The 72,089-nt window shown below is 43.4% G+C and overlaps 2 protein-coding genes and 1 long non-coding RNA gene across 3 annotated transcripts in view; 2 read left to right on the forward strand and 1 right to left on the reverse strand.

Moving 5' to 3' along the window:
• The first annotated feature begins 10,782 nt into the window (after nt 1-10,782).
• Nucleotides 10,783-27,597, forward strand: SPTSSB (serine palmitoyltransferase small subunit B). Its single transcript, XM_073359493.2, has 2 exons — nt 10,783-11,056; nt 27,000-27,597. The coding sequence occupies exon 2, from the start codon at nt 27,032-27,034 to the stop codon at nt 27,272-27,274; it is 243 nt and encodes an 80-aa protein (XP_073215594.1). The 5' UTR covers nt 10,783-11,056; nt 27,000-27,031; the 3' UTR covers nt 27,275-27,597.
• On the reverse strand, nt 19,702-37,951 carry LOC140917205 (uncharacterized). Its single transcript, XR_012160742.1, has 4 exons — nt 37,659-37,951; nt 29,125-29,272; nt 24,834-24,938; nt 19,702-21,387 (listed from the first exon to the last, which is right to left on the reverse strand). It is a non-coding gene; the product is annotated as an uncharacterized LOC140917205 (long non-coding RNA).
• A 21,604-nt stretch (nt 37,952-59,555) lies between these two features.
• The window catches only part of NMD3 (NMD3 ribosome export adaptor), a 16,256-nt gene continuing 3,722 nt past the window's right edge, over nt 59,556-72,089 (forward strand). The window contains exons 1-12 of the mRNA XM_073359496.2: nt 59,556-59,662; nt 60,019-60,079; nt 60,582-60,716; nt 61,171-61,267; nt 62,057-62,137; nt 62,757-62,885; nt 65,765-65,855; nt 66,065-66,143; nt 66,524-66,620; nt 68,287-68,404; nt 70,012-70,157; nt 71,110-71,222. Coding sequence (XP_073215597.2) covers nt 60,036-60,079; nt 60,582-60,716; nt 61,171-61,267; nt 62,057-62,137; nt 62,757-62,885; nt 65,765-65,855; nt 66,065-66,143; nt 66,524-66,620; nt 68,287-68,404; nt 70,012-70,157; nt 71,110-71,222 — 1,130 coding nt within the window. The 5' untranslated portion in view covers nt 59,556-59,662; nt 60,019-60,035. The remainder of the gene's footprint in view (nt 59,663-60,018; nt 60,080-60,581; nt 60,717-61,170; nt 61,268-62,056; nt 62,138-62,756; nt 62,886-65,764; nt 65,856-66,064; nt 66,144-66,523; nt 66,621-68,286; nt 68,405-70,011; nt 70,158-71,109; nt 71,223-72,089) is intronic.

The following is a 72,089-nucleotide window of genomic DNA, read 5'->3' on the forward strand; positions in this document are numbered from 1 at the left end:
GCCACTATGGATGTAGAAGCCCTCTACACCAACATTCCGCACAAAGATGGACTACAAGCCATCAGGAACAGTATCCCCAATGTCACGGCAAACCTGGTGGCTGAACTTTGTGACTTTGTCCTCACCCACAACTATTTCACATTTGGGGACAATGTATACCTTCAAGTCAGCGGCATGGCTATGGTTACCCGCATGGCCCCACAGTATGCCAACATTTTTATGACTGACTTAGAACAACGTTTCCTCAGCTCTCGTCCCCTAACGCCCCTACTCTACTTGCCCTACATTGATGACATCATCATCTGGACCCATGGAAAAGAAGCTCTTGAGGAATTCCACCATGATTTCATCAATTTCCATCCCACCATCAACCTCAGCCTGCACCAGTCCACACAAGAGATCCACTTCCTGGACACTACAGTACTAATAAGCGACGGTCACATGAACACCACCCTATACCGGAAACCTACTGACCGCTATACTTACCTACATGCCTCCAGCTTCCATCCAGACCACACCACACAATCTGTTGTTGTAGGGGCAAGGTTGCGGAAGATTGGCGAGGAGCAAAGTGGTGGACTGAGTATGGGACTGGATGTAAGCGGAGGATGCACGCAGTTGCAATGAACTTTGTCCGACAGACCCTGCCAAACGATATCTTAGCATAGCTCAGCATATATTTGCCTGTAAACAAGTCAGTTTGTAAAACAAGCATAAATCATACATGTAAGAATGTAACCAGCTGTTGACCCTATGTAGCCCCGAGATAAGCATGGAGAATATAACACCGCAGAGGACTCCCCCTGGCAGAGTCCCGCCTGGTCAGCTGTCCTGAACAGCCAGAATCCCTTGCAGCCGGGGCTCCCCGTGCAGATTGGAGCGTAAGTTCTTCCTTCAATAAAGCGTAGCTTACTATTCTTAGGCCTGAGTGTCATCCTTTCGCTGCTATCTCCCCCGCACCCTTGCGGGCACAATTGTCTACAGCCAAGCTCTAAGATACAACCGCATTTGCTCCAACCCCTCAGACAGAGACAAACACCTACAAAATCTCTACAAGCATTCTTACAACTACAATACCCACTTGCTGAAGTGAAAAAAAGATTGACAGAGCCAAAAAAATACCTAGAAGTCACCTACTACAAGACAGACTCAACAAAGAAAGTAACAGAACGCCACTAGCCGTCACCTTCAGCCCCCAACTAAAACCTCTCTAGCGCATCATCAAGGATCTACAACCTATCCTGACGGACGATCCCTCACTCTCACAGATCTTGGAAGACAGGTCAGTCCTTGCTTACAGACAGCCCCCCAACCCGAAGCAAATACTCACCAGCAACCACACACCACACAACAAAAACACTAACCCAGGAACCTATCCTTGCTACAAAGCCCGTTGCCAACTCTGTCCACATATCTATTCAGGGGACACCGTCATAGGACCTAATCACATCAGCCACACTATCAGACTCGTTCACCTGCACATCTACCAATATGCCATCATGTGCCAGCAGTGCCCCTCTGCCATGTACACTGGCCAAACCAGACAGTCTCTACATAAAAGAATAAATGGACAAAAATCAGATGTCAAGAATTATAACATTCAAAAACCAGTCGGAGAACACTTCAATCTCTCTGGTCACTCGATTACAGACCTAAAAGTCGCAATATTACAACAATAAAACTTTAAAAACAGACTCCAGTGAGACTGCTGAATTGGAATTAATTTGCAAACTGGACACCATTAAATTAGGCTTGAATAAAGACTGGGAGTGGATGTGTCATTACACATTACAATAGTGTAAAACTATTTCCCCATGCTTATTTCCCAACCCCTACTGTTACTCACACCTTCTTGTCAATTGTTGGAAATGGGCCATCCTGATTATCACTACAAAAGTTTTTTTTCTCCTGCTGATAATAGCGCACCTTAATTGATCGCTCTCGTTATAGTGTGTATGGCAACATTTTTTCATGTTCCCTGTGTGTGTATATATATCTTCCTAATGTATTTTCCACTGCATGCGTCCAATGAAGTGGGTTTTAGCCCATGAAAACTTATGCTCAAATTTGTTAGTCTCTAAGGTGCCACAAGCACTCCTCGATTTCCTAAATAACATTCTATTTTTCCTATTTTTTCCCCTTTCTTTAACTGTTCCTGCTAACACCTATGAAAAGTGTTCTATTATGAAAAGTTACTGGATAACAATAGCACCTTCTTACCCGCACAGTCCTACTCCCTTTTACATATTCTGCAACTTAACTGCTGACTTCAGTGACAAAAAATAAGGGTTTTTTATTACTACTTTTTACTGCTGGTAGCCCTGCAGAGCGGTCAGAGATACAAACCAATTTTTGGAGTTGAAAGTTAGTCACTGACTTATTCTACTAAGTACAGTTTAATTATGGACCACTCTGTGGTGTTTAGATGCTGCTTGTAATTATTCAAACTGGGAGCACTGGCTGTTGAGAGTCTGAAAGGACAGGAAACAGGAAAGAGGGGGGGAAGTTGAGGAGGCAGAGTGAGAGCTACCGAGGGTGCAAGCAGCAGCTTGGTAAAGAGGTTTCCACTTTAAAAATAAAGTCCTGTTGAAGTTTGTTAGTACCTTGCCTGGCTGCTACACACTCACAGCCATTCCGGGTGGACTTTGGGATCTGAAATAACTATAGCCATAGGGCCCTTGTTTTTTTTGAAAGGCTCCAGGTCAGTTCACACTTCTAGAAGGCATTGATTTCCGGGCTACTTTATTCATAGATTATAAGTAGGGCCCTACCAAATTCATGGTCCATTTTGGTCAATTTCACTGTCATAGGATTTTAAAAATTGTAAATTTCATGATTCCAGCTATTTAAATCTGAAATTTCAGTGCTGTACTCATAGGGGTCCTGACCCAAAAAGGAGTTGCGGGGGGCGGGAGGGCGGGTTTGCAAGGTTATTGTGGGGCGGGGGGTTGCTGCACTGCTACCCTTACTTCTGCACCGCTGCTGGTGGCGGAGTTGCCTTCAGAGCTGGGCAGCTGGAGAGCGGCAGCTGCTGGAGCCCAGCTCTGAAGGCAGAGACGCCACCAGCAGCAGCGCAGAAGTAAGGATGGCACGGTATGGTATTGCTACCCTTACTTCTGCGCTGCTGCCTGCAGACCTGGGCCTTTAGACAGCAGCTGCCACTCTCCAGCCACCAAGCTCGGAAGGCAGCAGCACAGAAGTAAGGGTGGCATGATACAGTATTGCCACCCTTACTTCTGCGCTGCTGCTGGCGGGGCACCACCTTCAGAGCTGGGTGCCTGGCCACCAGCTGCCACTCTCCAGCCACCAGCCTCTACTCTCTGCCACCCAGCTCTGAAGGCAACGCAGAAGTAAGGGTGGCAATACTGCAGCCCCCCTAAAATAACCTTGCAATCCCCCCTGCAACTTCCTTTTGAGTCAGGACCGCCAAATTTGAGAAATGCTGGTCTCCCCCATGAAATCTGTATAGTATAAGGTAAAAGCACAGAAAAGACCAGATTTCACAGTGGGAGATCAGATTTCACGGTCTGTGATGCATTTTTCATGGCTGTGAATTTCGTAGGGCCCTAATTATAAGGCCAGAATGGACCACTGATTCTAGTCTGACCTTCTGTACAACACAGGCCACAGGACTTCTCTGAATTAATTCTTGTTTGACCTAGAGCACATTGTGACGTGTCCTTCCATATTATTTATGAAAATATGCTTACGATATGAATATGACATAACTGAGATATACTTTAAGCAAGATGGCTCATGTGAGATATCATTGGAAAGGTTAGGTTTCAGAGTAACAGCCGTGTTAGTCTGTATTCGCAATAAGAAAAGGAGTACTTGTGGCACCTTAGAGACTAACCAATTTATTTGAGCATGAACTTTCATGAGCTACAGCTCACTTCATCGGATGCATCCGATGAAGTGAGCTGTAGCTCACGAAAGCTCATGCTCAAATAAATTGGTTAGTCTCTAAGGTGCCACAAGTACTCCTTTTCTTATTGGAAAGGTTATGATTTACTAAATGTGATTATCCAATTTGTATGCCTGCATCCTTTCTGTATCTGAAGTTAGGAATATTGACTATGTATCTGTATTTCAACTATGCTACTTTGGGTGATGCCCACTGCTAACACTTCAGGTACAACAATGGAAAAGCCAGACAGGGCAGATGGCCAATCAGTGAGGACAATGAGCTGTGAAAAGCTTGCCTTCCTGTGGACCCTCCATACTGCCACTGACTCATGGACGCTGTGATACTACAGGGTCAGGTGGTCTTGTCACCTGATACTAAAACATTACCTGGGACTTCTTGTAACTTTCCACTGTAAGTGAAGGGGGGCAAAGTTTGAGAAACAAAGGATTCCCGCCTTATGTAAATCCTATTTCAGGGTGGGGAGGAAGGCAAACAGGACTTCTCCTCTCCATGGCTAGTCTGCCCAAGAAGAAAGACTGCAAAAGGGAAGGCAAGGGGGAAGTCCAGACTGAGACAGGGGTCCAGTCTCTGAACCACAGAAACTTTTCAAACTGCCTGCAACAGTATCTAAGGTGAGAAATACTATTTGTAACTAATTTCTTTAGTGAAACTAGCTTAGTTTGTGTGTTTGATTTCATTTGCTTAGTAATCTGCTTTGTTCTGTTTGTTACCCCTTTTGCCACTTAAAATCTGCCTTTTATAGTTAATAACATTTGCTTTGCTTATTATTAAACCCACTTTCTGTAATTTCTAACTGGGGCAGGGGTAAGAACACCTCTCTCCATATTGAGAAAGGGGGCGAATTTCATAATATATCTTTGGGTCTGCACTCCAAGGAAGGTGGACATCTGAGTGCTGGAGCAAGTCTTCCCAGAGCTGATCTGCAGCTGGGTGTGGGCCTGCCTGTGTGTGTGAGAGAGGAGGTTTTAAGAGCCTGGGTCAGCAAGACAGGTTAAAGGGGGGCCCATGCTGGCAGAACAGGTAGACTCAGTGGTATTTCAGCACATCAGGTGGCTTCCCAAGGGCTCCAACCCATCACACACACACATGTTAGAACAGGGGTCTCAAACACACATCCCCAGAGTTTACCTAGAGCAGCTCCAGCAGGGCAAGCTCCCCACCTGCCTGCCCTGCCCTGCCCCCACACCGCTCCGGGAAGCGGCCGGGACCTGGGGGAGGGAGGGCACAGGGGTCTGTGTGTTGCCCTGGCCGTGCCTCCAGATACCTCCTGAAGCTCCCATTGGCCGCGGTTCCCCCAGGGGCAGGGCAGGCAGGCGGGCAGCCTGCCCTGCCCCAGTGCATGCCAGACCAGAGCCCATCCCCAGAACCCCTCCTACAGCCGAACCCCCGCCACACCTGCACCCCAACCCCCTGCCGCACCCCCTGTTCTGAGCCCCCTGCCACATCCCACACCTCTCCTGCACCCCAACCCCCTGCCCGAGCCCCCTGCACCCCCTGGGGGCAGGGAGGGGCATAGTTGGGGTGGGGATTTTGGGGAAGGCGTTGGAATGGGGGCAGGAAAGAGGTGGGAAGAGGTGTTAGTAAGCACCATGGAGTTCTTTCTTTAGATGTCAATGACTGCTCAGAAGTACAATGCGGTATAGCTGGTTAGCATGTTCGTTTTCTATCTTGTGAGGCCAGATACAAGTCTGGCTGTGGTGTGTATCAAATAAAATTAGTTTGGTGGCTTCTGTCTCTTCACAAAACAAAACCACTTCATAAACTGTCACAATCTGCACAGACTCCTGCTCAGGTGAGTCCCAGGACCACTGGATGAATTAGGGCCATGCCTAGAACCCCCCTCTAAACCAGGCTGATCTGGGTTCTTTGACAGTGATCAGGTATGTGGGTTTCCACATCCCCCTGTGCTTGTGCTTCCCCAAATCACCAGCTCTCACCCAGTCTTGGACCCACAGTATCCTAGGGGTCTGGCCACTCCTCTTCACTCCTATAGTTCAGTGTCCCCTATGCTTCCCCTCAAAGCGCTGAGGTTCCCCAACAGGATCTCCAGGAGTCTCTATGTGAGGACCATAGCTGTCTCCCTCAGTCATCAAAAGATTTCCCCCATATAAAAACACATATTAGGGCAATGGTCTCCTCCTTCCAGTGGCTCACTCAGTGAGGCATAATTATTAGCACAGTAACTAAGGAACTACTGGGAAACCCCTCGCAACCATGTGCTAGTAAGCAGCACCCACTGATTTCATGTTCCAGGCTAAACCATTTAAGAGAGATGCTGAGCCAAGACCGTAAGCCAAAAGTACCAGAATTGAAACCCACGTCAACTTTTGACCCTTCATATTGTGTCAGGGACCTTGTGTACATACTCACTAGTGGGAAACAATATTTTTCAAAGGCCTTGTGAGGTTTGCCTCCAAACTTTCTAGAAAAAGTCTAGTATAATCATCAGTTTGAAATTTCACATGAATCAGCTTGGTTCGGGCAGAGCTAGGTGTAAAGCTGTGTTTATAATACAAAGCTTAACATTAACTATATACAGGCAAGTATTTCTGGATTATTTGTGTTACCACCAAATATCCAGAGGGCAGGTGATATTAAGTAGCTGCCTCACATGGATCATTTCTGCTGCAGGCCCTGGGAAAATAAAGTGAAGCTTGAGTTAAACAGGTATACTTTAAAAACCTCACACAACTATAATGTAGGATTGAGCTGATGTTAATGGATTTCCCACTTTATACAAATCTTCGTTGCAAATCTCTCTAATTATATTCATTATTCATTTTGATACTTATATATTCATAGCTTGTTTTGTAATGATACATTAAAAAAGAAATTAAACCCCACCCAGCTCATCCTCTCTCTAACACTACAACTAGAGATCTCCATGTTCCAGAAGGTTAATTTGCATACATCCCCCAGGTCTAAGGAAAAATGAAAATGAAAAGTCAGCCCAAACTTTCAAGAGTTAATTGGTTTCCATTCACAGGCAAACGTTTGCTCGGGTTCATTCAAAACTCATCCTAGATAACTGAAGTTTCATCGAGCCTGGCTCTGTTTTTAGATTTATTAACAAAAAAAATTCATCTGGCCCCAGATTTTGTTACAAAACTTTTGCACAGCTGTGCCAACCACATATCGTATCATAAAGAATGGACCTAAGCTGTAGACCTCAACAACTTAATAAAAATACAATGCACAGGAATTCTTGTAAGAAACTGATTGATAGAGCCAGAAGAGTTCCCAGAAGTTACCTACTACAGGACAGGCCTAACAAAGAAAATAACAGAACGCCACTAGCCGTCACCTTCAGCCCCCAACTAAAACCCCTCCAACGCATTATTAAGGATCTACAACCTATCCTAAAGGATGACCCAACACTCTCACAAATCTTGGGAGACAGGCCAGTCCTTGCCTACAGACAGCCCCGCAACCTGAAGCAAATACTCACCAACAACCACATACCACACAACAGAACCACTAACCCAGGAACTTATCCTTGCAACAAAGCCCGTTGCCAACTGTGCCCACATATCTATTCAGGGGACACCATCACAGGGCCTAATAACATAAGCCACACTATCAGAGGCTCGTTCACCTGCACATCCACCAATGTGATATATGCCATCATGTGCCAGCAATGCCCCTCTGCCATGTACATTGGTCAAACTGGACAGTCTCTACGTAAAAGAATAAATGGACACAAATCAGATGTCAAGAATTATAACATTCATAAACCAGTCGGAGAACACTTCAATCTCTCTGGTCACGCGATCACAGACATGAAGGTCGCTATCTTAAAACAAAAAAACTTCAAATCCAGACTCCAGCGAGAAACTGCTGAATTGGAATTCATTTGCAAATTGGATACTATTAATTTAGGCTTAAATAGAGACTTGGAGTGGCTAAGTCATTATGCAAGGTAGCCTGTTTCCTCTTGTTTTTTCCTACCCCCCCCCCCCCCCGATGTTCTGGTTTAACTTGGATTTTAACTTGAAGAGTGGTCAGTTTGGATGAGCTATTACCAGCAGGAGAGTGAGTTTGTGTGTGTATGGGGGTGGGGGGGATGTGAGAAAACCTTGATCTATGCAGGAAATAGCCCGACTTGATTATGTAAAGAGTTGTCACTTTGGATGGGCTAGCACCAGCAGGAGAGTGAATTTGTGTCGGGGGGGTGGAGGGTGAGAAAACCTGGATTTGTGCTGGAAATGGCCCACCTGTTGATCACTTTAGATAAGCTATTACCAGCAGGACAGTGGGGTGGGAGGAGGTATTGTTTCATGATTTCTGTGTGTATATAAAGTCTGCTGCAGTTTCCACGGTAAACATCTGATGAAGTGAGCTGTAGCTCACGAAAGCTCATGCTCAAATAAATTGGTTAGTCTCTAAGGTGCCACAAGTCCTCCTTTTCTTTTTGCGAATACAGACTAACACGGCTGTTCCTCTGAAACCTTTAGATAAGCTATTACCAGCAGGACAGTGGGGTGGGAATAGGTATTGTTTCATATTCTCTGTGTATATATAAAGCCTGCTGCAGTTTCCACGATATGCATCTGAGTAAGTGAGCTGTAGCTCACGAAAGCTTATGCTCTAATAAATTGGTTAGTCTCTAAGGTGCCACAAGTCCTCCTTTTCTTTTTGTAAGAAACTGACTTATTCCTGACCCCAGCCACATGACCCAGGTCAGGGTTGCATAAAGGTTAATAAACCCAATAATGCTTGGGTTTAGTATCTATTGTTGGCTATTGGAATGAGGACTAAGATTTTTAGTAGGTAAATTATTGTTCTCAACCAAACATGTAGGTAGGGTAAGGGGTATAATTGAGTTTTCTGGTATTAACTATGAGCCCACTGTTGGCACTCAGCAAACAACATGCATTTAACACTATTATTCCACTTGTTAAATTAATTTGGGAACTTAATAATGAATTAGGTCAAGGAAAGTTGTAAGCATGGAGAGTGAGGTAGTATAAGATATTTCCTCTTCAGGGTTGTACTTCAGTGTTTGTTGGCATTGGCCATATACTTGAATCAATTATGCCTTTATTGCTGGTAAAAAGAAAAGGAGTACTTGTGGCACCTTAGAGCTACAGCTCACTTCATCGGAAGCTTATGCTCAAATAAATTGGTTAGTCTCTAAGGTGCCACAAGTACTCCTTTTCTTTTTGCGAATACAGACTAACACGGCTGTTACTCTGAAACCTGTCTTTATTGCTGGTGATACTTATGCTGAATAACTTTGCCTTAATTAGCTGCATTGTCTCATGTTATCTCTTTCTTGTACAGAGGTGACCCTGGGCCATGCCCAGAGCCACCTCTGTTCTCCTTCTGTGTTAAGAGGTGTAGAAGGGGTTTTCTTAAAACTCTTCCTCCTAGCACGGGCAGTATAGCTGGCTTCCATGTCATTCTTTTACCCTCCTGCCATCTGCATTCTGTGACATCTTCTAAAGAGGGGTGGAGGGGTGGCAGAGCTGATGTAACACAGGTTCATGCTCGTCTGAGTTTAATTGCAGTGAATTTTTCTATAGGAAATTGCACCCAAAACGTGTTCCCGGAGTTCCTCTTCTCTCTCTCCCGCGCCCCGTGTAGCGCTGTGCTTCCAGGGCAGCGGTTCTCAAACTGTAAGTCAGGACCTCAAAGAGGGTCACGACCCCATTTTAATGGAGTCCCCAGTGCTGCCATTGGATTTGCAGGGGTCCAGGGCTGAAGCCCGAGGCCCACCACCCGGGGCCAGAGCTGAAGTCCAAGCCCCACTGCCCAGGGCCAAAGCCCAAGAGCTTCAGCCCTGTGTGGCGGGGCTCAGGCTTTGGCTTCAACCCTGGGCAGCAGGGCTCAGGCCCCTGCCTGGGGAATGAAGCCCTTCGGCTTCGCCTCTGTCCTCCCCCCGCAGCAGCAAGTCTCTGCCCGGCTTGGGCTCCCCCTCCTGGGGTCCTGTAGTAATTTTAGTTGTCTGAAGTGTAGGAACAAACCAAACCCCCCTGCTGATACCGAGGCTAACACACCGGGCGGGAAAATCAGCACCCCTGCCCCTGTGATTTAGCGCTTCCCAGCCCGGAGCTCGGGGCTGGCGTGGGGGGAGGCAGGGCGAACGCCCCCTTCCCGCGCCAGGCCCGGGGGGGCACTCAAGGCCCGCGGGCGCTGGGTAGCGAGCCGGCGCTCCCGGCGGCCGCAGCCTCCGTCCCGCGCCAGAACACGCTGCCCCGGCGAAACCGCAGTCCCGCTTCGCCAGCGGCCTGCGCCGGTCTCCCTCCCCCGCAGCCGCCCGGGACCCAGCGGGTTTCCAGAGGCTGCTGCTCGCCCCCTCCTGCCTAAAGATACAGCTGATAAGTGCGCAGGCAGCGCCAGCAGCAGGCACAGGTCTGCATGAGCACAAACACCCACTGGGCTGCAAGGGGCTTTCTCTGCTCCAGGCGGACACTGCCTCGGGCTTGGCCCTGACAGGAAACCTCACAGGCTGGGGGCCAGGGAGCTGCCTGCAGTGCCGCGGCCGCTCGCGGTTGTTTTCGTTTTGCTGTTGCAGGAGCCTGCCGAGGCAGCAGCCAGAGGACCCCTGTGATCTGTCGCGCCGTGAGGTCCGCTGCCTGGGCTTCCCGAGCTCCAGGGACTCGCCTCCTTCGCATCCCCGGTGGCCGAGGCGGGGGGCGCGCCCAGCTCCCCGTCCCTCTTCCTGCTCGGCCCGCAGCCCCGGGGTAACTGCAATGCCTCCGCCTGCTCTGCGGGCTCCCCGGTCCGCTCCGCCCCGCAGCGCGCCGGGCCCGTGGCCGCAGAGCGGGCTAAGCTAAGGTCTGGGGCCGAGCGACACGAGTTGTTTGGCTGCATTCTTCCAATAACAAGTATAACTGCCGCGGCGGAGCCTGGGCTAGACCCTCCCCGACCCCGGGCCATTGCTTTGGGCATATCAGCGAGATGCTCCCAGTGCATTCGTGGTTTCTCTTTGTCAGGCATTAATCACCGCAATCAGGTTGGCTGTTAGGTGAGGTTTGAGCAACAGCGAGAAAGGGCCGGGCAGGGCGGAGCAGGAAAAAGACCTACTTGGGAGAACCCAGCAGCCAGCTCAGTTTCCACACCTCTCCATGCAGCAGGGAGCATCACTCATCCAGAACTAGTGTAATACGCCTACAAGCAGAGGTGAGAGTTTGCTTGTTCTTATATGGCACGGGCACTAATTTTTCTACAATATTCCTTTATTTTTCGTTAAAGGGAGAGAGAGAATCTCCTTGCCTAGGAGTGGTTCAGGATAATTCCTCAGTATTTCCATGAACCATACTAAAGGAAGTGTAAGTAATTGTGCTTTACTTATAAGGGTTGTTCATTTGTCTGAAGATCTTACAACCACTTCACTGGTTTTGTTTTATACTCTGAAAAACTAAAACCCTGATACACGCCTGTGGACTAAAAGAAGAAAGATCGTTTTGCGATTAAGTGTTGGGATTTGGGAGGATTTAATTCCCAGATCTATGTGATCTCAGATAAATTATTTCTTCAGCTGAGCTCAGTACCAAACTGTTTTGTAAATCTGGGATCAATTTCTCTTTGCCTTAGTATCCCTATCTGTAAAATGGGGATGATAATAATATGCCCCTATCTCAGAGGAGGTTTCTTACAAGGCAGTTGTTAATGTTTTTGAGGCAATCAGATACTGTGGCAATGGAGGGGGAGACAGAAGTACCTATATAAATTACTTCAACTAAAAAAACAACTAGTCCCAAACTATATATTATCTGTGCTCTTTTTTCACCCTTTTACCTTCACTTCCCCGTCCCCTCTCTTTCCCTCCAAATAACTGGACAAGTATGGTACATTTTAGCAGCCTACACGAAAAAGGAGATAATTAGCCATCCTAGGGCACATTTTATTCCAACCTCTGGTAATCTCACATTGGGAATGAGAAAAAACAACATACTGTGTAATAGACTCCAGAAAGCAAATAAAGTGGGTGAGATTATCAGATCAGAACCTAGTTTAAAACATTCTGTAAAATGTCTGTGTGATGTATATGTTTCCAAAAGATGTATGGTTTAAAGGGTGAAGGGAGGAATACTGAGGAGGAATACTGAGGCGGAGCACAGGACTGGGAGCCAGGAATTTCTAAACTCTTTGACCTTGGACAAGCTACTTTTGTTTGTGCCACTTCAGTGTAGTTGTTACTTATTATTTGTATTATGGTTGTGTCCTGGGGTCCTAACCAGGCCTCATTATGCTAGGTGCTGTACTCGTAGTAAAGAACTCAGAGGCAGATCCTCAGCAAGTGTAAATTATCGTGGCTCCAGTGAAGTTAGTGGAGCTGAGACAACTTACACCAGTTACGAGGATCTGCCCACCAAGAATTTTACATCTTAATTGTACAATGCGTATAACAGGCAAGCAAAGGGAGTAATGGAGGGGGGAGGATGAGGGTTGTTGGCACCAGGGGGCTACTACCACGAATAGATCTTTTATGGCTCCCAGTGGAGCAGATTACTTTCATACCAATGAAAAGGTCCACAGTAATTAACTTGCATACACTGCAGTTTATTTGAGACGGAATTACACAAGCGGTAAAGGGTTACATTAAGCACATAACTCCTGTGTTAGACATTAAAGAACTATACATCGAGCTATACATTCCTCTTAGTGAGCCTCTCTTTCACAAACAGGCCGTGTGCTAGCCTCACACAGTTCCTGCTTTACCAATTCTACAGACAACTTCTTTCCTCCAGGTCTAGTCTCCTCAGCCCTTTGGTCTGTCTCAGTTTCCCTCGAGGCGAGGCCTTGGCTGCCTGGAAACCCCACAGGTCACAGTCCTACTCGACCCCAGGGAGCCAGGTTTTGGCTACTCTCTCTAGCAGCTTCTTCAAGCGTCCATTAAGGAATCCCCTCTCTCCTTTTCTCGGCAGTAATTTACTTCACTTGATTCTTATACTCTTTTTCCTTAAAAGAGACGCATGTCTCAAAAGCATGCCCAGTGGGCATGTAGTTATTAATTTTAGCTGATTAGTATTTTGGAAGGGGTTGGGGTATTCGAACAAAGACCACTCCATGTTTACTCACTCATCAATCATTCACTCTGGCTCTCTGCATGGTGTCCTTGGTGTAGGGTCACTATAATGAGGTTGGCCTGTGCTCCATGCTGGAACTTAATGTATGTGATATTTACTGTAGTCCATGTATTTGCAAACATTCAGTATAAGGTGCTTTTATTTATTTAGTTTATAGGAATATCTTCTGCACACAAGTACAACGGTACTTAGTGTGAATACATGTGTCTGCAAGCATTCATGCCAGAAGTGCTCCCATGGCCATTGTGGAAGGGGAAGGAGGGAGGTTTTGGCAGAGATGGAGCCAGGGGAAAGATCAGCATCAGTACAAGGAGGTGGGAGTAGGGTACAACCATCACCAATGGGAGCAATGGTGGAGGGATCCCTAAAGAGGCAGTAATTCAGGGGTAGGGACTTACTTGGTTAACCAGCTGTGTGCCAGGAGCATGGCCAGGCAGTGAAGAACTCACCTACCTCTGGTACTATCTGGTGAATTGACATTCAGAAGTTAAAATGCTCTTCTTATCTGATGAGAAACACTCCATCCCATGAGCTATGGTGCTGCTAACCCTGTGTTCTCTGAATCTTTACCTCATGCTGCTTGTGCAGCACAACTGCAGAACCCACGCATTGGGAGCAGAGGTGGGACTGAAGACTGCGCTGAACAGCTGGCAGACATATATGTTGGCTAATTACATGTATTGCATCATTGCAAAGGAAAAATAACCCCACCCCAATTATGTCCTTTCCCGCTGTTTAGCAAGTACCATATTTTGTGCTGCTGCTGCTTTGCAGTGTGGAGCAGTTCAAACACCACGGTGGGAATCTGCAGTATCCCTAATAGTCCCTGTGGGTTCTCTTAGTAGGAGTATCAGCTTCCCTATACTCAAGTCTGGATCACAAGTGTATTTTCTTTTGTGACCCCATTGGAGTAAGATGTCAGTAGTTCATTATAGGGAGCTTCTCCTTCCTACCCACTAGTTCTGCCTGCCCTAGCTTCTCCACAGGACAACCCACATGCTTCTTCCACCTCTCAGGAACTGGCATTGTGACAGCACCATGTCTTATCCACAGACAATCCTCTCATCCCACCCCAACAGATACACTGCTCTTCTCTGCACCCTCATCCTATGAATGGACAAGAGTACTCACAGTGTCAAGGGTGTGCTCACTTTATTCAAAGTCAGATTGGTCAAATTAGACTGATATTTCTGTACAGCTGTTGGCTGTAGCCTGCCACTCTTAGGAGTGCCAGTTTGAAAGAGTGAAGCTCTGACGATAAGGCTGTTTCCTGGAACGTGCATTGGTGATAAATATGTCAATCTGGAAGATGCAGGCCCCTTTTTACTTCCACTTTTACCATAACTACCTCCATATTTTTTCTATTGTGACCCACTGACCAGCATAAGCAGTTACCAGCGGATCTCCACTTCACTTTATTAGTGCAGCAAGGTGATATACTTGCACAACAAATGATAATGTCTTCCACTTGATGATATTAATAGAACTAAGACAACATTCAACTTGTCAGATTACATATAACCTATATGTAGGGTTGGTAGGATTAGATTTTTATCAGTAGATGTCAGTAAACATCAATTTGAGTTTCAACGCACAGACAAACAAAATTTCCATTGATAATAATTGAAATGTACAGAAAGGCAAAGTAAAGAAAATGCTGCTTAAGAACACAGAGTTTGATTTAAGGATATTTATTTTGCACATTTTGACATGTGATGTTGACAATTTGTATTTTAATGGTTATAAAACTTTAACTTTCTGAATCTAAACCTCTACTCCTATTAAATAATTGTCTGACTACCTCACCTTATGAAAATTTAAATCAATAAAAATAAAAAAACTTTAAAATAAACAAATTGTTTAAAAAAATCAAATTCTCCCAAGTCACACAAAATCCAGTTAATACTATCAGCCCATATCAAAGTGGCTTAGAGTTGAGCAAATCAGTTTCATTAATATAAGAACTAACCTAAAAGCTCTTTAGAGGTTCACAAAATCTTCATTAACTTTGTTTATGCCCCCCCACCCCCCATTTTTTGTGACCTTCTGCAGGTGCTGTGTTTTGAAGTTTCTCAATGTTTCCAGCCTAGATTCTAGAACCATGGATTACTGGAAGGCTCCTGAGTGAGCTTGAAATTTCTTAACAAGACCAAAAAAAAAACATCTGGAGCAATGTCAGTTTAAAAACATCTAGTAGTGCCCCTCCTTAAAGATCCCTTGAACTTTTTAGTGTTATTTACAATTTAAACCCAGTTCTGGATTCTTATCACCTACAAAGTTCAGGGTTTGGTTTTGGCCCATCTCTACTCAAAACTCTATAGAGTTGCACACACAATAGAAATCAGGGTGAAACTGTGACCCCATCACACTCACTGGCAAAGATCTCCGGATTTGACCCATGTAGTACTGCCTCTGGCCACCACTAAAGTGCAACCATTTGTGGGGGGTGGCCACCACTAAACTGCAACCATTGGTGGGTGGGAGGTAACAACTCACTTGCATTTAAATGGCTCTGAAACACTCATCACCTACATCTGGAAGCTAATCAAGATATACTGTCCCGCTCACAACCTAAGAGGGGGAGTGAATGCAGAATAATGATGGAGGGTGGGGAGAGGGAGGATATGGACAAATGAACTGAAGTCAAATGGGGAAGAAACAACAAATTGTGCACCAAAAAAAATTGAGAACTCTTTAGAGGGAGGAAAATAGCAAATATTGAAAGAATATATTTGTACTGCAAACGTATTCTAGCGATACATAGACTGAAGAAAAGAGGCCTAGATACTATTGTGATAAGCACATTACAATGGAATAGATGGGAGAGGCTTCGCATCCTTTTAGGTGGCAAAAAGGACAATAGGAAAAGGAGGACAAAACCAAGAGTGCTACAGTAAGTTATTCTTCAGTGTGAATATTGACAATCTTTGATTTCCCTGAAGGTTGTTTGACTGGTCCTAGTAGTAAAAAAAAAAAAATTCCCGTGTTTTGGACTTCGCTATGCTTTGAGGAGTTGATGTCCCATCCCCGGACTCAATTCCATTGGAAGCTATAGATCAGCTCCACATTCTTGGAGCACTGACAGGTGTAGTTGTGAATGGAACATCCGTTGAGCAATCTGAGATTTGCTTTCTCTAATCTAAATTACTTCCTAGATCATTTTAAACTGTATTATGAATAGTTGTCATACTGGCTTTGCATGCTTTATGATTTCAATGCAGGAGTATATAATAGTTCAAGGACTGCCATTGTCAACACACTGCAACCCATGTAGATATACATTCTCAATCTGGCAAGAATCTACCAATTATATTTACAAGTATATACAACTCCTATGAGTTATAGGAGTCACGCGCCCAGGGCCAACCACCTCCAATGACCACTGAGAAACTGTTTAAAAGCTGCCAAAGCAGCAGTCCACTAAAGGCTGGGTGTGTTTGTGGGGCCAGACAGAAGGAAGTTCTGTGTGGATTTTGAGGGGTGCAGTGTAGTTTAACTGCTAGTCCTGTAGTGGCTCTGGATTACAAAATCTAGCTGCACTGTTTAACGTTATGTTGTTGCACTCTTCTGTAATTCAAATGGCTAAACAAAAAAAATTCACCTTTGGGTTATAACCAAGCATGGAAAATTTCAGTCCCAAACCAGGGGTTGGGTGCTATTTAAAATGGGAGCCTGAACATGACCATTTAGCTTTGTCTGTTGAAAGACCTATGATAAGTCTCTGTGACATAGCAATAGCATACCCCATGTTCAATGTGAATAGTGAAATAAATTCCACGATTTAGTGTTAAGCAACTGGGGCCTTATCAAACTCCCACTGCAGGCAGTAGGAGTTGGATTGGGCTCTTCGACCTTCTGTACATTTGCATTTTTCTTAGTAAAAAAAGAAAAAGAAGTCTCCCACAACTGTGGGAGTGCTGGTGTAAACAGGTTTCAGTGGGCACTGGCATTCTTACCTCTGAGCATCATTAGACAGCATTGTGATTAAAACACCAGTACCTTACCAGACTGCTAAGCTTGAATGAAGCAACTAAGTACCCAAACTGGGTTAGCTAGAACTGCGTTTTAACTAAATTAAAACACGCTTTTCAAACATATTTTAGAGTCTAGTGTAGACTGGCTACACTATAAGAGAACTTTTTTTTTCCGGGGGGGGCAAGAATTTTCCACCAATGCTATCAACAGTGCACCAGTCTGAGCCCTAGAGCCTGAACAAGGCTGAACAATGCTCTAGGTGCCCACCAGTACCTTAAACACCATGTTATCTAACCCTGTTCAGAGCAGGATTACATGACAATGACACAGAGTTTTTAAAGAGAAATGAGCCCAGTGTCAACAAGCACTGAGACACTTTTATAAAAATATCTCTCTCCGTAGACTGATCTAATCAGAGGTGTGTCAATAGGCAGGAAAATCAGGTGGGATTTAGAACAAAGAAACCTGCTTTTCTGGTTTCTCCTTTCATTCTGCTTCCAGAAGGAGGACCTGAGTTTGCCAGTGATTCCTAGTGTATTTTAGACTGAATTCCATTCATTTTATTCATAGCTGGTTTTAACTCTTCCATGATCTTTAAATAGGAAATAACTTTGGTTAGCTGACTGATACCAAAAAAAAAAAATCTTTAGTAGTAGTGCAGCAGCAAAATAACACAATGCTGAGAAACCATCTTCTCCTCTCCTCCCAACTAGGATAAACTGCAGAGAAAATGTTGCTATAGGGGTTGGAAATGCAGCAAGAACAGCATTTCGCATAGTATCTTGGTGCTTTGGCTGTAAGCAAGAAGTGGGGATGTGTATGCACATATAGCGGTAGAAGGAAGAAACTTTTAATTAGGACATTTATGCAGTTTTAAAAGAAGCAAAATTCCAGATCAGTTTTTGTTATCGGGTGATATTTGTGTAATGATCCATTGAGACTGGGATTCTTAGACCAGACAAGCTAATGCAGGACCCTTAAAATGTGCAGGGTAGGGTCACCTGGTACCTGTGAGGAAGATAGCTGCTTAGTCCCAGACCTTCTCACGCCCCATATATCAACTACTCATCTCTAATAATTACTTTCCTAGGAAATTGGCAATAAGTTCCTGTCATAAAAGTTTAAATTAGTTCCCTGGATAAACTTCAAATTGTTGAATATGGATTCCAATGAAAAAATGAGAGGCAACAAAAGACCTAAGCAGCTGGAGGGGGAGACCACAAGGCCACAGCAGAACCTAGGCCAGGATATCGCAGCACTGAAAGACTTCCTTGCAGAAAGACTGGATTCAATCTCTAAAGTGCAATGTGATGTACAAGCTGAAATGACTTAGTTAGAAAATGAGCTATAAAAGACTGAGATTGAAAACAGTGAAATTAAAGAAGAAACTGTTTCCTTAAGCTTACAGTAGGAAAATAGATCTCAAAGAAACAACCTTCACGTCTTGGGCATTACTGAGGGCCTAGAGAAGAAGGATATTACTTTCTTCAGAAGCTGCTCCCTGACATACTTAAATTGGATCCCCAGCTGCCCCCATTAGATATCAAAAGGGCTCATTGAATGCTGGTACTACAAGGCAGGAATCTGATAAGCCCAGATCCATCATCTTCAAGCTGCGGAAGTTCAATGGTAAAGTAATGTTAATGAATACTGCCAGAAGCCAAAACCCTTACGCAGACACACAATTTCTTTTTTTCTTGACATCTCAACTGAGCTTAACAAAAAGAGAGCTACATTCAAGGGCATAAAGCAAATCCTGAGGGGACCAAAGGCAGATACAGCATCAAGTATCAATCCACCTTCACTATGGATTTAGCAAGCTCCATAAGATTTTGTAAGATCCATTTCTAATAAAAGGCATTCCTGTAATACTGGGAGGAGATCGGAATGCTGTGATAGACATCTGGACAAATCCAATTGTATGAAACCCAGCTTTCAGAGCACAATAGGCCAACCCTAATTGTTAATGAATTAACTTGATTTAAAATATATATGGAGACTGGGACACCCCAAAGAGTATGAGTGTATATATTTCTCTACAGTACATTCATCTACTCCAGAATTGACTTTTTTCTTGTATCTTTAGAACTGATTCTACCATGACTAGAAGAAACTGCTGATAATTTGAGGTCATGTTTCAATTATACTTACCAATGACACTGGTTACACATCATTAAAATCTTCCGGACAGAAGCTGAACACTGTGCTACTAAAAGGCAAAATTTTGTTCTGCAGTTGATTCAATCATCTCTACCTTCATACAAGAAAATAAGCACTCAGTTATCTTTTGAGAAGCTCTGGAAGCTACTGTAAGGCATGAATGCATAAAGTATGCCTCCCAAAAGAAGAGGAACTCAAGTTACTAGATTCTCTGGACAAGGAAATAGATGTGTGCAGAGAACACACAAGACTGACCCAAATAATGAAAACCTTCAACGTTCTCTAATCAATGCCAAATATAAATATAATGAATGCTTATCCAGCCAAGTCAAATTTACGCTCAAGAGGGTCAAACGAAGACATTATGAATGGAGAGATAAGGCAGGTAAACTGCTTGCCAGAAGACTTAATATGGAACTAGGCAACAATAATACTTTTTCCTTGTTACACGAAGACAGGAGTGCCATCCTTGAACCAATATATATAATCAATTTAAGCAATTCTATCAACCTTTATATAAATCAATCAATATGACTAATACATTTCATTGAAGGCCTAGCTTTTAATACCCTAACTTCAGTACGAGTGTTGTTTAGGGACTTCACAACACAAGAAACTGAATAGGCTATAAAAATATGAATTCAAGTAAGGCCTCTGGGATGGATGGCTTTCCAGATTTCTACAAAACATTTTGTAATCAACCATCTTCTGTTTTTCCAAAGATCTTCAATTAAACATTCCAAAAAGGAGCCATGTCTCCAGACATGAGAACTGTTTTAACTACTTTAAAATTAAAGAACAAAAATGGTTGTAACTGTTGAATACAGATTGCAAAATAATTGCAAACATTTTAGAGGCACAACTGAATGCCATCATCCCATCAATTTATACATGCAGATCAGGCTGGTTTTGTTAAAGGAAGATTGGCCTCTGATAACACGAGAAAAATCATTCACTTGATCCAGCAAGTTCAGATGTTCCCTCGCTAGCCTTATCTCTAAATGCAGAAAAGGCCTTTGATAGGATTGAATGGCCTGATCTAATGGCTGTCCTTAAAAAATGGATTTGGACCAATATTCCTGAATTGGGTCAGTGTATTCTACATCTCTCCCCTTGCTTCATTATCAATTAATGGAAATATTTCTACCAATTTCAATGAGGAAGAGGGACATGACAGGACTGCACCCTCTCGCCCCTCTTTTTTAATCTCTCTCTTGAACCACAGGCAATGTAAATATGTCAGCACTCAGCCACTGATGTTATGACTATAAACAGGAAAGAACACAAAATCAGTTTGTATGCTGACATTTTTATACTATTGAAGAATCCATCCTCATCAATCCCATTATTATTGAATGTGGTTGATATTTTTTGGAAAGATTTGTGGTTTTCGCATTAACTGGAATAAATCACAAGAAATGAATATATCCAAAAGACCAAATCCTTCTCAGTTTCAGCATTTTCCATTTCAATTATGCAAGGAAATAACTTAGTTAGGTGTTAACATTTGTCCTAATCTTCCCAAAATTGTTTCTATAAATACGGACAATATAGTACAAGAAATTTCCAAGGATGTAGAGAGATGGTATCTCTTCCCTCTGTCCTTACTGGGGAGAACAGAAATAGCCAAAATGTATATCGGCCCAAGATTGACTTATATCATTAAGCTATTGCCTTTCAAAGTATCTTCCCTCATTCTTTCCTCGACTAAATAGGCGTATCATGACATTTATATAAGATTAAAAAAACAGCCTTGCTTGTCACACAAGGCCGTTAAAAAATCTTGGACAACTGGGCGTTACATGGGGTTGCCAGATTTGTATCAATGTTATCTAGCATTCCAAACGTGTCCTGTTGTAAGGGGGTTCCTTCCAGTGGCTCTATATACACAGCGGCGTGGTTTGAGATTGAAAAATTAGCTATGCCATTTGGTTCCCTCTCTTCTTGTATATACCTTAAGATGCTACCCAGTCTTTGCATCTACATGGGGCATTCTGCAATGCGTTCTGATTATTACAGCATCAAGTCTTACAAATTCTCTTCTCATACCACTATGGGATAATCTGTGCCTCAGGATCAAGGCTAACTCCACGCTTAAGACAATTTGGATAAAAAAAAAGGATTAATAAAAATTAAAGATATAATACAGGACTATAGACTGGTCTCCTTCAATTAAATGTGAAACAAATACCAGTTATTGCTGTGTCTCAGTTCCTTCTTTCAGCGGCTATGCTTAAGGATCCATGCAAGGATGGGGACAATTGGTCTGTTTCAACTCTCTCAGCTCTAGAAGAACATGTTAAGAAATATGGAAACAAAAGTCACTTTGTAGGAATTACTTATAGGTGGCTAAATGCTTTGCATTACCCCCTCAAGCTCAGTCTCAAAGAAAAAAAGGGGGGAAAGAACTTAGCCTTACTAGCACAACAGAAACATGGGAGGATATCTGGCTTAATATGAAAGATACTTCAAGTTCTGTATTCTTGCCATTCTTCCAGAATAAGATATTAAATGAGTAGAATGTTTTTGGTTTTTTTAAGGCTAGATTGGCAACATACAGCAATTGTTGGCAATGCAAACAGCCACATGCTAACCTTTCACACATCCTCTATGCCTGTCAAAAAGGCATATGTTCTGAAACACTATTTACAGCTCTTTCTCAAAAATTTTAAGCGTTGCTCTTTCCTTCTCCTAGCTTGTGTATTTTACGGGTGCTGAATGAGTTGGAATTACCAATTAGTGTTAAGAAATGGATTGCAATAACTATTTTAGTGGTCAAAAGAGTTATTTTGAGAAAATGGAACTCTGCAGTTCCTCCCTCATACACAGATTGACTTAGAGAGCTCTCTACTATTGCATTAATGGGGGGGGAAATGTCTCTGTCTAATAGAAATACTTGGGGAAAAAAAATATGAGGATCTGGTCACACATGAAACGATTGCATACTTTTGCAGTTTAGTATATATTAGTCTATGTTCTCATTTAGTCACTTTAATAATTGATGCCCTGAATGACCTTTGCGGCTTTGGTTTTGTTTTTTTTCCAGGTTGTGCAAATAATGCACACTGAATTTTGTTATTTATCTGTTATCTCCATGTTGTGCATGAATTTCTATGTTTTGTTTCATTATGTGCTTATATTTTATATAAAAACAAGAAAAAATAAAGTTTTAAAAAATGTGCAGGGCTCCAAACAGCCAGAGCATTTATTCTTTTTTTATTTCTTTCCCTATCTAGTCCAGCTGTTATGAAGTAATGTGGCTTGCTCATGAGTTGTAAGTCTGCCTGGAGCCTCCAGAAGCCCTCCGACCTGAAGTAGTGTTTGTGCTTAAAGCCAGCTCTGAGTTAACATAAAATGGGTCTTAGTAAAAGGTGTCCGTGCCGGCATACCACTGTGGATTATCTTACATCTTGTTCATGGATCAGTTGGTTTAAGATGGCTTTGGCTCTTGCCATCTACATGGGTTTTTGTTATTATATATAATTTATATTGAATTCCATTACCCTGAGATGCTCTTTCCATTTGGTATGTTTCCAAAAACCCCACTCAAAATGAATAAGTCTCAGTATATTAAATGTGGAAGTGCATCAGTGGTAGGGACAGAGACTTGAAAAATGACTGACTATCTTTATTTAGATGAACCTTTATGTTTTATTTAGAGACAGCATAGCTCAGTATTCCGAGCACTGTGCTGAGTCAAGGGACCTGAGTTTGGTCTATTTAGGAACTTACGTGGTGCTCTTTACTGTAGTGTTTGAGCAACCCATGATCACTAGTGAATTTGTCCTCATAATAACCGTGTGAGGTGAGGTACAGAGAGCAGGGGTGGGCAAGCCACATCTGGGCTGGCCCTCAAGCTCCTGCTAGGGAGCAGGGTCTGGCGGCACTCTGTGCATGCCGTGGCTCCCAGGAGAACCAGCATGTCCCTCGCTGGCTCCTATGCATAGGGACAGCCAGGGGGCTCTGCACTCTGCCCCCTCCCCAAGTGCCACCCCCCGCAACTCCCATTGGCCGGGAACTGTGGCCAACGGGAGCTGCAGGGGCAGCGTCTGCGGATGGGGCAGTGCGCAGAGCTGCCTGGCCCTGCCTCCCAGCCCTGATTTCCCCTCCTGCCATCCGAACCCCTTGGTCCCAGCCTGGAGTACCCTCCTATACCCCAAACCCCTCATCCCCAGAGCCCGCACCTCTAGCCGGAGCCTCCACCCCACCCCAACCCCCTGTCCCATCCCGGAGCCCCCTCCCACATCCTGAATTCCTCATTTCTGGCCCCACGCTGGAGCCCACACCCCCAGCCAGAGCCCTCACCCACTCCTGCACCTCAACCCCAATTTTGTGAACATTCATGCCTCACCCTACAATTTCCATACCCAGATGCATCCCTCAGGCCAAAAAGTTTGCTCAACCCTGGAGTAGAGTAAGGGATTTGGTAGATTTTACACAAGAAGTCTGTGGCTGAGCTGAAAACTGAACTCGGGTCTCCTCAGTCCCATTTAAATGCCCTATCTGCATCCTTCTTACCTATTCTGCTCTATTCTTGGCATCTACCACTGACTTTCTGGTGACTATGGGAATGTCACTTTACCTCTCTATGCTTCAGTATCACCAGTTGTCAACTGGGAATAATGATACCTTCATTTGTAAGGCATCATGACAGCAACAGCTGCAAAGATCTATGTTATTTTATTACTTCAGACTTGACCTTCTCACTAAAAATTATGCCAGGCAGATATTCTAATGCTGACGAGACAGCTCTAGGCCTGGCCTAATACCAATACACTAGAATGTAGGTCTGTCAGACTAGGGAGAATTCTTAAAAGCTTTTTGGCTTTTTCTTGTTGGGTGGAACACCTTGTGCACATCTTGAAGATAGGATCATTCCTCTACAAAGAGCAGGATCTGTCTGATATCTTCCTCTGAGGGATCCATCAAGAAGACCTCTCAACTGCTAGATGCTCACTGGGAACAGGAAGGATTTTTTCCCCCCCATGCACAATTGGTTAGATGTATTTTGGGCAGGCTAGTAGGAGGGGATGCCTTCATCTAGCTATAGCTGGAGATGGGACACTGAACAGGCTGGACCACTGATCTGATGTGGTACGAAGAATCCTCTAGAAATAATGCCTGGCTGGGGTGTCTTGTTCACATGCTTATGGTCATACTGATAGCCAGATTTCAGGTCAGGAAGGAATTTTCCCCAGGTCAGACTGGCAAGGAGCTGGGGCAGGGGTTGGCTTCCTCTGCAGCACGGGGTTTGGTTCACCTGCTAGGATCATCTGGGTATATCTCACCTAATCAGGTCCCAGCCATTGGAGTTACCTCATGCGTTAGTGGCACCTCAGTCTCCTGTTATCTGCCTGTAGCACGCAGTTCAGTCTCCCAAGAACTGAAATGATTTGGTCTAACTGAAGATGTTGGGCTTAGAGGGATATTTGGATGAAGTGTAATGGTTTGTGATATACAGGAAGTCAGACTAAATGATCTAATGTTCCCTTATGCCTTTAGACTAGAGCCATGCACAGCTTTATATCTGCGATGCGGATATCCATGAATATAAATTTGTATCCGTGGACCTGCAAGGCTCTACTGGAAACCGCAGCAACAGCATGTCAGGCCGCCACTCCCAGGAGCCAGCACCCCGCACCTGCAGCTCCTCTGGCGTGGCTGTACCACCCCGAGGCCTGTGGCTCACTGGCAGCTATCCCTGATTGTGCTAGTGTGCGCAAGTGGCTCACAAGCTCCTGCAGAGGAGTCCATTCCATACTGCATATGTCTGCATGTCCTAGGAGGAGGTCCAGCACCCCGTTCTTGGAGCTAGGTGAATCAATGCCATTGTGGAACTGTAAAACAAAAGTGCGAAGGTGCATCAAAATCTTATGGAAGAGGAAGATGGAGGGGATTCAGTATTGCCAATCTTCAACGATCAAAAACCAGGAGTCAGAATCCCCAAAATAATGAGATCGGCCCCAAAATCTTGAGATTTTTTTTAAGTCAAATCAGGTGTATAGCTTGTCTTGACTTTTTAACTCCCCTCTACTCCTCTGCTAGAGTGTGTATGATAATTTCAGGTTGAAAAGACAATCTTTAATACGCACACACACACGCCTCTCCCTGGCTGCTCAGAAGGAGACTCCACTTTCCCACTTCTCACCCCTCAGACAAATTCTTCAGTGCTCCTAGTTTATTGCCTTGACATGGATACTACAAGATAACTAAGAATGTCTGCTAGGAGATTCATCAGTTAAGCTTTCAGACTGGCCCTTGGAATGAATGATGTCCTTATGAGTCAGTTATAAAGCTGGCCAAAAAAACTTTCGCCAGAACAGTTTTCCATCAGCAAATGCTGGTTTGTCAAAATTGAAACATTGTTTGGACACATTAAGTTTTTCCACTGAAAATTTCATTGAAATTAAACAATTTCAAATCAAAATGGAGTATTGTGTTCTAACTTGCCTGTTTTGGTTCATCTTAATTTTAACCTTTTAATTTATATAGAAATTAAAAGAAAACAGTGGGACAGAAGTTGCATTTTCTGACCAGCTCTGCTCAATTGGTAGTAGTTTTGCATCTGGACACAAAAATCTAGGCACAAGAGAGCCTAAAAGCTGGCTTAACTGGCCCTTGGAGGATGTTGGCATAAGAGTATCCACACCACCCTCAATTCCCAGCTTCTGGAGTGGGGGTGGTGTCTGGGGAAACAGGGCGAGTTCAGGGCATCTCTAGGCCTGGGCAGTCCATGGCTGTTGGTGTAGCCCCTTGGGGGTCATAGGCAATGGGCAATACCCTGATGCTGCTCTACTTTATGCCAGGAAGCTGCCACTAAAGAAGGGAGATCACAACCTTGGCTTAAAGCCTCCCCTTCACCCACTTCCCTTGTCTTGAACCAAGGACAGATCTATGTGAATGAACGTGTCTCTACACTTAGTACTTAAGAACAATAATAAACCTATTTTCTGTGAAATATGAACAGCTATTTATAATCACTTAATCGCTATCCTCATTGTAGACTGTTTTTGTGTCATCCTGATTTTAAAGAAAGCATTAACATAACAGACTTCAAAACCACACTCAGAAACACAAACAAAGGGCAAAGCACATCTCCTGGCAACTCTCTGTATATAAGCAGGAATGCAGAATATCTAAAATTACTACTTGTTCGGTAGCTCTGAGGAAAGAATTTTTCCCTAGATGTCTAAACTTTACTCAAACGTTCCTCTCATTTATAAAGTTTGTGCTTTGATTTTATGGAAGTGTGCTGACCATACATCTTACAAGGTGAGATAATTTAACCATGTGGATCTGGGTACTAGTTACCAGTTTGCAGGGAAGATTAGACATTTTTCAAGTTCTGTTTTGATTTTCTGCACGGTTGTTTTGTCTGATTTTAAGAAATGGACTAAACGTAAAATGCAAAGGAGTTTGGAATGAGCAGCTCTTTTGTTTTAAATCTCATCCTTATTCCGGAAACATATGAGTCTGCTCTCCCAGTGTGCAGAACTGGGGCCAAAGCCTTCCTTCTGACTTCCAGGTGAGCCTTTGCATTCAAGAGCAGACAGTAGCTTTAACTCCATTTATAGGATGGAATAAGAAGAATATTCATAAATCAGGATTTAAGAATTTTGAGTGCTCAACTGATACTTTATTTTTTCCAAGTGGAAATTCTCTTCCTCCAAAACCGGTTATTATTAGTATTGACTCTAGGAGGATTAGAGATTTATGATAACATAGGTACTTTATTTCTATTTGATGAACTTTATTTTGTGTAACAATTACAACACACACAGCTGTGTCTGTCATAGTAACTCACAGCATCAAGGCTTTTTCCACCTCTATATCTAGGGCTTTCAACATTCCACTCATCTTCCATCTCAGCTATAATGCATTGTTCTTTGTTGTTACAGGTCAAGTTTCCCAAAGCCACTAAAAGCTGAAGATGGATATTAAGCATGCGAAGGATTATCTTTACTGGCTATACTATCAATACCTCCTGATCACCTGTTGCTATGTGTTGGAGCCCTGGGAGCGATCCATGTTCCATACTATTTTTATTACTGTTTTTGCTATGGTGGTGTATACAGCTTATGTCTTTATCCCTATCCACATCCATTTGGCTTTTGAGTTCTTCTCCCAGTTATTTGGAGATCAGCATGAAAGTACTGTTGCCATTATGAACTGAACTTGCCAGGGTTGATGATGCAACAGCTACTATGTGAAATGTCTTCTTCCATGTAGGGGTTTTTTGTTTAGAAAAAGGTTTGGGTTTGTGGAAACAATGCTTCCTCATACAAAAGCTAGCCTGCACAATTACCATAACTGAAAACCAGAATAAAACCTCGCTGTACAGTTCGTATTTAAATAAAACACGAGCACAACTTTTATTCTGTGACTGTGCAACACCGACTTTGGAATGCATTACTTAATATTCAGCTTACCTACTGAGACTAGTGTTCATATGTAGTAGATCCATAATGTAGAGAAAACCTATGTTCTTTAACAGTTAGCCCTTATTTCTTTATTATACTGTCTAGAATAATGTTTTCACACTCAATCAGAATTTAATTTTACTAGCATATATAAAAATGTATTGCAAACAGCAAAAAGTATTTATGATGATAATAGGTAGGATATTATACTTTTTGCATACAAAAAAGCTTCTCCTCCCAGCATGGTACACGTGAACTATCTTGCAAAACCTGAAATTCTTTTTTGCATCCTAGTTTACAGTATATCAGAAATGTGAGTCAAATATAGCATGACCCAAGCAGCTGAAGTCCGTCTGTCTTAGTAGTCTGCTAATTTTTAAAATGGATGGTGTCATGATATAAAGGGATGGTTTACAGCTTTTCTTTTAGAAAATGAGAAATCAAGACTAGATGAGCATGAATCCAATTTTTAGTATCTAAGCTTCTGCTGCTGGATTTATGGTAGTTTAATTGCGATGTTTAGATAATGTATTATACTGTAAGTAATCTTGCATTGTACAAAGAATGATGTACCAGATATTTAGTGAGTCTGACTTTTTGTTACACTCTACTTTGCTTGTTACAAAAATCAAGTTTTCCCCTTTCCACTACAATTCATTGGGGAAAGCAAAGCATGCGTTCGTGCTAAAGGAAGATGATCTAGGAAACAGAGTGGAATTTCCTAATAATTGCGGAATTCTGAAGCATTTAGATGGAAGCTTTGATACAGAGGCCTCCTTTACAAAGGAGAAATGAGATTTATTAAAACTGCCTTTGGGGAGCTTTTTAAACCATGAAAGCTTTTTATTGTACATCTGAATCAAACGTGAACGCCAAAGAGCAAGCTATGTATGCAGAATACATACCTCTTGCAACTGAACTACCACTAGGGAAAGTGAGAACCATAAGATGTAAATAGTTTTTGAAGTATGTTTGCACAATTACAGCATGAAGAAATTTTCTAATTTTATTAAGGGGCATTGGGGTCCTGCGTGATAGAAAGAATGACAAATTCTGATGTAAAAATGAGGCTATGTTTATATGCAGTTTTTCAAATGCAAAAATAAAGTTAAATTATTTTAAAACAGTGTTTTGAATGCATAATTCTCAGTTTTGCCTGTATCCATGAATTATATTCATCTAAATACTCTAACTCACTCTCCCCTTTATCTGTGTAGTCTGCTTGCCATTAGATAAACTTGACTAGCTTGTTGCCACTACCTTCTCTGTATGGTAGTATCAACACATGATTTAGGAAACAATTCAATGACATTTTTTGGTACATCACAACTAGAATATATTTAAATATATGGGAAATATAACTTAACCCACTTCAAGGCCACTTTATACCGGCAAAGGGGCAAATAAGGGCCATGGCATAAATGAGAATAACTGGGAGAAATAAGCAGGGGAAAAATTGCAACGGTTTTCCAGAACTGTGACTGTTTATGTGGAAGTTGCTCTCACCTTTGACATAGCTTTGAATGGCTAGCATTTAGGGCTCCCAGTGAAGTTGATAGCAAAACCCCAATTGATATTAATGTAAGATCAAGCTTTTACTCACTATGTACCCCATCCTGTAGATCCTTGGCACTGCATAGGGTCTACTTCTAGGTGACCATTCTTGTCATTACAGTAGATTACTTGACACTGTGGTGCTCCAAGAAAACTCTCAACTCAGCTCAGTGCACAGATTAGCAGGATTCATCAGTCTGGGGAAAAAGGAAACTAAGTTGTTTCAATACCAATATTCCACAGTTGTGCAGGCAGAACACTAATGCTGAAGGTAGTTCTTCTTTGCCTACTGTACAATTTTTTTTCTGAAGCCAGTCTATGAGCCTGACAATAGCCTTAAGCTTTTCTCTGTACTGGTCTTTTAGCCTCCAGTGGCTGAAAGGATCCTATCAGCTACACACAATAGAAATCTCTGCCCTGTATTCTTGTGATCTTCAGAACACACCAAGCATGGAAGATAGGTATCCATCATGTTAGAGTAATACCCATGGAACATGAAAAGACAAAACTGTTATTCATAAAGGCTGAATTATTGTGTTGTGCATGGTAGGAGTTTTCCTAAGGAAAAGGAAAGTTTTCTTGTACCACTTAATTATCTATGGAATCTGTGATATCTTGTATTTATAACCTTACTTCAATTACTATTAATACAGTAATGACCATGGAAGGCTAGAAAGACAAGGTTGGTGAAGTAATAGCTTTTACTAGACCAGCTTTTGTTGGTGAAAGTGACAAGCTTTCGAGCTACCTGAAGAAGAGCTCTGTGTAGCTTGAAAGCTTGTCTCTTTCACCAAGTTGGTCCAATAAAAGATATTACCTCACCCACCTTGTCTCTGATATCCTGGGCCCTACAACACTACAGCCAACATGGTACAGTCTAATAAGATCCTGAACAATTTTGTTTCTCCATAGCCATATAATTTACATGGAGGAAATGAGTGAAAAGTTCAAAACAGTCACAAGAAAACTTCTCTTAGCATTTACTTTAATTATGGGTATGTTTCACATGAAGACACCTTCTACAATTCCCAGTACAATGATACATCTCAGTACCCATTGCAGATTCTTTGATACTTAACTCCTGAAATATAAAAACGATGTACTTAGCAAACAGGACTATATCCAATAACTAGAGAAAAGAAAAACTGAGACACAAGAGACATAACAGACAGGCAGGAGAAAAGGTTAGAGGGAATAACAGAAAGCAGCAGGAGCTGCAGGGAGAGAGAGGAGGAGGAGGAGCTTCTTATGTACCTCTCTAGCACCCCCAGGAGCCTGGTCTGATTAACACCAGCTTCGCAGGGAGCTGCCTGTTTCCTGCTGCTTCCCTGAACCCACTTGAGGAGAACAGGCAGTCAACTGAAGTAGCAGGAGCCAGTTAGGCCCTTAAGATGCTGATATCTTCCCTCACTCAGGCACTGCTACCAGCCTGCTTATTTGTCCCCTTCAATTGAGTGTTGATAGCCAATATAGCTGGCACAGAACAGCAGTGATGAGTGAAAGAAGAAAACGCACCTCTGGGGCAGCATTCAGAAAAAGAAAGAAAGCAAAGAAAACTTTTCTATCTAAGCAGGAAGGAGCTCTCCTGAAATACATAGACATAAATGTTCACGGTGAGCCTTCCGGCCTCAGTGAGGATGAGTGGTGAGGAGATGCCTGATCTTCCAGTTAGTCAGAGTGCAGGTGACCTGGCAGCTACTACAGCATCCATATCTCCATCTCAAATGGATGCAACCATGCACATTCCTGAAGAAAAGTGTAGATCAGAGAAGAGTGTGGTTCAGGTGCAAGGAACAGCTGCTGCTGAGTTTAGTTCCTTAAGTTTAGATGATCCAGGACTGTGGACCCACTTGAGCAGTAGCCTGAGGGACTTCCTTCTACTGCCTGGGCCACAGCAAGTGAAAAACTTCATGTTCCCCAAAGACAATGAAAATAGAAGTTTCCATCCAACACATTACTGGCGTGAAATCCACAATGGTGTCAAAGTGGAGAGGCCAAGGCTTATGTACTCAAAAACCCAGAATGCTGCATACTGTTTTTGTTGCAAAATCTTCCAGTCTAATGTTCCAGCCACATTGGGTTCTACAGGAACAAAGGACTGGAAAAATCTGGCTAGGAATCTGGCATGCCATGAGAAGGCAGAAAATCACCAGAGAGCATTCCATAGGTGGAAACAGCTTGAGATGAGACTAAGGTTAAAGGCCACCATAGATGATCAGCATCAAGAGAAAATTGCATCAGAGTCTCTTTACTGGCAAAATGTTCTGAAAAGGCTCACTGCCATTGTGAGAGTGCTTGCTACCCAAAACCTAGCACTATGTAGCACTTCAGATCAGCTGTATGTGCCAAACAATGGAAACTTCCTTAAAAGTGTGGAGCTGATGGCTGAGTTTGACGCTGAACTCCAGGAGCATCTAAGAAGAGTCACCACCCAAGAAATGTGCACACACCGCTACCTTGGAAAAAACATTCAAAATGAGATCATACAGTTACTGGCAACAGAAGTCAAACAGAAGATTGTGGCAGATCTGAAGTCAGCAAGATATTTCTCTGTTATTCTGGACTGCACACCTGACATCAGCCATATGGAACAAATTACTTTAATGGTGCATTTTGTAACAACAACAGAACCTAGTGAAAATGTCCCTGCAATGGTGACTGTCAGAGAGCATTTTCTAGAATTTATTGACATTGATGATACTACAGGAGCTGGTGTGACAAATGTGCTTCTTAAAAAGCTGGAAGATACGGGAATTGTGATAGCTGACATGAGAGGTCAGGGCTACGATAATGGTGCCAACATGAGAGGAAAGAACAGAAGAGTGCAGACACGGATCCGAGAGTTAAACCCTCAAGCTTTTTTTGTCTCATGCAGTTCTCATTCATTGAACTTGGTGGTCAGTGATGCAGCATTTTACATTTTAATGTAATTCAAAGCATCTATGTATTTTTTTCTGCATCAACTCAGCGATAGCAAATTTTGAAGCAACATCTGGGAATGTCCTCTCGGACACTGAAACCACTGAGTGCCACACGATGGGAAAGTCGAGTGGAGGCGATAAAGCCTATCAAACACCAAATTGGGAAGATAGATGATGCCATAGTTGCCATTATGGAGGATAATGCTATGACAAGAACTGTTCGTGGGAGAACAGTGGCAGAGGGAAATGGAATCACTAGAAACATACATAACTTCAAATTTCTGTGTGGCTTAGTGTTGTGGCATGACATACTGTTTGAAATAAATTTGTAAGTAAGAGACTCCAAGGTGTTGACCTCGATATATCTGGAGCAACGGAACAACTGGACAAAGCAAAGTCATACCTACAGTCTTACCGGTCAGATGAGGGATTTCAAAACGTTCTGAAGAGTGCACAAAAGTTGGCAGAGGAACTTCACACTGAAGCTATTTTCCCACCCATTCAAGAATACAAGAGTCACCGAAAAAGAAGACATTTTGATTACAAGGCACAGGAAAAATCCCATAAGTGACCCCAAACAACAATTCAAAGTTGAATTCTTTAACCAGGTGCTAGATTGTGCAATACAGTCAGTTGAGGAACGTTTCATGCAGCTCAAGGAACACAGCAGTATATTTGGGATGTTGTATGATATTCCAAAACTCCTCACTATACCTGAAGAAGACCCACACCAGCAGTGCAGGGCACTAGAGACAGTGTTGACACATGATGACGTGCAATATTGATGCGAGTGATTTAGGTGATGAACTGAAAGCCCTTTCAAGATACATTTCAGCAGGATCAACTCCAAAGGCTGTTCTGGAATATATGTGCACAAATAAGATGACCACCCTCTTTCCAAATGCTTTTGTTGCTCTGCGCATACTTCTAACACTTCCTGTAACAGTTGCCAGTGGAGAATGCAGCTTCTCCAAGCTGAAGTTAATAAAAACACATCTACGCTCCACAATGACACAGGAGAGGCTGGTCGGCCTTGCAACCATCTCAATAGAGCATGAGCTGGCCCAGACTGGATCTTCAGGAAGCAGTTAAAATCTGTGCAACCAAGGAGGCACAGAAAGCACCACTTTGATTATTCAAACAGATAAAAATGCCAGTGTTTACTGTGCAGACAAGAAAAGTTACATTTGCTGTTCAGGCATCTGAAAGTTAAGTGTTACTTAAAATTTTTGAACAAGGCATTTTAAGTTGTTAGTTCTCCTTTATTGGGGTAGGTAGCAGAGAAGTACCATGAGAGGAGTAGAACAGGAAAAAGGCAGAACTGTGATCTTTCAAAATTTTGGCCAAAGCGAGGGGGTATGGAGGTGCCATTTGAGCGCTCCACCTCAGGTGTCAAAATGTTGTGGGCCGGCTCTGGCTTTGAAGAACAGCCACAGGTGTCAGAGGACAAAGATGAGGGGTATAAACCTTCATGCTACAGGGCATAGACTACTCCCTAACTGCCTGAAGTTGAGAAGAAACTCCCCCCAACTTATTCCATGGTTGTTTGCTACAGGGAGTCATAGATTAAAAGCCCGAAAGAACCATTATAGTCATCAAGTCTGACCTTCTGCATAACACAGGCCCTAGAACCTAGCATAAATGTTCCACATACTTCAGAAGGTGTTACTGGCCACTGTCAGAGACAGGATACAGACTCAGGGCTTGAGCCAGAGCCCTTTGAAGTCGGGACAGTCTTTTTACTGATTTCAAAGGGATCTGGATTAGGCCCGAGGCAGATGACTGCTCTGATCCAGGCAATTCCTATTTTGTTGTTTGCTTCTTGGCTGTAGGAACTTTGGATAGGTTTTAAAGTCTTTAAATCATGACTTGACGACTTCAGTAACTCAGCCACAGGTTAGGGGTCAATTACAGGAGATGGTGGGGGAGGTTCTGTGGCCTGCACTATGCAGGAGGTCAGACTAGATTATCATGATGGGCCCTTCTGGCCTTAAAGTCTATGAGACTTATGCTTCCATTTCAGATTTGAATATTTAATTAAACATTTCAGTTTAATAATGTCTGGGTGCTTCCTGTTAACTGAAAAACAGCTATGCAGTGGCCTAATATCTGTCTATAAAATAGAGTTACTTGATACAAACATCAGTAAATGTACATGACAACCCCCCCATACCATGATACTGTTATTCCCTCAAACATGAAGCAACCTAGGTTTGTAATTAAGTTACCAGAACAAGACTATGCATCAGAGAAGACTAATGAAATCAAACATCTGTACGCACTGCTGCTGTTCACAATATGAAGCTCTTCTAAAAGAAAGAAATACAGCCACACAACTAAATTAAAAGGAAGGACTTAGCTCCTATATAAACAGATTCTATGATTTAAAATAAAACCTTTTAAAACTAACACCAGTATGCACAATTCATATTGCCATCCCTCCAGCTGCCTCAGCGCTTGAGTACTGTGCTTCCATGAGCACTGCAGGGACTGTACTTGTCCAGTGCAGTATGACAGAGTGCTTCAAGTATGTAGTAACACACTCCAAGGTTGTGTGTTTATTAGCCGATGTACACAGCTTAGACGTGTAGTTGCTCCTCATGCTTCAACAAGCGTGTATAGTGGCAGACAAGTACACGCCCTGTAATGCTGTTGTAATTACAATAGCTTTTTTTTTTTAAGGCACTTTGAAAACATTACTATAAATGGCTGAGGGGAAAATTCAGCATTTCCTTTTGAGCCCAACTGCGGGAGGAGCACTGGCACTGGAATTTCAATCTACCTCTCCTCTGCCTCTTCTAGCTGCCATGTTTAATTCAGCCAATGCATTAACTGAGTGGCTGGTCAGAGATATGGAAGTGATGGCAGCTTCTACGTGGAAGATCCACCACCCTCTCCCCTCTTGTGGCCATACTCATCAGAAAGCTCTGTTTCACTCTCCAGCCTAGTCATTGCATTTTAAAGGAGCATTCAGGGATGGGTGAGGAAGGGGCAAAGTAATATTAAAGCACATTCCATATACCTCAGTTCTTTTTAAACCTTGATTTGTGACCCTTCAGCTCCTTTCACTCCCCGCTTTCTGTTCTCAAGGTTTAAAAGTGTATAGCAGTTAATATTTCAAATGACCTGTTGAAAGTGTCTGTTGATTTACAGACCCCTGATGAAAAGACATTCAGACTCACTGGAGGAAAATAGGCAGAGGGAGAAGTGGTCAGATGAGTGCAGAAAAAACTGCTCATCCTAGCTGAGGCCGCTCTTATGTGGCAGTGAGAGGGTTCCTTCTTGTCACCCCATTGTTTAATGCATATATAGGGCCACAGGAAGATTAGTGAGGAGATTGGGCTGCAGTACTTTCAATAGGTTGATGGTACCCAGCTCCACATCTCCATTCTATCTAACTCAGCCCAAACAGTCAATGATCTTTCTCAGCATCTGGATGAACATGGAAGGATGGATAAAAGCTGGCTAATAAACAGAGGCTCAGTCCAGACAAGACTAATGCAACTGAAGGATATGGCAAGAATTATTTCTGCTCCTTTGATTGAGGGTGTGTGCGCACCATTTGTTGGCCAGGCTCACAATCAAAAGACCAGCTAGCAGCAAGAAACATCTTTTACATTTAGACAGGAAGTTGCAATTGTTTCTCCTTTCGGTAGACTATGCAACTATCATTCCTTCCTTTGTCACATAAAGATCAGATACTACAATATGTGCTATGGAGGTCTACATTTAAAATCATCTGGAAACTGAAGCTAGTGGTGGAATAAAATTGACCTGCTTGGTAAGCAGAAAATCTCACCACAAGCATATTAAACCAATACTCTCCCATTTGCACTGGCTGCTTGAGAATTTTGGGGTGAACTTAAGGTCTTGGTTTTGACCTCTAAAGCCCTAACTGGCTATGGGCCACTTCTCTATCATGCTATTCTGCCACAGTTGAAATTAGCATAGATACTTAAGCTGGCATCTCATGGGTATAAATGAGAGGGGCTTCTGGTTGGGCATGCTCTGCAAGGACCCCACAGCTTTGGAATTCACTCCCCACCTTGCTCCCAAATAACCTGAATCTCATGACATTCAGAGCACATTGCAAAGCTCATCTTTTTTCCTAGCATTTCAAAGTAGAGGAGTGGGAGAAGACTTTGCAACGGAGGGGTCAGGGGACTTGTAAGAGAGGGAAAAGGATTCAAGTACTTGGTGCATGGTGATATAGTTTATATTAAATGGTACTTCTGTACTTGGGTTGTGTTTTTAAGTTATGTCATACAATGTATGGCTAGACACAGTTGTCGTGTTTGTATAAATCTAAAGAAGTGAACAAATAAAAACCCTCCAAACCTCAAAACTTAATGTTGTGAAGTGTCTCTGATTAAATGAAATCTTAATATAGATGTCTTTTGCTCTAGCAAGAATAAGTCATGCTAGGGTGTGCACATCTCAAAGCTGCCAAGCTGTGTACGAGCCCCGCACACCTTTGTGTGGTATTGCCATAGCACCAACATGTCCTGACTGGTATTTTGTTGTATAAAACCTAGTGTTAATCTGTGTGTATAAAACACCTGGGCTGGGCACTCTCAGTCTCTTTTTATTATCTTTTAACTGACAATAAGCCTAGTTCAGGGTGTTATATGAACAGCAGCACCTGAAGGTTTTCAGACTAACAAAAAAAGCAAATTACATATTTAAGGAAAGAAAAAAAAAATCAATAATCCAACAGTGACAAAATGAAGCAGAAAGGAGGGTGAACCAATTCCATTCGCATTTACCATGAAATCGCAAGGGCATCATTGAATTAAGTGCTGAGAGATGTTTAAGCTCAGCTGGCCAGCCCCACACTTCCCTTCTTGTTTAAATTAATTTTCTTAATTTAGATTAGTCAAAAGTTAGTATTTATTCTGCAGTAAAGACTTTTTGGCCAATTTCATGGATCATCTCACAAATCCATTACTGATGGCTATTACACTTACATCAGTCTAGACGACGAACTTCCAGAAGGTTCTTGCTGAAGCATTTCCAGGCTGTCTTTTTTGAAAGATTAAATAAAATGCCAGGGGGATGTTTTCCCTTAGTTTTTATTCAGGAAATTTAATTATGGCTATCTGTATAGTTAACAATGACTGTACATCAATGAGGGTTATTTATTTTAAAATAAATTCTGGATTGTCCATGTCTGATTTTTCCACACTGATTAAAATATAAAGCCTGGTAAAGGCAGGAACAGCATATAACCCAAGGGAATAGTAAACTTGTTAATTCTAGGCTTCAAGTTGAAATCTATCTGAGGCAAGTAATGACTGAAACTTAACACTAGCTAATGGCTGTTCAGTAGCTTCTTTGAAAGAAGATGATCTCAGGCCTCAGAACTGACACTAACTGGCATCATTGTTGATAGTCTCAGAAAACTAGAGAGGAAGGATGGTCCAGTAGTTATAGTACTAGCCTAGGACTCAGGAGATTCAGGTTCAATTCACTGCAAAACTTTCTGTGTGACCCTGGAAAAATCACTTAGCCTCTCTTTACAGATGGGGAACCAAAGCACATTGGAGAGAATAATACTTTCCTATCCCACAGGGGTGTTATGAGGACTAATCCATCAAAGATTGTGAAGTGCTTTGCGATTTACTGGTAGAAAGTATTACATAAGAAAGAAATGGTTACTCACCCTGTGCAGTAACTGTGGTCACTAGGGATGCTTGTGCCCTCTGCATCTTTGATTGGAGATCTCACAGCAGTATCCATTTGGCCCACACATGCAGGCTAGTCAGCATCATATCTCGTGCCATTGTTATATAGAACTGCGAGGACAAACCACCTTCAGTTCCTTTTCTACCACGAAGCCCTATAGCAGAGAACTCTGAAGCAAAGGGAAAGGAGGTCAGGTAGTGGAGCACCTATAGGGGACATATCTCAAAGAACCAGTTACTGCAGAGTAAACATTTTCTCTTCTTCAAGTAGTGTCCCTATGAGTGCTCCACTCTAGATGACTACTGAGCAGTTCCCTCTAAGGAAGAGGGGGCTTTGGAGTCGAGTCCAGTACAGAAGACAGTACAGCCAAGCCAAACAACGTCAAAAGCAGAGCTGTGAGTTACTGCACAGTGTTCATCAAATTTATGTATAGAAGCCCAAGTACCAGCCTTACATATTTCAATAACAGGCACACTTTTGAGAAATGCTGTAGAGATGGAAATGGACCTCATAGAGTGAGGTCATATGTCCAAAGGTGCTTGAATATTACAAGATTTGTAGCAAGAATTAATGCAATCAGACATCCACTTAACTTGTGATGTCCACAAACAATTGAGACCCATCAAAAGGAAGGTCTTCCATCACAGTGGTTCTCAACCAGGGGTCCTGGACCCACTAGGGGGCCGGGAGCGGGTTTCAGGGGGTCCCTCAAGCAGGGCCAGTGTTAGACTCGCTGGGGCCAGGGCAGAAAGCGGAAGCCCCACTGCATGGGATCTGAAGCCACGGGCCCTGAGCCCCACCACTCGGGGCTGAAGTTGACACCTGAGCAAAGTAGCTTTGTGAGGGGCCTTGTGGCATGGGGCCCCAGGCAGCGGTCCTGCTTGCTACCCCGTAACGCTGGCCCTGGCTTTTATATGTAGAAACTAGTTGTTGTGGCACAGGTGGGCTGTGGAGTTTCTATAGCAGAGGTGGGCAAACAACGGCCTGCAAGCCACATCCGGCCCATCCTGCCCGGCCCTTGAGCCCCTGGCCCCTTCCCTGCAGCCTCAGCTCCTCTTGCTGCCAGCACTCTGGGCGGTGGGGCTGCAAGCTCCTGCGGGCGACGTGGCTGCGAGAGCTGCTGGGTGTAGTGTATTAAATTGCTTCCCGTAGGAATGTACTACTTACGGAGCACCAGGACTGGCAGCCGTAAGTAGCACATTCCTACGGGGAGCAATAGATTACACCACACCCCCAGGTAGAGAAGGCTGTGCCTCCCCAAACAGCCTGGCCCCCACCCCCATCCGCCTTCTCCCACTTCCTGCCCCCTGACTGCCCCCCTCAGAACTCCTGACGCATCCAACCCACCCTGCTCCTTGTCCGCTGACTGTCCCCTCCTGGGACCCCCATCCTCTAACTGCCCCCATGGCATCCCACCCCCTATACAACCCCCGCCGCTCCCTGTCCCCTGACTGCCCCGCCCCCTATTCGCACCCACGCCCCGACAGGCCCCCGGGACTCACACACCTATCCAACCGCCGCTGTCCCCTGTCTGCCCCCGGGACCTCCTGTCCCTTATCCAACCCCCCCACCCTCTGCCCCCTTACCATGCCACTCAGAGCGCCAGGACTGGCAGTGTAAGTAGTACACCATAAACAGCACATTCCTATGGGGAGCAAATACATACATTACACCAGCCCTCCATACACTTTCGGAAACCCGAAACGGCCCTCAGGCCAAAAAGTTTGTCCATCCCGGTTCTATAGCACCGGTTGGGGAGACCTCAGTAAGAAAAAGGTTGAGAACCCCTGTTCCATTATATACTGTACCTCTTTCAGAAATCTGGAGAACTGGAACTAGGAAGCCCTCTTCATAACTACTGCTTGTGGAGATCGAATGGATGGCAGTATCAGCAGTGTCGAGGGAGGCTTGTGGTGACGTTCTGGCAAGTAGTTGGCCCTCCATAATAATTGCTTGGAATTGCTCTCTATGCTCCACTGGTAGGATCCCAGAGCTCAGACTCCAGCCCTAGCATCACAATTTTACAGCCTTTTAGTCTGAGCCCCAGCCAGTTGACACAGGCAAACCACAGATGTTTGACTGCCGTATAGACATACCTACAATTAACAATGATGAGCAGCCTTGCCTGCAGTCTCAGCAGAAAGGCCACATATTGAATGGGCCATAGAAAATTAAATGCTGGAGGTGGTTTCTTCAGGGCTGAGTTGAGCCACATATTGATGTGACAGCATTCAGAGGCTTGCACTTTATTGAACCTTTATTGTACCTATCCTGAGGCTAAACTAAGGGATTTGGGTCCTATGGCTGTGAATCAGAACTAAAAACAATTTTAAAGAAAAAAATATCTGTAGTCCAACTTTCAAAGATAGGAGCCCAACTTTAGACTCCTAAGTCCCTGTTTAAGCACCTAACCAGGGGATTTTGAAGAGTGCTGTTAGGATTGTAGGTCACCAAGAGATACTTCAAAATTTCACCTTCAGAGCTTAACTCTGGGCTCCTATTTTTGAAAAATGTGTCTAGTAACTAAGTGGCACTATTTTAACTTCAGAGAGGTTATCACAATACAGTAACTCCTCACTTAACGTCCTCCCACTTAACATTGTTTCAAAGTTACATCGCTGCTCAATTAGGGAACATGCTCGTTTAAATGTGCAATGCTCCCTTATAACGTCATTTGGCTGCCTGCTCTGTACACTGCATGTAAGATTTTGTGGGTGGAAGAGCAGCAACTTTACAAGGGAGCATTGCATAAGTTCCTCTTCTCCGCCTCCTCCCCCTTCCTCCCAGCGCTTCCCCCACCACCAAACAGCTGTTTGGCGATTCTTAGGACTTTCTGTGAGGGATGGGGAGGAGCAGGGAAGCGCTGCATCTCCACTCCTCCCCCTCCCTCCCAGAAAGTCCTAAGCGCTGCCAAACAGCTTAGGACTTTCTGGAGGCAGGGAAGGAGTGGAGATGCAGCGTGCTCCAGAGAGGAGGTGGAGTGGGGATGGAAAGAGGTGAGCCTGGAATGGAGAGGGGATGGGAAGAGGTGGGTCTGGAGCATCCCCCAGCAAAGCTGTCGCCTGTTCTTCTCCGGGTAAGCTGCTACTGGTGCTGCGAAGGTGCTTCTTAGCGTCCTTGCCTGCAGCGGGCTGTGCCTGTCTGGGGTAAGCCAGGAGCACTTCCCAACCACAGTACAGTACATAATACCTTTTGTATGCCCCAAAAAAATTTCCTTGGAACCTAACCCCCCACATTTACATTAAATCTTATGGAAAAATTGGGTTTGTTTAACATCATTTCACTTAAAGTTGCATTTTTCAGGAACGTAACTACAACATTAAGTGAGGAGTTACTGAACATTTTATTTGTCCACACATTAAATAAGAATGCAAAGGTTTCCAGTGCTGTTTTGTAATGTTACTGCCACAGCTACTAATTATTAGCAATCTTAAGGAGTGGGCAATGCTCTCGGAACAGTAATTCAGTAGTCTGTGGCAAAAACATAACCAGCACAGGGAGCACAAGAATATGAAACATTATCTTTTTTTTTAAATCAGTCCTACAGAACCTGCACTGTTTTTTTTCGTTACTTCTCAGTATATTGGAGTACTTTAAGTATTTAAAATGAAATAGTATATGCCAGTGTCTCTTCAAATGTTGTTCAAGACTCCAACCTTGTTTTCCTGTCAAAGCATTGTGGAAAGCATTTAGATTGTAAATTTTGTGCATGGATTAATGATTCTCAGGTTTTGGTGCCCACTTTGTTTGGTTGCTTGTCTGTGTAGTGGAGGGAAATCTTTTCTCTAGGTGTAGCTTCTTGAACTAAATCAAGGACACACAGAATTTACTGATTTTTTTTTCCAAACCTGATTCAACCCTCAGACAAGTTTACACAAATGAACAGCCACTCTAGGCCTGTCCCTAGAGGCCAAATTATTGACCAGTCTCATTTCTGAACCTGGGAGACCAATTCATTGCCCTTTGAGAACATTTCTAAAGTAAATGAATAGTTGACTGACTGCTCAGTGGGTTTCTTAATGAAACACATTTCACAAACATGTCGACTCATGATCTCCACATTTTAAGATGGAAAATGTCATTGTAAAGGAAATGGACCCCTTAATGAAGGGCCTCTAATGAAGAGATTATTGGTGCCACCTTTTGAGAGAAAAGCATGAACAGAATGGCTTCTTATTTGTATATGCAAGGAATTTAAGTAACTGTTGAGTGTAATTTGCCCTGTGATGTATATTTATGGTGTAATCACCATAACTTGCTATAAGAACATGAACTGCTTTACAATGCAAGAATTCAATGGGACTTTGCCAAAAGACAGACACATGTGGGCTACTCTTGCCTATCAAGTTAGTGCATGTCTTAAAGGGTATGTCTACACTGCAATTAAAAACCCATGGCTGGCCAGGATCAGATGACTTGGGCTAAGGGGCTGTTTAATTGTGCGAGGTGGGAGTTTCCCAGAGCTCAGGCTGCAGCCTGAGCCCCCACACAGCAACTAAACAGCCCCTTAGCCCAAGCCCCAAAGATCATTAAGTGGTCCACCGAGACCCTCAGCAATTTTCAAGTGGTTCGCAAAAAAAAAAAAAAAAAAAAAAGTTAGAGAACCACTGATTTAGTGGAAAGATTTAATGGGACTCTAAAATCCATGCTCGGGATATACACTAAGAAGAGGGGCCAAAATTGGGATGAGTTATTACCATTTTTGTTGTGTTCTTACAGGGAAGTACCCCAAGAATCCACAGGTTTTTCCCCATTTAATCTTTTGTATGGAAGAAAAGGGAGGGGATCAAGGCATACATAGATGACTTAGCGGTGTTCAGTGACTCATGGGATGCTCATAAAAAACACCTGGGAATTGTGCTGTCCACACTCAAGGAGGCTGGTCTAACCGTAAAACCCTCTAAGTGCAAGATAGGAGCAACCAGAGTCCCTTATTTGGGACACTGGGTTGGAGGGGGACAGATATCCTGATCCCCTTAAAGTGGAAGCCATTGTAAATTGGCCTGTGCCCCAAACTAAAAAACAGGTCCAATCATTCATCGGTCTGGCAAACTACTACAGAAGGTTTGTGTGTGGGTTCAGCAACATTGTATCCCCAATCACAAACTTGTATAAAAAGCACCAACCCAATGAAGTGGTTTGGTCAGAAACATGCCAAAAGGGTTTTGAGAAGATAAAGACAATCTTGTCTGGAAAACCCATACTAGCCAGTCCTGACTTTGAAAAAACTTTTGAGCTATGTACAGATGCCTCTGATATTGGGGTAGGTGCTGTACTGATGCAGACAGGGGAAGGTAACAAAAAACACCCAATTGTCTTCTTAAGTAAAAAGCTATCACCAACCGAACAAAATTACTCCGTCATTGAAAAGGAATGTTATGCTATGGTGTGGGCAGTTAAACAGTTGAGGCCCTATCTCTTTAATAGAAAATTTAGGATCCTGACTAACCATACCAAGGGGTGAATGGTCTAACAGAACCAAAGGAACAAACTCCAAACTTCTGCACTGGAGCCTGATCCTGCAGGAGTTTGACATGGAAATTATATACATGAAAAGGAAGGGAAAACGTGGTAGCAGACACTGTGTCCAGGAAAGAGGACCCAGGGCACACTGCCTTCGAGATAGTCAGTGACTAACCTTCTTGCAGTAAACTAATGGGGGAGGTGTGATGTCCTGTACCTTGGGGGAAACACCCAGCACCCCCATGTTCATACTTAGAATATGATTGTGTGGTATCTAATGCAAAGTCTGTCATGTCAGGTGTCTTCAGAAGGCTCATGATGTACTGAGCATTGTTGTGATAGTAATCATTGTTATAGTAATGTTATAGGTTGCAATTTCATGTATATAGTTATGAGGCTAAAAACGTGCCCTCCTGGCTTAAAGCAGGCCCAGGCAAAAACTCTCCAGAAACAGAGGGGCAGTTCACACCTCATCAGGCCATGTATGGGACAAACCCAGCCCTGCCTCATAGGAACAAAGGACACTGGCCTAGGCAACAACAAAGGATCTGTTGACTTCTCGAGTGAGTCACTCCCCTTCCTTTGGTCAGTTTGGGATTGCGATGAGGTAATGTTCACCTGACTCCGAAGGGTGGGGGGCAAAGCCAAGAGGTAAGAAAGGACATGATAAAAGGGGAGAGGCTTGCCATGCTCTTCCTCTCTCTTCCACCTACATCTACAGACACCACCAACACCATGCGACTCAAGTGCTGATCAAAGGGGAGAGCCTGGCTGAAGGGCAACCAGCCAGCCTGTGGTGAGATGCATCTAAGTTTGTAAGGGCATTGAAAGTGTTAAGATCAGCTTAGAATGCATTTTGCTTTTATTGCATTTGACCAAAACCGACTTATTGTGCTAGGACTTATAATCACTTAAAATATATCTTTGTAGTTAATAAATCTGTTTGTTTATTCTACCTGAAGCAGTGCATTTAGTTTAAAGCATGTCAGAGACTCCCCCTGGGATATCAAGCCTGGTGCATATCAATTTCTTTGTTAAATTGATGAACTCATATAAGCTTTCAGCGTCCAGCGGGCATAACTGGACACTGCAAGATGGAGGTTCCTAGAGTTGTGTCTGGGACAGGAGATATTAGCTAGTGTCATTCGGTTGCATAATCCAAGGAGCAGCTTACATGCCAGAGGCTGTGAGTGAACAGCCCAGGAGTGGGGGTTCTCAGAGCAGAGCCGGGTAAGGCTGGCTCCCAGAGTCAAGGATTGGGGTGACCTAGAAGATCACCAGTCCAGATAACACCAGACGGGAACGTCACAACCAGACTTGCACATAAGTAGCATCTTTGTTTCTGGCAGACACAATATTCAGCTAATTCAAGCTTGCTCACACAGTAGCAAGAAACTCTGAGAACTAGCTCCCTCAGGTGAGAAAAGATAGCATTTGCAGGTTACTGTATGCATTGCACCCATTACACTGGAGACCAAAGAAAAAATCTTGATACTTAACCTCCTGCTCTAATAAACATTTTTCAAGGATTGTCTTCTGCACTATACTGGCTCAGCTATATTGTTATCTTTCCTATCATCTTTTAATGAGAAGTTAAGAACAACATATAACCAATTAAAAGAAGAATGCATTTATCTGAGATCAAATCACAGCTATGGATCTGTTAAGAAGCCAATTAAAGTTTAATTATGTAAAATGCAGACTCCATCTAGACACCAAAATATTATTGAAGCCGGGTTCCTAATTTCCATTACACCCTTGTATGTACTTAATAGGTTTATTCATTGCAAAGCTGAACATTGAAAGTTCCAGAGTGGGTATGTAGCAAGATCTAGAATAATAAATCTGAATTGCTAACAAGATGGCTCATAGATCTTATTTTAATTTGTCTGCTTGATTTACAAAAAAGAGAGTTTGTTGTAAAGAAGAGGCATAATCGGAAAATAAAATACAGTACTATAAATTATTTGGTGTGGGCATCTATGATACGGCAGCATGCAATTCATTTAAGGAGCCGGCATTCAAGCCTTAATGAGTCAGGTGAATTTAGTTAAAATAGTGCAAAACATCAGATGCGGTGTGCAAAATTAATTAGAGCCATGCTCCAATAATTATAGTGCAGATCATCCCCCAGAGAGCAGCACATGGAGGAGCCCCATCTGGAAGGGGGTCAATTGCCTTCATAATACCATTCCATTTCCAACCCCCCACCTCCTCCATTCTCACACCACTGGAGAAGTTAGGTATGCAAGGAAGAGGCATTAGAGGTACCATTATCTTCCCTGAAATGCTTCCTCGCCCTACACAACCTCCTTTCACATTCAGTGGAGCAATTAAGCTCTTTTATGTACTGAGATAGCTGGTAACAGGGGGAAGCTACTGTCCATATGTGGGCTGAGAGATTCTTTGGTTGCAAACATGAGGAGAGGGGTCAATAGACTGTTTGGCAAGTTACATGTGCAAGAGAGACAGAAAGGAAAAAAGAGGCAGCAAACAGCAACAGAAGCAGTCCCTGAAAGGAAGCAGAGAGACAGAGCTCCTTGGGCACAGGTTTAACTGGAGGGATAGACTTGGAAATTATGAGCAAGGAAACTGCCTGTTATTTGTTTCCACTGTGTTCAGGAAACAGGACTTTGTAAAATGTTCTTTGTAAGCAAAACAGGATTGCACCAAGGAATATACCTGACTCAGATCAGCCATTTCTCCTCCTAATGGAAACAATCCTGGAAGGCCCTGAATATCAGCTAACCACTGAGGCTAAAGGAACAAAGTCAAAATCTTAGTAAAGAGTGTAGGCTCAGGCCTTTAGCAATGGACAAACTCTGTCTGATGACCTTGGAGATCCTTCAAAAGACTAAATCAAGCATCAGCTCTCAAAGCTCTTCTGCTGAACTGTTACTCTCTTGGTGCCTTCCTACATTTCTTTCTTGTTGTCCCCATCCTCGTTTTGCAGTTAAAGAGGAGGCAGATTTTATTTTTAATTGTCCACTGTCTGGTGCTGCTGCCTGCCCTAGAGGCCATGTTTGCCGCTCTCCCTCCTAGGGCCTAGTTTCTTTGTTTGGTTTTTGTTGGTGGTGTTGTTTTAACATGGGGAGAAATTATGGCTGGGTTTGGTTGTGGGTTTTTTTGGTTTGCTTTTTAATCCTAAAACCCTCAAACTTGAATTGACAATCTTGAAACTAAACTGAACACAGCTGGTCTTCTGAACACAGACTGCTCTCTAACCAGCTGGTACAGACTCCACCCTACCCCCACCACTGCCAAAAGCAGAGCAGCTGTGACAGAGCAAGCAGCTCTAATGGCTTTGCTGATAAAATTCTTTCCTGGCTCTAATTTACTGACATCAGGTAGTTTATTAAATTAATCACAGATATGCCTCTCCTATAAAATTTCCCACTCTCCACTCCTCCTGTTTGTTAAAAATGCTACTTACATAAAACTGCTGCCAGCTAACTGCCCTGGCCGGCACAACTTGACTAACAGATTGTTCCTGCGTCTCTTGCACTGGCAATCAGCCTTTCCAGGAACACATACACATCATTTATCGAAGTGTCCAATCTATTCATATTTAAGACAGAAAGCAATAGAGTGATATATTTGGAAAATGGTACATGTGGTCCCAATTCTTCAGGGGCAGGAACTGTCTTTTTTGTTCTGTGTTTGTACAGCAGTGGCTCTCAACCCTTCCAGACTACTGTACCCCTTCCAAGAGTCTGATTTGTCTTGAGCACCCCCAAGTTTCACACCACTCAACTACTAGCTTATAAAATCAGACATAAAAATACAAAAGTGCCACAGCACACTTTTACTGAAAAAAATGCTTCTAATTTTTACCATATAATTATAAATCAATTGGAATATAAATATTGTACTTACATTTCAGTGTATAATACATAGAACAGTATAAATGAGTCATTGTCTGTATGAAATTTTAGTTTGTACTGACTTCGCTAGTACTTTTTATGTAGCCTATTGTAAAATTAGGCAAATAACTAGATCAGGGGTTTTCAAACTCTGGGTCGCAGCTCCGCAAGGTTAGCTGCTGACAGACTGGAGACACTTTGTTTACCTGCGGCATCTGCAGGTACGGCCGATCACAGCTCTCAGTGGCTGCAGTTCGCTGTTCCTGGCCAATGGGAGCTTCAGGAAGCGGCGTGGGCTGGGCTGCCACTTCCTGCAGCTCCCATTGGCCAGGAACAGCGAATCGTGGCCACTGAGAGCTGTGATCGGCCATACCTTAGACGCCGCAGGTAAACAAAGCATCTCTGGTCCACCAGTGGCTAACCCTGCAGAGATGCAACCCAGAGTTTGAAAACCCCTGATCTAGATCAGTCGAGTTCCCCCTGGAAGATCTCTGCTTACCCCCAGGGGTATACATACCCCTGGTTGAGAGCTACTGCTGTATAGCACCTAGCACCATGGGGTCCTGGTGCATGACTGGGGCTCCTTGGTGCTACCACAATAAAAATAGTAATTTTGTTAGTAACTTGGCCTCTCTATCCACAGGGAGTTCAGGGTATAAATTTAAGTTGAGCCTCTATTATTGTGTCTTTAAAAAGTTTCCATGCAGCTTGCAGGGATTTCACTTTTAGCGGTGTACCTTTTAATTTCTATTTAACTAACCTCTCATTTTTGTGTAGGTCCCCTTTCTGAAATTAAATGCTACAGTGTTGGGCTGCTGTGGTGTTTCCCCCACTATAGGGATGTTAAATTTAATTATATTATGGTCACTATTACCGAGGGGTTCAGCTATATTCACCTCTTGTACCAGATCCTGTGCTCCACTTAGGACTAAATCAAGAATTGCTTCTCCTCTTGTGGGTTCCAGGACTAGCTGCTCCAAGAAGGTGCATTGAAGGTGTCAAGAAACTTTATCTCTGCATCCCGTCCTGAGGTGACATGTACCCAGTCAATATGGGGATAGTTGAAATCCCCCACTATTATTGAGTTTTTTATTTTAATAGCTTCTCTAATATCCCTGAACATTTTAGAGTCACTATCACCATCCTGGTCAGGTGGTCTGTAATATATCCCTACTGCTATATTCTCATTATTCAAGCATGGAATTACTATCTATACAGATAGTACAGATGGTTCATTTAAGATTTTTACTTCATTTGATTCTACGTTTTCTTTTACATATAGTGCCACTCCCCGACCAGCACAACCCGTTTTGTCCTTCCAATATATTTTGTACCCTGGTATTACTGTGTCCCATTGATTATCCTCATTTCCCCAAGTTTCTGTGATGCCTATTATATCAATATCCTCATTTAATACGAGGCACTCTAGTTCACCCATCTTATTATTTAGACTCCTAGCATTTGTATATAAGCACTTTAAAAACTTGTCACTTTTTAGCTGTCATTACATGATGTAATTGAATAAGACTTTTTTCTTTTGACTGTTTCTCATCAGATCCTACCTGTGTTTTATCATCTTCCTAACAAACAAAAGAAATGCAGAGAATATGCTGAAGTAGGTTTATGATGACAAATTCAGTAGACACTAAAGAGCGTGATAGTAAGAAGTAGCAAACTAATATACACCATAAATATAATACTAAAGGCCCATGTGGGAAAGCGGCAATAGGGAGGATAAGAAAATGCAAAGCATATATGATTCAGCATAAAAGTCTGTAAGATCTAAATTCTCCAGTCTTAATATAGTCTCTAGAACATGATCCTCACCAGCCAACAAGTACAATGGTAGAGAGGGGGAAGAATTTAAAACTTCAGAGTTTCCAGAATCCTTTGTTTATGTTTTATATATTATAAAATACCCCATTGGCAAAGGCTTTAAATAAAGAAGAAATCAAATTTCTGCTACTTTTACCCTCTAGAGTTTCTGTATGAATCGAAGGGAGAATGTGGGGCTGCTTTATGAAATAATGAAATAGCAAAATACTGTGGTCATCACAACTTGTTTAATGCATCCAAAAAAATTACATTAAAACAATGCTAAGGTTGCAAACTCAAGTATTCAAAAGTCAGGAAGTGCCAGAATTAAGGTTCCCTGTGCAACCCTGAGAAGCCTCGGGCCTGATTTTCCAGATTTTTCTAGTATTTATATGTTTAGAGAAAGTTCCCATTGACTTCAACTGCAGTTAGAGTGCTCAACACTGTTGCAGATCTGACCCTGGGTGTTTCAGGTTGGGCACAAAGAAAATGAGAAACACACAATGGTCACCTGTAAAAATTTCAGTTGACATGACTTGCCCAGCTTCACACAGAATAGCACTCAATTTTCTTAACTTCCATATCTGCCTCCTGCTCTTGTCCCTCCCACAACTCTTATTCCCGTCTCCTCACCTGTCCTCAAGTCCCCCCAGTCTCCTCTCCTAATACCCCTCACCCCACCATTTCTCACTCTCTCCATTCAACTCAGACTGTTTTCTTCTCCACACTGTCTGGCATCAGTGGAGGATTGGAGGGTGTCATTGAGAGGACAGAAGAGACAGGCTCCTTGCTCTCAGTTCCGTTGCCCAGTGTCACAGTATCTCCCCAATTGCAGGGGAAGTCCTTCCCAGCTTCTGCAGACCCAGGAATGGCGCATGCTCTGTTGCTCCGTAGGGAATAATGCATTCACAGTCCCATCAGCTCTAAGAGCTGTGAGGAAATGGACCTGCTCAGTGAGGACAGAATCTATGGCAAATTTATCTGCCAAACTCTAATAAGTCATCACTGAGCACATGTGAACTGCTCTTAAAATAGGACTTCAGGGATGCATAGGCTTCCTGCTGGTCCTCTGTATAGGAATTTCACCCTCTGATCCTTAACACAAGAACAATAGCACACTGGACAAATAAAAAGATGAGATGGCACAATACCTGTTATCGTCCCATCATTTTGCTATTCTGTGCCCTCTGAGCCTTCAGGGCTCCTAATGGCACCTCTTGTGAATAAAAACCACACTTGCTGTCCTTACCTATCACCAGTAACCAAGTGCTGACCAATGATAACTCTTCGTGCTCCCCCACAATGTTCTCTTCAGGCAGCAAGGACACTGGGTCTTTCCCTAGAATAACTTAGCTCTGAGCTCCATTTTTTTTCTCCCCCAAACAGATTAGTCTTTTGATTTCTAGTAGGTCACAAAACAGAAAATAAAGATGTTAAATATGAACCAAAATACTCAGCTTCCTACCAAGATATCTTGTAGAATTACACAATGAGGCCCAATCCTGTGTACTTTGCCCACACAAGCAGCTGAATGTAATAAGTTTTAAAGTTTCTGCAACAATAACTTCTTTGGGCTAGCACCTTGAATACTAAAAATTACCTGAAGTGATTTGAAATATCTTAAAAAAAAAAAATCCTAGTCTATCAGTACAGTGGCACCATCACAAACTACACTACTGCAGCTGCTCACTGATCACATGTTACTCCTGGGGAAATTCAGCACCACTGCACAATGCAGAATTTTTCAGAAATTCTGCATGCACGTTAATTTCCTTTCCCCCACTAGGGGCTCCTGGACCTAGCAGAGCCCCACTTGTCCATAGAAGACACTGCTGGCAGGAAGGAGGAGGGAGCTAGATGGTTCCTGGCAGCTGCACCTCCCAGCATGCCTTGAGGGAAGGAGGGGGCAGTGTGCAGGAAACTGTGCAAGCTTGGGATGGAGCATTATAGGCTGTTCCTCCCTCTAGATCCCTGGGCTCTGGTGGAGGGAGGCGGTGGGTATCTGGGCAAGGGGGGGCCATAGCTTGGACCTGGGGGAAGCAGGTGCGGGTATCTGGGCAAAGGGCTAGGGTTGCCAACAGTCTAATTGCACAAGCCCAACACCCTTGACCCTCCCCTTCCCTGAGGCTCCACCCCCACTCACTCCATCCCCCCTCCCTCCATCGCTCACTCTCCCCCACCCTCACTCATTTTCACCAGGCTGGGGTGCGGGAGGGGATGAAGGCTCTGAGAGGAAGTTTGGATGCAGAAGGGGACTCAGGGCTGGGATGCACGAGGGGGTGAGGGTTCTGGCTGGGGGTGGGGCCAGGGATGAGGGGTGGGGTGCAGGAGCGGCTGAGGGCTTGGGCAGGGGGTTGGAGTGTGGGCTCTGTCCGGGCAGTGCTTACCTTGGGCAGCTCCCGGAAGCAACTGGCATGTCAGGCTCCTAGGCTCAGGGGCAGCCCGGCAGCTCTGAAGGCTGCCCCTGCCTGCAGGCCCCTGCAGCTCCTATTGGCTACGGTTCTTGGCCAATGGGAGCTGGGGAGTCAGTGCTCTGGGTGGGGGCAACACGCAGAGACCCCTTGGCTGCCCCTGATCCTAGGAGCCAGAACGTGCCAGTTGCTTCCAGGAGCCACATAGAGCCAGGGCAGGCAGGGAGACTACCTGCCTTACTTCCGCTGCGCCACCGGACTTTCAGTGGCCTAAAATCTCCCAGATTGGTTTCAGTAGCCACCAGGAGATTGATGCCAATTCTGGGAGACTCCCAGCCAACCCAGGAGCCTTGGCAATCCTACAAAGGGGGGCCCCACAGCTGGGCACTGTGGTGGAGGGGTTGAGAGTTTCTGGGCCGGGGGACCCCCTGCAGCTGGGCTCTGGCATGGGGAGGGGTTGTGGGTGTCTGGCCCCCCAGCTGTCAGGTATTTTGAAATAAATTACCAAAATAATTGAAACTGGCATGATTCTGTAGTATTATTTTGACAAATAACATTTGCAGAATTTTTTGGTGCAGAAACATGTTCAGAAGAAGCCTGGACCATGCATACTATCAGCAATAACATTCACACACCATTCTTCTCCATTATATATACTAAATCCATTGCACCATTAGTCCCTGATCCTGCAATGTGATCAATGTGATAAGACTTTGACCTCCATGGAGAGCTCCTCTGACTTCAATGGGATTCCTCATGGCAGTATTTCTCAAATGCTGCCACCAGGGGCTTTTCTTGCAGCCACAGCCTTCTGGGTTGTGATTGCGGGGTGGGGCGGGGGGTGTGCAATGGAATGGGGCTGCCAGCAGTGGTGCCTGCCTCTCTCTGGAGATACCTGGGGCAAAACACTGGAGGAGCAGGCAGCTGGTGTGGTCCCCACCTTCCCAGGGGCAGTGGGGCTCAGGCTTTGGGCTTCAGTCCTGGGGTGGAGAGGGGGCAAGCTCTAGCCCTGGGGTTTCAGGCTCCAATCCTCCTAGTGCCTACCCTAGGCACTGCCCCTGGTGCCTCCCCCATAGTGGTCTAACCCAGTATGGCCGTTCTTATGTCCAACCAGGTCTTAATTTGTCCCCAGGCTTGCTGGGGCTGAGTAAGTCTGTTGTGAAAAGTGAGACGTGTATGTTTGTTAATATCACTTTTCACAACAGATGTACTAGCTAGTAATAAATAAATTACGATTTGGACGTGTATATTTATTTGTTTTTCCTAAAGCTAATTAAGTATTTTAGGGAAAATGTGAGAGCAGCCACAAGCAAGAGTTGATGACTGCAGTCTGAGGCCACCAAATAACTTGTCTTGAGAACCTCTCTAGCCCTACAAAACAGAATGAAGAATTGAGACCTTGCATTTCAAGTTCTTTGAGACAGGTATTTCATGATTGGTTTCTTATCCTGTATACAGTATGTTACCATGTGTACAAGTTCTTTGAACATTAACAGTGCTATATATTACTAACATTTTGGTTCAATAAGTTGAATGGCTGGTAGCACTATGGAGCAAGAACTGGGAAAGGGAGCCATTTAGAAGTACTGTAACGCCTGCCGTCAGCAGGCGGGATTGAACCTGGGACTTCTGCAGCTTAGTGCATTAGCCTCTACTGCCTGAGCTAAAAGCCACATGGCTCTTAGAGCAGGCTCAATCTCTCTAAGTAGTGTTGGTGCCACTAGATGGGACAGAACACTACACCCAGGTGGTGTATGGATTACAGTACTACAAACTTACCTAATGACTACAGATAACAGTTCAGATTTTAAGCGACAACAGGTAGTGTTCATGTGTTCAGTTTAGACGGGCTTCAGTATTTTAGCAGTGAAGCAAAGTTCAAAGTTGAAAATAAACCTTCCCGCAGTAGATTCACAACCGATTTGGCTCACATAAATGACGACTTTTTCTCATCTCTCTTGCAATATGAAACTAAATACATGAAAGGCTGTCGTTTACAAGACATGTCATTTCATGCATCAAAGCAATCCATCATTCACTGTTGCATAGAGGGATGCAAGTGAGAAATGTACAACACTCCCTTTAGGGCAGGTGTTCAGAAACAGCTGAAATACAGGGGATTTTTAAAAAAAAAAAAAAAAAAAAAAAAGAGAAAGGGCCGTTTAGTCAATGTCAGGTAAGGTTTGAAAAGGAATTTAATTTCAAATGAGGAAAAGTGAAAAACAGGCACACTATAACAAAGGCCAAAGAAAAGAGCCACTATAGCCTATAATTATCACAATTCCAAACCTGCAGAAACACTTAATTTTCCATTATTATATGACATTAAATATATAACCCTTCTGCCCGTCAGAGTTGGCAGCAACAAGGGCCGGGTTCAATATCTAGGGGATTCATTCCAATAACACAATGCAAACCGGCTCGAGCCCCCACCCAGTGACCTGGGACAAATATATACCACCCCCGCTGGGCGCCTCCAAGAGGCAATACTTCCCCTCTCGCAAGCACATAGTCTGAGTGTAGCAAAAGCCTTTTAATAACAGAGAGAAACAATGTGGCATTATGTTGGGGAAACACCACCAACCGGATTCATAACACAACCCATGAGCAAAAACAACCCCACCCCAGGCAAATTGGGGCATGCTCTTTCCCTTTGGTTCTTGAGTCCAGCAACCCCAAATCACCCAAAGTCCCAAAAGTCCAATGACCCAAAAGTCTCTTTCCCTGGTCAGGGGAGCCCCAGAGTTCGAAAGTTTATCTGCAGAGCTTTACCTCCCAACCTGGGTGGGGATGGGGGGGGGGGGCGGAAGAGAGGTAAGGGGCACCTTACATGATCTGAAGCTGACCACCCCACAGCTCCATAGGCCTTCACTCCGCTCCGCCAGCTGCCCCACGAACTGCTTCGCTTGGCTCCGCTCCCCACCAGCGGCTCCTGCCGTCCCACAAACTGCTCCGCTCCACGTCCCACAAGCAGCTCCCGCTGTCCCACAAACTGCTCCACCAGCCTGTCCACAAGGCACTCCAGCCGTCCAGCAAACTGCTCCACAATATCTCTTCAAGCTCCCCCACTACTTAACACAACACTCAGTGATTTCAGCTCTTAGTCAATTCAGCTCTTTGGTGAGTTTAGCTTATAGTAGGGGAGCCTCAGTGCTGGTACACCATTAGCCCAAAGTGAGCTCAGCAGCCTGTAACTACACTCCTAATGGAATCAAAGTTAGCTCTGATATTCCACAGTGGAGAAAGGAGGAAGTGCAATTAGCACATAAGGCCCTCACCAAGGGGCCCATACCATCAAGTATTAATACTTGTCCCCAGCCTCTCTCAATTCACAGAGTTTTGGAACCCATGACCCTTGCCTAGCAAGTGCTACTTAGTTGATGGTGAATCCCTCCATCGTAACAAAAGACCAAGTACAGTTCCCAGCACAGTTCCCATAATCAGGGTAATAACAATTTATTCTTCCTGCCCCAATAACAGAGACACTGGGGATCCCACAGCTGCCAAAGTGACCATTTGGGCAGCTATGGCCTCATTCTTGGCAGGGTGGGTGTGCCTATGCAAATGAGATCAGCCCCTGAAGTTCTTTTCCACAACTTGCCACACCTCACCACCAGATGTCAGGGTGGAGCTCATCATGACACTGCTTACAAATATATGACATGCAATGAGTTGATATAACAGCATCATTCCACTACCCTCTTCTGCTTTTGCAACAATATGGAAACTGGACACTGATCTGCAAAAATATCTTTCACATTGTGACAATTCAGTACTGGGCTTGTCTTCCAAAAGGAATGGCGGATTGTTGCACTATTGTGAGAAGACTGTAACCCAATTTCTAATCAGCTTGTACCATCTCTTTCATCTAAAGCAAAAGATGTAATTATAATTATAGAAGTCATATTAAAGATTGCAAAACAGCTTTCATGTCATCTGAACTTTCTAAATCTTGCATCATTTGAGCTGAATTTTTTCTACACTTGGTCTCTGCTGGGAGAATGTCTGGAAAATTTTAGCAAAATCCTTTCAGCTCCTCTTGAGTGAACATAATTATTCCCCATTCTTGTTTTTGTGTTTATTAAACACCACTTGCTTTTCATAGAAATAGCTAAAAGAGTCTGATGTCAGAAATTCAGATTTTCCATGTAAGTGTTCATGAGAAGAGCTGTACATGCTTTACTAAACTGTGGGGGAAATACCAGTATTAATATTTGTGTAACCCTTCTGCCCATCGGAGTTGGCAGCAACAAGGGCCGGGTTCAGTATCTAGGGGTTCCATCCCAATAACACAATGCAAACTGGCTCGAGCCCCCACCCAGTGACCTGGGACAAATATATACCACCCCCGCTGGGCGCCTCCAAGAGGCGATATTTCCCTTCTCGCAAGCACAAAGCCTGAGTGTAGCAAAAAGCCTTTTAATAACAGAGAGAAACAATGTGGCATTATCTTGGGGAACCACCACCAACAGGACTCATAACACAACCCATGAGCAAAAAACCCACCCCAAGCAAATTGGGGCATGCCCTTTCCCTTTGGTTCTTGAGTCCAGCAACCCAAAACCACCCAAAGTCCCAAAAGTCCAACAACCCAAAAGTCTCTGTCCCTGGTCAGGGCAGCCCCAGAGTTCAAAAGTTTATCTGCATAGTTTTACCTCCCAACCTGGGGGAGATGGGGGGGGCTTAAGGGGCACCTTACATGGTCCAAAGCGGATTGCCCCACCTCTCCACAGGGCCCTGCTCTGCCAGCCGCCCCCATGAGCTGCTCCAGGCATCAAACAAATTGCTCTGCCCCACCAGCCACTCTGCTCTGCCAACTGTCCCGCAAACTGCTCTGCTCCACCAGCCGCTCTGCTCCGCTAGCCGTCCCGCAAACTGCTCTGCTCCACCAGCCGCTCTGCTTTGCTAGCCATCCCGCAAACTGCTCCGCAATATGTCTTCAAGCTCCCCCATCACTTAGTACAACACCCAGTGACTTCAGTTCTTAGTAAGTTTAGCTCTTTTGTGATTTCAGCTTGTAGTAGGGGAGCCTCAGTGCTGGTACACCATTAGCCTAAAGTGAACTCAGCTCAGCAGCCTGTAACTAGACTCCTAATAGAATCAAAATTAGCTCTGATGTATTCCACAGCGGAAAGAGAAGAAAGTGTAATGAGCATGTAAGGCCCTCACTAGGAGGCCCATACCACCAAGTATTAATACCTATCCCCAGCCTCTCTTCATTCACTAGGTTTTGGAACCCATGACCTTTCCCTAGCGAGTGCTGCTTAGTTGATGGAGAGTCCCTCCATCATAACAAAAGGCCAAGTACAGTTCCACTGTCCTTGATTCACATAATCAGTATAATAACAGTTTATTCCTGCCCCAATAACAGAGAAACTGGGGCTCCTACAGCAGCCCCAGTGATCATCTAGGCAGGTGGGTGTGCCTATGCAAATGAGATCAGCCCCTGAAGTTCTTTTCCACAACCCACCATGACTCGCCACCAGATGTCAGGGTAGAGCTCATCCTGACTCTGCTTACATTTGCAAATGCAACACTAAGTATGTGCAACAAAATATTTTAGGAGCACCTCATTTAGGGTATAAGTCACATTAACCGCAGAAGGGAAGCTATATGCTGGTGAAATATGTTTAGCAGTACTGCTAGCGCCAAGCATTCGAACCAAGTCTAAACTAGAAACTTTTGCCAGTACAGTAATGTGCTCTAGGTGTGACTGTTTTTTTTTTCAACATTTCTATACCAGCAAGTGCCCTAATATAGATGCAGTTACACAACCAAAAGCACTCTTTGGCCAGTATAACTTTTTACACTTAGGGAACCAGTAGAAGCTATGCTGGCAAAAAGACTCCAACAATATAAACTGCATCTAGACTGAACAGATTTATGGTACTGCTATACTTGCAAATTTTTTTCTAGTACAGACCTGGCTTGAGTCTTTAGGGTTCACTTGGCTCACATTTTCAGACTCCTCTTTATCCGTGAGAGTTAGAAGTTTACTTTTCTTTTTAAATGAAAGCTGAGATTCTCATCTAATCACTTGTCCCCCAGAGCTGGCACTTCAAGGTAAACACCAAATATTGCAAGACTCACAGTAAGATCTGAGTTGATAACACTTGGGAGATTGAAATGCACAACATGGAGCCAGTGCAGCTCTTCCCATTCCACAACATGTACTCCACCATGTGGTTTGGAACAGTATCTGCAACCAATGCCCCTAGTACATTACTCACCACATGCGCAGGATATTAGGGCCACTGGATCCATGTGATAGGAGTGATGGTCTGCCAACATATTCCTCTTGCTGTGTTCCCCCCATACACACTAGAAAGCTATGCAATAACTCCTACAACACACAGAAGGCATCCTCTATGAATTCATTCTACTGGAGCCTCTCCCTCTATCCCCAATATGGGATTTAAGTGGTACAGAGGGCCTCAAGTGATTTCAGCTTCAGACTTTTGTGGCAAGCACTTGTACTCAGCTAGTTAATTGCAGCAAGACTCCAAAAGACCAATAGCCACCCTCAGAGCAAGATGATTAGTGCTGGAAGAGCTGACAAGTCCTGGTGGGGAACCTGGAGAAGATCCTTCAAGATTAACTCTGGGGGAAGCCGGAAAATGTTGACAGGTGTGCACCACAAATAGTGCAATAGGTTCCAGCTATTCTGACAGGCAATCACTGATCTGTCTGACTGCCATTACAGACTATCTAAGACTGTAGTCATCCAACCCCTGCTCACCTCCTGTATAGATCACTAAAACTTCCTTCTCCCCAGCCTTACAGACTCCCTAGCTCTTGCCTCAGTCCATCTGAAATTACACAGTGGGAATCAACACTTCCTAAGAAGGAACTTCCAAGAGCAAAGCTGTACACCAGAATAACAATGAGACATTTTTGTCCTGGTGTACTCGGTAAAACTAAGTTACCTAGAAAAAACAAGGAGTCCTTGTGGCACCTTAGAGACTAACAAATTTATTTGGTCATAAGCTCACGAAAGCTCATGCCCAAATAAATTTGTTAGTCTCTAAGGTGCCACAAGGACTCCTTGTTGTTTTTGCTGATACAGACTAACATGGCTACCTCTCTGAAATAAGTTACCTAGGTATCCATTACTTCTACAAGGCCCAATCCTAAAATGTGCTGAGCCCATTCAATGCCCAGATGAAATCAATGGGAGTGGAGGGCCTTCAGCACTTGCAGGAAGTGCTCAGGAACTTCCAGGATCAGACCAACAATATATAGAGGAACAGAGATTGATCTGCGATTTTATTAAACTTGTGTGCTGTAAACATTTGTTTCTACTTACTTTTATATTAGCCTTAACGTATCTAATAGTCCAGGCCCCTAGTTTCTGCACTGCTAGACAAGTGGCTGGTGAGACAAAGACAGCTGGGAGATTAAGGAAGTTAAGCTGCTGGATAGTATCTCTAGGGCACTTCTATTGTATTATTGATCAACTTTTGGGGCAGGGGGGAAGAGAAGCACTTTCTGTGCTGGGAACTTGCCATCAAGTTAGGTGTGTCAGCCCCTGCTTCCTAGCAAGGGGTCCTTTGAAATGAGAGCAATGCAGCTTGTGATTGGATAGGGTAGTGATTAGAGTGGATGAGTGAGGGGGTGGGTTGAGTCACCCACTAGAGCTGTGTGTGGGGCCCAATCTTTAAAAGCATACAGGCTGCCTGGGGCTGGTAAGACAATGGCAGTAAGGAGCCAGCTAGCTAGCTAGCTAGCTAGCTAGCTAGTTATGGGAGACAGCAAGTTAGAGTTGGGTGTTGCTTTTGTTTCCTTTACTTTCAGATACTCTACAAGGAAGAACCCTACCCCAGGAGGAAAGTGGTATGTTGCCACCACTACCATCTCCTGCACATCTGGAGCCCCCCACAAGCCAGGCATTCTGACCCTGGAGGTTTCTGTCCCGACTCTGGTCTTGACTTGCTAGGAATAGGACCTGAACATCCCTACTGACAAAAGCCAGGCAGGGGGAACCAGCACAGGTGAGAGGGTGGAGTCCCACAGGGAAGCAGGAAAGAGCTGCAGGAGGAGGTGGCTCATCTGCATAAGATCCGGGAGCGCGAGGACTTCCATCAGCAGGGCACACTCAGAGGGATGGAGGATGCCAGCCACCTCTTCAGGGACACCATAGTAAAGACGAGCACGGGGGTTTCGCTGTCAGCCTCCCCGGGGCGGGGCGGGACGCGGGGTCGCAGCTCCGAACGCGGCCCCTAAGCGTTAACTCCGCGGCCGCGGATTGGCTAAGAAACCGCAAGGGCGGGTCAGCTCAACCTTGCTTGAGGTAAACAACCACCGTCCCCGCCTACGCCCTGTTCTCGCGGGACTTCGGCTCCGGCCGGTGCTCTGCCGGAAGGAACCCGGAAGTCGAGGCTGAGCTGGGAAGGGCCGAGTGCAGAGCGCCCACGGGGTAGTGGGTGCTGGTGAGGAAAGGGTCCCTCGCGCCGCCGGCTGGGAGAGGGGCGCGGGACCGGCCCTGCCACCGACTCGGCGGGAAGGGGTGGGCGGCGGCGTAGCGGGACTGGCCCGGCCCGGCCCGGCCCGGCCTGACACGACACGACACGACACGTGTCTGCTTGTGGGTTGCCCGGGCACTCGGCCCTTGTCGGCCCGCACACGCCGCCCGGGGCCGCGGGCCTACCATAGCCTCGCGCCCTCCGCCTGTGTGCGCGGAGAGAGACCCGTGTGCAGGCCCGGGAGGGGGACCCCTGCGGGGACCTCGCCGCCCTGCCACCAGGGTGCCCCGAGCCCGCGCTAACCCGGCTCTCCGCCCTCCCAGGAGCCGTGTGGCCGGACATGGAGTACATGAAGGCGCCGGTGGCCCCCAGCCAGGGCAACATGTAAGTGACACGGGCCTGGCGCTGCCCGCCGGACGGGGTGGGGCCCGCGAGGGTGTTATGGGGTCGGGTTGGGTAGGACTGGAGCGAAGTGCCCGGTCTCTTGTGAGGCCCCGGCCGGGTCCCCGGAACCCATAGCGGGGAGGGCAGGAAATGGAAGCTCGGACGTCTCTGAAATTCCCTGCGAGGGGAGTCCGTGGAGAAGCACCACGAGTCGGGAATCCTTCCCCAGCGCAGCCAGTACAGGCGTCGCTTTCCACCGGTGGCTTGAGCTGGGTTGGCCATTGGTCACTGACACCCTGGGGGGATCTGGGTCTTCATTTCAGGCCAAACCCATACAAGCTTCCAGACAAAGTGCACAGTGACAGGATGCATTGGTGTGTGTCTTGGCTGGCAGCAGGCCTTTTTCCTTCTATCACAACATTTTTCTCTGCCTTTGTTCCTCTGAGTGCCCCCAAGTATGGTGTTTATTTTTCATTTGTTAATTCTGCTTCATTTACTCAAGCCTGTGCTGCCAGTGTGGCATCCCAATCCCACCAAACCCTGCGAACATGTGCGTGGCATGTTTACGAACTCAGGTGGATATCACAGAAGGAATCCCCAAACAAGTCACGGTTCACTTCTGCAAACAGTGTGAGAGGTATGGTGTGATTACACCGTAGGTTTTAGGCTAATATGTCACTAAAATGTTAAATTTGTGATATTTTTCATTAATATCATAAGCAATGGTTGGAAATGACCAAGTTTATATTCACAGAATGCAAATGTCTGTTTTGACCTTATCTGTTTTTTTGTTTTTAATTATTATTTTAAGGCTTTTCTTTTGCTGAAGCAGTATTAATTCTGGGATTTGGAGGCACATGTAGGAAAAAAGTAGACTGATTAAGTAGTTTCTGAAGGAAAAAGTGGGTGGGTCAGAGTTGGGGAAAAGTTAAAGTACTGTACCTCTGAAGAACGTGGATCTTAATGTTTTATTAGGGAAGCACCAGTTTGGGGTTTATGGTAAACATTTTCTTTTTCTAAACCTAATAATGTTTTAAATAAACAGTGATCTCTGAATAATTTAAATCATTGAAAGTTTTCCTTTATCTCAGATATCTTCAGCCTCCAGGAACTTGGGTTCAGTGTGCCTTAGAATCGAGAGAACTTCTAACTTTGTGTCTTAAAAAAATCAAAGCTTCGCTTAGTAAGGTTAGTCACTGAATTGCATTTGCGCTGTATAAAATAAGATCTGATTAACTTGTATAGACTTTAGAACTTACAGGGTAGTGGTCAATGTGACTGACTACCCAGAATCAGTTGATTTATGTTAAAGGTGGAGGCTGAAATCCTGACCTCATTGAAATCAATAGTAAAACTCCCATTGACTTCAGCAAGGCCAGGATTTCACCGAGTTTGGAGCTAGATCTGGTTAATACAAACAAAACACATCCCTAAAGAAAGCATTCAGTTATCAAAATGAATTTCCGCTATTAAACGAAACATATATTATGCATTTGACAATCATGTTAGTGTTACCAGATATTGGTTGGTCTTGTGCCACCACATTGCAGTTTGGACTCAGAAATAGACCACTATCTTATTTATTTCGGTTAAATTTACAGTAGCGCACAGTAACCATTTCAGTAAGCCTTTTTTACATTGTTTAAGTAACTGGCAGTTTGTTACTTGACAACTTGCAGCGAAAGCACAAATGGCTGTAGTAGTAGTTCTATGTTGGTGGTTTTAGGTTGAAGAAATTTTTTCAATCTAATTATGTGGAGGTGTAGCATGAATAATATTGATTGGGTTTGTTGTACTGCTAAACATGTTTCTTAAATGTCTTCCAGTCCTCAATTGTTGATAGTGTACTTTGTAACTCATTACCTGAAGCTTGTGTTCTTAATGGTTAACTTTTCATGCTTTAAACATGCATGTTAGAGAGTCTGACAGGTTATCAACTAGAGGATAATGAATAATCTTCTCTGTTTCTACTGACAGGTGCGGCTGATCGAAGCAAGCTTTGGTTGGACTGAACCACATTCCAGGAGACTTAAGATAAAGCTGACAGTACAAAAAGAGGTAATTGAGATCCATTGCACCTCTTACAGGTTTTTTTTTTCTAAGCACTATTTTAGGCGACAAATACAGTAGCGTACAGAAAGGCAATTCTCTGTTGGCTGGTGGAGGCCAAGAATGTTCCAGAGGTTATTTGCTTGTCTTGGAGGAAGATGCTGATTTCACTGTGCCTAAAGCCCACAAATGGAGCAGTATTGACAGTGACCTGAGGAAGGCATTTTGCTTTCTCAGCTGCAGGGAGGAAAGGTAACCCTATGCAGGCAGAGAAGTTAATGAAAGATTCAACCGCCTAAAGAGACAGGTTTATAATAATTTCTGAAGACAAGCAGGCAACTTTTTTATCTTGTTTTTTAAAATATGATTTTCTCCATTTTTCTGAGTAATTATTTGGAAAATTGAGGCCTTCATAAAAGCATAACATTTATATTTCATGAATAGTACTGCCAACCTCCATGCATAGCATAACAATGGCTGTCAAGTAATCTTACTATACCAGTTACTTTGAACTATAATATACTAATTTTTGGTTGAATATTTGCATCAGTGATGTAAACTATAAAATGGCGCCATCTTCAACCAGAAGAAAGAAAATTTGTAATCATTCTTAAATTTGATTCTGCAGGTGATGAATGGAGCAATCCTTCAACAAGTGTTTGTGGTGGAGTATGTAGTTCAGCCTCAAATGTGTGATGACTGTCATAGAGTTGAAGCTAAGGATTTCTGGAAAGCAGTGGTTCAGGTCAGACAAAAGGTAAAAACAATAGTAATGTTCTTCAGTATCCGTCTAGTTCAGTAACCGGTCAGGTGACCAATACTGAATGCCTTCTTTTGAAGCATAAGCTTCTCAAATGCATCTGGCCAATACAGGAATGCAGTCTGCAAACATAAGGTGGAAATCTTTCCCTCGCCCCAGCCAGTCTGTTCTCTGAGGCATGAACATTAATGGCCCTTCACGCTGTATCCCAATTAAAGTAACTGCAGATGCTTCACTAGCCTTCTTTGTGCTTTTTCTGTATTCTCTTTTGGTCATCTCTTTAGGAACTCTTTTACTCTCCTCTTATCCAAAACTTTTAAGCCTATGCATCCCAGTGAACCACAAGCCAGTAGCTGGGAGAGGGATCTCATATAGACAGGTAAACACCCTTCCCGATCTGCCTCTCTGGTATGCATCTTCATGTGTCAGGCAATATGCAATATTGACATGCTTGGATGGAGGGCTGGGGATTATGGAAGAGGCATGTAGAGATGATGATAGCTATTTACCCTCACCCACCTATAAGGAAAGGAGGAAGAAAACCCTGCTCCTCTGATTCCAGCTCACCTGGCCTTGGGGGAAGGGATGAGAAGTTCTGTTTCCTGGCCTAAAAGGGTGAGCATCAGAACTTAAAGTGAACATGAACCATCAATCTCATGCATATGTAGTATATTGTGCACACAAAAATGTTTAAGGAACATTTTTAAAGTTGCAAAGTCAATAAGGTATTTAGGAAATATCAGAATTAAGGTTGCCAGCCTTGTACATATGCTCCAAAGTATGGGGCCACCAGAGCTTTTCAAAGAAAAGGTCACCAGAATTTCTTTAACATTGCAAAACTATTTTTTTTCCATTGCCTTGTTTTCGAAAATGACTGAACCCTTTTGGCTGACATTAAAAAATAAAAATATACCAGCCAGAGGCAGGCTCTTGGCATGGAAGTTTCAGCCCAAATAGTAAAGATCAGTGAAATTATTATAAGTAGCTAAAAACAGGGTCTTATAATGGGAAGTTCTGGGCAATCTTAATAAGTGAAGCTACCAGCCCCACCTATAGTGGTGGTGAAATATTTTCCTTTTTCTCCAGCCTCCTCCTAACATTAGCTGACCTCTTGTTTCCTTTTTTGGCCCCAGCCATACAGTGAGCTAACACCTACATCTTTTTTCCATAAGTCTAAAACTAATTCAGATAAAGTGAGTGTCTGAGCATCTAAGTTGCACTTTCTGATATGTTTTATTTTACACTTGTCTGTGGGGCATTTCATATGTCATTGTTAAGGTAGGTTATTTGTAATGCTGTCACAGGTTGTCATGAATTCTTCAATTTTTGCTTTTCTTAAACTTCACTGCTCATCTGGAGAGCCACTAGCTTTTAATTAAATATGATTTCTAGCCATTTTGGTTGCAAAGGTAACCTTCTAAACATGAAAATATAACTGATGCTGTCTTGCTAAGTCCTACCAATATGCAGAGATTCTCTAGAGGATGCACCTTTGCCTTATGTAAAAATTCTAAAACCTTGTAATGTAAGACTATAAAATGTGCTTTATTAAAATAAGACCTGATATCGTTTTTTAAGAATGTGTTTTTCGATTTTTCCCACTTGAAATTAATGTTTAGGACACTTAATATACTCAAAAAATTTCTGAGACTTTCTAACTGCAGTTGTGACTATTTCACTTTTTGCTAGGAAAAAGCAGCGGGAAGTGTTTTATTTTACCCCAATATTTTGCTTTGACCAACAGCCAACTTCAGTCATTCTATTGCTCAGACACTGATGGGTATGTCTACACTGCAGCTGGAACTGGGCCTTCCAACCAGGTATACAGACATGCTAAATCCACTCAAGCTAGCATGCTAATTAAGAGCTGCGTAGATAGATATTTCATCAGTCCAGTCCAGTCCAGCCACACAAGTATGGACCTGGGGAGGAGAGTGGGCTTGTACTCCGCCAACTAGCCAGTGCCACAATGTCCACATATTAGCATCTATATCTACCCTAACTGGCAGGCACGCTTCCAGCTGCAGTGTGATAGACATAGCCTTAGTTTTGTACAGTCCTTCTGTGATTCCTTTCAGGTCTGCCTAAGACTTGACTAGTCTAAATAATCTTGTTCTTAGCAGACTGCCTGCTGGCAGTTTGCATCCTCCTGAAACTGTTTTGCTTCTAAAGTGATGGAAAACACACTTCCTAGGCAATAATCTTTAAGCTGTGCAGTGTTTGATAAGGTGATCAGATATATAAACTGAACCTTTGAATAGCTTGTTTTTTTAAAATGTCCATATTTGCATTTCTTTAACTAGTATTCAAGTACACCGCTTGAGAAAAGGAAGTGAATGGGTGCATATTACAATTTTAGTGCCATGTAGCTCATGGGGCTAGTTGAATTTGTTTTTTTTAAATCATTTCGGTTTTATAATATCAGTTAAATTAATCCCATTAGAATCAGAAGGATGGGTTATTTATAATTGTTTAGGATCCAATGTATTGAGAAAATCAATATTACAGAAACAAGAAATAAGAGTAAATAAGAAATAGAGGTTTAAAAGCAACACAGAAAGGCATAAATGGAGCAGTTGCTTGCGCATTTATGTACATGTATGGTAAATTTTCAGTAGTTCTCTTGTAATAAAGACTTCATTCAGTGTCTAAGCTTATTCAGTTTCCCCATTTGTAATTTTGGGATAATGATACTGACCTCCTTTGTAAAGTGCTTGGAGAGCTACTGATAAAAAGCACTATATAAGAACTATTTATTTTATTTCTGCTTCAGTTGATCGTTCCATGTTCATGGTTACCCTGTTGATGCATTTGCAGATAACTTGAAGGTTGTTACATTTTCATAATCTAATCTAGATTTGACTTTTTAACTTTAGACTCTGCACAAAAAAACTTTCTACTATTTGGAACAATTGATTTTAAAACACAGGCTTCATCAAAATACTCTTCGGATCAAAGAGATTCATGGTAAGTGAAGTGGCTTGCCAATAATCTTTATGTAAAATGACTGAAGTAATCGAAATTGGAAGTCTCTGGGTCTGAAAAATAAGTACTAGTATTCCATTTTTGTGCACATTGGTTGCTGAGAGGTATGACTTAGATATAGCCTTTTTATGGTGAAAAATACCCATTTAAAGTACAATATAGTATCTTCATGTAGCTGTATTTTCTTTAAGATGGCCTGGATTTCTATTATGGTTCAAAGCAACATGCCCAGAAGATGGTAGACTTTCTTCAGTGTACAGTTCCTTCCAGGTATTTTGCCATAGTTTATCACATTCTAACTCAGATATTCAAGAGCTGTTGGAAAATTACTTTGCTGATCCTTTATTTTGAAAATTGTATGTAAAGTGCAGAATCAGCAGTTCTTGGATGCAATGAGTCTTTTGTAATTACAACAAAGTGAAGCTACCAGCCCCGAAGTCTCCAATTTTCTCCATCAGCTGAGACATCATGGAACTAACCCTTTTGTCCATTGTCCTGTTTTCCATGTTATTCCTAGTTTTCTTGTGATATGAAGCCATATATTTGCAAGTATTTCTACTACGATATTTTGTGCTGAGAGAATGAATTACCTTCTGTATATTTCTTATGCCTCATTTTGCTCCTTTAAAGTTTTATTTATGCTTTTTTAGATCAAAATCATCCCAGCGTTTGATTTCGCATGATATTCATAGCAATGCCTACAATTACAAAAGCACTTTCTCTGTGGAGATTGTTCCAGTATGTAAGGTAGCTTTCTTTTTTATTTTTTTTAAAGGAATAAAATATATTATCAATTTACAGTGGCTGTAATTTACATTTTTGATCATGAGTCAGGATTTTTTTTTTTTTTTAAAACAAGATCTTTTAAGGTAAATGTGTTCTTAGTGAAAAAAGCTGTCATCAAGCAGTCCATTAGTTTGGAAAGTATTTTAAAAAGCATGCTCAGAAAGGGGGTAGAGTGCTTGTTTCTCCAAACTTCTGGCTGAAACCAGCACTTACAAGCCCAATGTGCAACATACCTGTATAATTACGTCAAAAGCAAAACCAATCCACCTCAAAATTTGCATGCTAAATTTCATCCCATGGTAGAATTTGACTGAAAAGTTTGGTGTACAATCGTGTGAAGTGTTTTGAGAGAGATAATGGCTTGAGAATTTCCCTGTTCGCTTTCAAAGATCTTGCAAACTGGGTTTTTGGCTCATTTCACTGAAAAGTAGATTTACCTATAACCTTCAAACTGCACCTCTGTTCTGTATTGCTTAACACGTAAAAATGCTTTTTTGCTGGCTTTAGAGAGGATTCTGGTATAGTAGCACTTATGTAATAACACCTTTTAAATATTAAGGTAAATACGTATTCCAATGCACTGAAAACATACACTTGTGTTTCCATGCATTATATATTAATTTGCACCTCTTCTTTGATTTACATGTTGAAAGTTTGCTGGACCCACATGAAGATGACCATTAGCAGTGGTAGTGGTTGTCAGGGTGTCATGTGGGTTTGTCTCAGTCCAATAGCCGGAGAAGCAAAATATAGGCAAAACATAAACTTCTGGGCAAGTTTAAAAAAAATAACTGCACCAAGTGTGAAAAGCTCTTCCGAGCAGGGATAGTCTTGGTGTGTGTTTATAGTGAGTCTAGCACAGTGGGGCTTTAATGAGATTTTGATTAGCCCCTTTGGGTATTACTACAATATTTATATTAATGAGGGTGGTTATCTGTAGATAATTGAGGTCTGTATTTTAGACAATGCCTAAAAATTTATCCAGTATTTATAGCCTAGTCATTTGGGTAGTTAAGAAAAGTACTGCTGCTCACAAATTGAGCCCTGCTGAATATGTACTATAGTTAGTGTAAAACATCTTTTCCACCTTTGAGCATTTTTGCTAATTTACGAGACAGAGACCCACACTACTGCCTTCTTATCAGTACTTTATACCCTGAGAAAACAATTAATGTTAATCCCCGAAAAAGTAAAGAGTGATCCCTGAAGAAACCTTAATATGGTACAACCTTAACTTTCCTCAAGTTTACAGAAATATCCAAAACTTTCTGCTAAGTAGGAGAACCATGCAGGTGGACAGTGTCTTCCTCCTTTGTTCAACTGAAGGTTGAGGGGGAAATGGCTTTGTGCTGTAACTAAAAAGCTACTTTCTTACCAATTGTCAAAGATTTGCCATGAGAAGGTTAGAAACTCACTTCTCAGCCACGCAGTATTGTAGAATTAGATTTCCCCTCATCTACTCCCCACCCCCAGTTGTTTGTTCATAGCATTTGTTGAATGGTAATAGTGGTTGTTCTCAAACTCAATTTAAGGACTTGTTTAAAAAAGTTTTAGTACTTCGCTAAAAATCTGAATATAACTAAAAACAAGAAAACAAATGTGTGAAATTTTGTCTCTTGCTGCACAGGACAATGTTGTATGTCTGTCTCCAAAACTGGCACAGAGCCTTGGGAATATGAGCCAGATTTGTGTGTGCATCAGAGTAACAAGTGCTGTCCACCTCATTGATCCCAACACTCTGCAGAGTAAGTTGGGGGAGGGGAGCTGTTGTTCGTTTTTTCCCCTTGAGCGTTAATCCTGTTGTCTAGTAATTCTTCTTCTGTTTCAGAGTAGCAGCTGTGTTAGTCTGTATCTGCAAAAAGAACAGGAGTACTTGTGGCACCTTAGAGACTAACAAATTTATTAGAGCATAAGCTTTCGTGGGCTACGGCCCACTTCATCGGATGCATAGAATGGAACATATAGTAAGAAGAGAGACACACGAAGTTCCCATACAAACTGTACGAGGCTAATTAAGATGAGCTATTATCAGCAGGAGAGAAACTTTTGTAGTGATGATCAAGATGGCCCATTTAGACAGTTCACAAGAAGGTGTGAGGATACTTAACACAGGGAAATAGATTCAATATGTGTAATGACCCAACTACTCCGAGTCTCTATTCAAACCCAAGTTAATGGTATCTAGCTTGCATATTAAGTCAAGCTCAGCAGTTTCTCGTTGGAGTCTGTTTTTGAAGCTTTTCTCTTGTAAAATTGCCACCCTTAAGTCATTTACTGAGTGGCCAGAGAGGTTGAAGTGTTCTCTTCCTACCGGTTTTTAAATGTTATGATTCCTGATGTCAGATTTGTGTCCATTTATTCTTTTGCATAGAGACTGTCCGGTTTGGCCAATGTATATGACAGAGGAGCATTGCTGGCACTTGCTGGCATATATCACATTGGTAGATGTGCAGGTGAACGAGCCCCTGATGGCATGGCTAATGTGAGAACAGCATTCTTCTGTTGGCATTGTTCTTACTGAATGTTTTCCTGATGCACATCTTGTGTTTCAGACCTTAATTATGAAAGATTAAATCCGTTTGCTCACTGCCGAACAAATTAATGGCAAACTAAAATTAATCTTTGCCCCTGAATTCTCTACTATTGCGTACAAAATGTACCACAAATGAAAGAATTGCAGAGGCTATCTGGATGATATTTTCCTTTTGTCACTTTGCTGTGCCATGTTAGCCGTGTCTGCTTGAGAAAGGGTTTATTGTTACAGCTCTACCAGCCAGCTCTGATAGTTGGGTTCTTGTATTGCCGGTGTCGTTTATACCAGAATTAAACTGTCTACGTTAGGGGTTTTGCCAGCCCAGGTGTGTTGGTTAGAAGCGACTTTTTAAATGTAGACCAGGCCTTGGTCTATCACAGGCATATTCCTTTAGAATTAAGATGGAGATACAGAATGCAAACTGACATGTGACTCAGGGCAGGTCTGCACTAGGAGTGCTTCATGGGAATAGCAGTACCAGTATATTTTACCAGCGAAGCACTCCTAGAGTGGGTGTAGCTTATTCCAGTCTTCCCTTCCCCTCCTAACAAAATAAGCTATACTGGCAAAAGTACAGTTTTGCTGGTACTGTATAACTGCATCTACACTAGGGACTCTTGTCAGTCAGATCACACCCTGATTTAGACAATGCTACATCAGCAATAGTTTATAGTGTACACCTGGCCTCAATGCTTCTACTCTGTTGAAGTGTAATATCACTGATCATTTGAAAGTTGCCTTGATTTTTGGCTTAATAATGCATATTGAGTCCGAAAGCAATTTTCCTGTGCCCACAAAGGTCTGTATTTGCCCTTTCAGTTGCTGACATTGATGGAAACACTTACTGGCGTCACCCTTTCAATAGCTTGTTCCATCCAAAGCAGTTGGAGGAGTTCATTGTAATAGATATCACCAGGGTCCAAGAGAGAAAACAAGGTGCAGGTGCAGGGATGAGATCAAACAAAGTAAGAGTTTATTTGCCTTATTTAACACTTTGGAAACCGGGTTCCTTGTCTGGGATTCTGTTTTGGCTCACTTGATGTTACAAAGCATACTGCACGTTTTTCCAAATATAGCCCAAAATGTTCTGAATATTGTTAGCTGGTGAAGCTTTCCCCTAAGAAAGGTGCAGTACATTGTTCTCATTCACTGGGAATTGCATACACATCATATGAATTCCCTTTTCAGAAATTATTTTGCTTCAACATTAAGTTAAAATTTGATTGTTATAAGCTGCTTACTCTTAGGTTAATATTTTAGGTCACAATTTCATAATGAAGCATTTTATGCAGCCCAACACTTAAGAGGATTGTGGATACCAGCTAAGATTCATTATAACTAAATGAACCATATTTGATAAATATCTTGACAAATATTCCACCTGAATGCTTAGGTCAAATTAGTACTAGAGACTGGTGTTCAGAAGTCAATTCACCTCTCTTAATAGTGTTTTATTACAGATCTTGTAGCAGTTGTTCCTCCTTGTTGTCCGTCCTTCCTTCCTTCCTCCACACAAGACTGTGGCTTGGCACTTTTTTGTCCTACACAGAGACTTCTATGTAACAATGCCTAGCCTTTGGTTTGCTGCTCTACGTTTTTTATATTTCCTTACCAAATAATATTGATCCAACAACTCTATATGGTACATAATGAAATAAAAACAATCTTTGTGATCATATTTATAGGAGGAAATCTAAATGGAATCTGTGCAAATTTCCCATTGTTTCCATTTGTTTGTCTTCAGTAAAGACAATCATTAACAATAAGAAAATGGAAATATAAGCTGGATACAGAAAGCCAGTATTACTGATGCAATATTAAATGGTACATAGTACAGCAATAGAAGTGTTTTTAATTATGCAGCAGAAAATGAAACTCTCCATCTCATTACAAAAATGTTTGTTTCCATTTTTCAAGCACACTCTTGCTGAAGCCTGGGTACAGAAAACCTCAGAGATGAATACAGATAATCAGTATTTCTGCCGCACTCACTTGGGGCACCTTCTAAATCCTGGAGACCTAGTCTTGGGGTTTGTATGATATATGCTATTTTCAATCAATATTTGATTGACTGAGACAGATTTTGCAGATTAATAAAATCTCAACTTCCTGTAACACTGACCCCAAAGTTACAGGACATGGGGGACAGGAAAGATCTTGTAATTCTGTCATTTTGGAAAAGGATTTTGGGTTGGTAGGAGAAGAGGTGGCTTCTGTTTTTTAAAGTGTCTGTTTAAACCAGCAGTTCTCAAACTGTGGATCAGGACCCCAGTGTGGGTTGCAATCCCGTTTTAATGGGGTCACCAGGGCTGGCATTAGACTTGCTGGGGCCCAGGGCCAAAGCCCGAACCCTGAGTGGCACTGCTCTGACTTCAGCTTCAGCCCTGGGCAGTGGAGCACAGGTTACAGGCCCCCTGCCAGGGGCTGAAGACTTGGGCTTCGGCTTCCCCCCCAGCCCACCTAGGGTGGCAGGGCTCAGGCTTCAGTTCCCTCTCCTGGGATAGTGTAGTAATTTTTGTTGTCAGAAGGGGGATCACAATGCAATCAATCTTGAGAACCCCTGGTCTAAACCAAAACTTGTAAAAATGGCACTTTTTGACTCAGTACTACTGCCTGTGCGTGTTCAGAATTGTATCTAATTAGTTTTTCCACTTTTTGCTATGGTTAGCACTGAAGTGCTATCACAACTGTGGGAAGCTGATCTGGATTCGGCTCATGCTTTCACAACAGAATTGTGAACTGTTCTAATTTTCAAAATTAGAAGTTGCAGGAAAATGAGGGTGGAGAAGAGGCCCTTGGTCATGGCCAGGAAGAGGTCACTGGTGACCTTAATGAGAGAAGTCTCAATGGCATAGAGGGACAAAAGCCAGAGTGGAATGGGGTCAGTCAGCTAGCAG

Source organism: Lepidochelys kempii, chromosome 9 (assembly GCF_965140285.1).
Source record: "Lepidochelys kempii isolate rLepKem1 chromosome 9, rLepKem1.hap1, whole genome shotgun sequence".
Classification (NCBI taxonomy): Eukaryota; Metazoa; Chordata; order Testudines; family Cheloniidae; genus Lepidochelys; species Lepidochelys kempii.

What these genes read in the sequence shown, in the direction of transcription:
- SPTSSB (XM_073359493.2), top strand. Translation starts at nt 27,032, where the DNA reads ATGGATATTAAGCATGCGAAGGATTATCTTTACTGGCTATACTATCAA.